Below are 72,089 nucleotides of genomic sequence, written 5' to 3'. Positions count from 1 at the left end.
TCTGTGCACTGATGCCAAATCGAATCTCAGAGACAGTTTTGGGTGAAGTAGAAAAGAATAGCTTTATTGCTTTGCCAAGCAAAGGGGGACACAGAGGGCTCAGGCCCCTCAAAACTCTGTGTCCCAACATTGTAAAGCAATTATACTCCAATAAAGATGAAAAACAACAAAATTGTGCATGCACCCCCACCTCGGAGGATTTTGTAAGGAATTTTATAACAGTGGTTTAAGGGTGGGGTTCTGATAAGGATTAGGGTGTATTCAGGGCCTGCACTCCTTTAATCTGGCCTCAGGTGGTCTGATGAGTTTCTGTAGTTCCTTTAATCTGGCCTCGGGTGGTTCCTTGAAGAGCTTCTCTGGTTCCTTTAATCTGGACTGAAGAATACTAACATCTTCCATTTTTGGGGGGTTTTAGTTCTATAAAGAGTTCAAAGATATCATTATGTGTATCCCTTGAGGCGGAACCAGGACCCTGCCCCAAGGCTGCACTATTGTTTCCTGACTGCTCCTCCCTTGTCTCTGCATCCTCTCCCTTCCCTGATTAGCAACTGTTTAAAGGTTTCCATGCCCAGAAGCCCCACGGGGTTCTGCTTGATTTCAGGAGTTTCCTATGAACATTAATGCTTTGGAAGCACTGTTTAAAGTAACATTGAAATTATCTGAGCTGTTAGGTATGTGATAAGTTTTCAATGGTAGAACATTTGTCACTTTCCTAATCTCTGTTATTTAGTCTATTCAATTTGCCCTCTTTCTTAAGTCAATTTTGGTAATGCTTATTTTGCTAGGATATTATCCATTTCCTCTGTCTTGTCAAATCTGTTGCCACAGTTGCTGTTAGTATTCTCATACTTATTTTAACATCTCTTACCTTTACAGTTATATCTCTATCATTTTTTTTTTCTATCATTTAAGTTGATGTCTAGCTTTGAGACAGGAGGGACGGGGGCAGGGTACAACTGTTAAAAGAATGACATAGCTGTTGAGGATAGGACATAAACTGGTTAGAATTGTTTCAGCAAAAATAGAAATGAAGTTTTCCCTCCCCTGAGAACAAGGAAAATAAAGGGAACAGTGAACAGGCTAAAGAAGAAACATAACCTGGCCTGAAAGAGCTAATCATGTTGCAATGTAAATAGAAGTGAGTTTTCTTTCTTCTTCTCCTGAGAGCAAGAAAAATAAAAAGGAACAGCGAACAGGCTAGAGAACAAACATAACCTGGCCTGAAAGAGTTAATCACTCCTTGTTTTACTTTAACTGTCACTAATTTGTAGTAACTAGATTTGTACTTTACAAAGCTAACTTCACTCCCTGACACTATGTAATTTACATTCCGCACCTATCACCCCTAACTCTGTCATGTTACATCCGGGCCTCTCACTCCCTAAACTTATTATGTCCCAGCCCTTACATTCTATACGCCCCTCGTAACAAATCACCCCCTATAGTTTTTGCATTTCACAGACAAGGTCACCGCCCATAAACCAGAGGCAAACGGACACAATTACCAGACTGCCGGACCCCAGTTACCGGGTGGCCTGACGCCAGCTATGACTGTTTTGAAATAATGCAAAGGAAAGGAAGAATGCAAGACCTTCGCTACTTTGATCCTTATCGTATACCCTGGACTGTGCGCCCCACATATAAAATCTTCCCTGATTCCCAAGGAGGAGGGGCACAGTTCTTGAGGCGCTAGCCTGCTGTGTTTTCCCTTCTGCTTGGCAGAAAAATAAAGCAATCTCTCTCTTCCTCCAAAATTTCTGTCTCCGTAGTTCTGTTCAGCCTTGGTGCACAGGGGAGCCGATATTTCAGCAACAGAACCAACTAGGCCCAAGATGGCAGAAGATTCAACTTCCAGTAGACCTTGGACCTCGTTATACACTCATCATATTACATTAGGATGCTAAACGATGCACCCACAGGAGCCATGACAGTTCCAAGGCTGATCATAAAAAGCCAAAAAGTGGGCAGTGTCCCAATTCCTGGAAATCCCTGCCCCTTCCTCAAAATAGTTGGAATAATCCTCCCACTCATTAGCCTATGAAATTACCCAGCCAATAAAAACTAACCAACCCTGCACCCCAGGGCTGCTCTCACCTTCTGAGACGGCCTGCATTCTGCCTATGGAATGTGCATCTCTACTTTCACTTTACTATGGCTTGCTCTTGAATTTTTATCTGCATGAAGCCAAGGACCCTCACTTGGTGGCCTGTCCCAGGAACTCACCTGAGACCTGGGATATGACCATCCTCTCGCACCCTATCTCCCTGCAACCTCTTTACAAAGGGTATTAATAAATCTACTTCTTACCTATCACTTTGCCTCTTGCTGAATTCCTTCTGTGCCAAGACATAAAGAACATGAGCTTCACTGAGTCCTGAGACAAGGTGTGTGGTTTCAGTTGGAAAATTGTGGATTTGAGTCCCATCTGAGGTGTGGTTTCAGCTTCTCTAACAGCTCTTTTTCACTGAGTGTTTATTCTATTTGACCAGACTAATCTTGCTGTCTTTTACTCTCAGGCCTTGGGTGGATGCTGTCGTAGGCCACCTGGATCCCCAGGGCTCAGGCACTCATTCTCACAGCAGCTTTGATTGTTGGTGGATGATACTTAACAATTAACTCTCTCTCTGGGAATTGCCTTAGCAAAAGAAAATCACCTCACCCCAGGACATAACCCCTTCCTGGGGATAGCCCACTTCCCCACTGCTCATCCCCCTTGCCTCAAGGCAGGACAGCTCTGAAGGGCAATTCCAGGTCCTGAGTGCCCCATACTTACTGCTAAAGCCTCTGTTGCAACTGCACAGCAGTTCAACTTTTCCTTCTGCCCAATTCTATTATATCCATCATAATTATTGTTCCCCAAAACACTCCCTAATAACCTTCCCATACAAAAATCTTAGAGTTACAAAGGTTGTTTCTGGGGGAAACTGACATACCATGTTCCCTTAAGTGGGTTGCATTTTCCTTTGTCAGCTTTTGAGTCTTCAGTCTGGTTGTGATGGTAGCCTGAGATATGGCAGTGCTGCAGGTGAAGGAAAGCAGTTCTCTCTCTCTGCATGGACTAGACGTAATCTGCCAGTCTCTGGTGATATAAGCAGAGAGGGTATGGGGTCCCCAGACAAAGAGAACTAGGCATGGCTTTCTTGACATAAGAGAAGACATTTTTGACCTAAGCCATTTTGTGATCTAAGCCTGGCCACAATGCTTGCCCTTGAACAGGTCTCAGTAATTAAAGATCTTAAGGGAAGAGAGGGAATGAAGGAGTAAAGGAAAAGCAGTCAAGAAACAATAGTTCAGGGCTTCCCTGGTGGCGCAGTGGTTAAGAATCCTCCTGCCAACGCAGGGGACAGGGGTTCAAGCCCTGGTCTGGGAAGATCCCACATGCCGCAAAGCAACAAACCCCGTGCACCACAACTACTGAGCCTGCGCTCTAGAGCCTGTGAGCCACAACTACTGAGCCTCCGTGCCACAACTGCTGAAGCCCACAAGCCTAGAGCCCGTGCTCCACAACAAGAGAGGCCACCGCAATAAGAAGCCCGTGCACCACAACAAAGAGTAGCCCCGGCTCGCTGCAACTAGAGAAAGCCCACGCACAGCAATGAAGACCCAATGCAGCCAAAAATAATAAAATTAAATTAAATTAAAATTAAAAAACAAAAGAAACAATAGTTCAGTGATAAAATAGTCCTAGTTCTTCCTGAAGGGATATATATAACAATCTGATATGTTTCTTTGAGTTCTGCAGGGCCTGAGGCCCTCACCCAGGTGTAGGATGAAAGAATGATGTTGACCCTCCTGACTTCAATCAACTAAAGATAGGACTCTGTCAACCTTTGCCCCAATTCTGTGCTGAATTCTCCTCTGCTCAAGCCCCTTCACGAATATGTGTGTACCCTTAGCTTAAAACTTCCCCACTTTTGCTGTTTGGGGACACACTGCTTTGGGAAAGATTCCCATGTTCTCCTTACTTGCTGCAAGTAATAAATCCTTCCTTCTCCTGCTTTTTGCCTTGGTTGTATCTTTTTGTTGCAGGAGAATGGGAAGTGAGAACATGGTCACATCCCAGGTCTTGGGTTAGTCCCTGGGGTGGGCTGCCAAGTTTGGGTCCTTGGTTTCATGCAGGAAAGAATTCAGGAGTGCGCCATAGTAAAGTGAAAGCAAATTTATTTAGAAAGATACACATTCCATAGGCAGAATGGGGACTGTCTCAGAAGGTGTGAGTGACCCCAGAGCATGGGGTGGGGTAATTTCACAGGCTAACAAGTGGGAGGATTATTCTAATTATTTTGGGGAAAGGGTGGAGATTTCCAGGAATTGGGCCACCACCAAATTTTTGGCTTTTTATGGTCAGCCTTGGAACAGTTATGGCGCCTTTGGGTGTGTCATTTGCCATGCTGATTATTACAATGAGGCTCAATGTCTATGGGAAGTCAAATCTTCCACCAGCTTGGGCCTAGTTGGTTCTAACTAGTTTTTGTTGTCTCCTCAATAGTTGTGTCATTCTTTTAAAGGTTGTGCCCTGCCCCTCCCCCTGCCCTGTCTCATTTTGGCTCAACACCCACCAAGAGGTAAACCCAGGTTTTTGGGTAACTGTGAGGCCTTACTTCCTCCATGGTCCCCAATCTCTCCATACTTTCCCTATCACAGGACAGGGAAGTCTAGAGGACGAGGACTTCCCACTGGGGGCTGATGTTGACTCCTGTCTTACTTCTAGCTTCCCACAAGCCCCATGTCACCATTTGGCTCAGGAGAGGCATATGAATGGGACTCAGAAGTGGAGGTCAAGAAATCTCATTCAGGTCAGCGGATTTCCAAGATCCTACTCAGTTTAATTTTTTAAATTCTTTCAACACAAGTAATCAAAAACTTTTCAGGGGCTTCCCTGGTGGCGCAGTGGTTAGGAATCCGCCTGCCAATGCAAGGGACACGGGTTCGAGCCCTGGCCTGGGACAATCCCACATGCTGCAGACCAGCTAAGCCCATGTGCCACAACTACTGAGCCTGCGCTCTAGAGCCCGCAAGCCACAACTACTGAGCCCACGTGCCACAGCTACTGAAGCCTGTGTGCCTAGAGTCCGTGCTCCGCAACAAGAGAAGCCACGACAATGAGAAGCCCGCGCACTGCAACAAAGAGTAGCCCCAGCTCGCTGCAACTAGAGAAACCCCGCACACAGCACCAAACACCCAACACAGCCAAAAATAATATAAATAAATAAATAAATAAATTTATTAAAAAAAAAAAAACTTTTCAGATGTCAGATATTTTAATTAAATTATGTCCTTTAATGTTTATTGTAAAATTTTCATATGGAAGTTCTCTGAAATTTGGAAGAGAAGGGGAAATGATGCACAGGAAGAGGGGAGGGGGAGATTGAAGAGTTGATTTTTTTTTAATTAATTAATTTATTTGTTTTTATTTTTGGCTGCATTGGGTCTTTGTTGCTGCGTTCAGGCTTTCTCTAGTTGCAGCGAGCGGGGGCTACTCTTCCTTGCAGTGTGCGGGCTCCTCATTGTCGTGGCTTCTCTTGTTGAGGAGCACAAGCTCTAGGCACGCAGGCTTCAGTAGTTGTGGCACGTGGGCTCAGTAGTTGTGGCTCACAGGCTGTAGAGCACAGGCTCAGTAGTTGTGGCACACGGCCTTAGCTGCTCTGCGGCATGTGGGATCTTCCCAGACCAGGGCTCATACCTGTGTACCCTGCATTGGCAGGTGGATTCTCAACCACTGCACAACCAGGGAAGCCCCTGAAGAGTTGATTTTTTAAATACATGGATGTACATGTTACTGTAGTTTTTGTTTTGTTATTATTACAACTGCTGTTCTAGTACATTGATTCTTACCATATCTTGCCACAGATTTCTAGGACATCTCCCTAAGGAGCTGTGGAGAAATTAGGAGTCGACACTGAAACTAATAATAACTATTTTAAACTTAAAATGAAAGTTTTAAATTCTCAAAATCTTATGTTCTGAAGCTGTATACTTTTAACGTGATACTTAGTAGCTCACATGAAACAATCCATAGGATAAATATCTCCCAGAATTCAGTGCCTAGAATAAAGATTTTCTATTGAAAGAAACACATGTTTCATTTCAACTGATATGAAGAGTTACAGGGCGCTTTTATATTGATTTTTATTTTCTCTGGCTTCCAGGAAATCTATAGTAAAACAGTTATTATAAACAGTTATTGTAGTAACTATTGTCCTTCCAATTCCTTGTACAATTATCTTCTCCGCCTGTCTAGAGGTGTTGGCTTGGATTCTGAGTATTGTGGATTTTGATGTGACTGAGTGTCTGGATTTTGTTTCCTTTAAAGAATGCTGAAGTTTATTGTGGAAGTGGTGGAATTACTTCTATCAGCTTGCCACTTTAAAGGCTTGTTTTTAAGCTTTGTTAGGTTGGTCATAACGTATCCTTTACTTTGTGGCTGGTTTAGCCTACTACTGAGATGCTGCACTTACAGAGTCACTATTGAATGTCCCAGAAGTCTGAGGTCTTACCCTGTGGTTCTAACTCATATGTCTCCCAGCCTTGTGTGAGCTCTGGGAATTGTTCAGCTTTCAGCTATACAGTAGTTGTTCTTTGCCCAGGTTTGTGGAATTTCACTTATGCACTTGTAGCTTAGTTTTCATCCAAAGACACAAGGAAATGCCTTATACAGATTCCTAGAGATTTTCCCTAGATAATTTCCCTCTCTGACATTTTACCTCAATCCTCTGAACTCTGATCTCTGTCTTCTCAGCTAAATGAGGCCATCATGTCCTTTTTTTAAAAAAAAAAAAATTTATTTATTTGGCCATGCCAGGTCTTAGTTGTGGCACGTGGGATCTTCATTGTGGCATGCGGGTTCTTTAGTTGCAGCACGTGGGATCTTTAGTTGCAGCATGTGAATCCTTAGTTGTGGCAAGTGGGATCTAGTTCCCTGACCAGGGATCGAACCTGGGTCCCCTGCATTGGGCGATCATGTTCTGCTTGAGATCCCTCTCTCTCTGGTCCAGAAAGTTACTCCAGGTTTCCTGTTGGGATGACAATACTGCTCATCTTGTTTGTTTCCTTCTCTAAGATATAATAGTTCTGCATTGCCTGTTGTCTGATAATAGTTTTTAAAAAATCATATTTTGTTCAGTTTTTTAGCTGTCTGTGTCAAGAGAGGAAGTCAGGTAGCAGTTACTCTGTCTTTGCTAGAAGTGGAGAACAGTTCCCTTATTTGAAAATGTGTGTGTCTTGTTTATTACTGTATCTATTAATGTAACCAGCATCTAGCACAGTGCTTGACACAGTTGGCATTCAATAAATAATATTCAATGAATGACTAGATGGTGATATTATTCACCCTAATGGTTGTGACTCAAAACTTTTGCTTGAGGCTCTAAGTGAAAATTTAGCAAGAGACAAATAAATAGACTTGGAATTTCTGCTTATGGAAGAAGTATCTCAAAGGATGTATCTAGTGTTGAACATTTTTTTGTAAAGATTGAAGGAATTTTAAATAAATAACCATGAAATTATAAATGAGAGAACATGACTTTCAGGCCTGTTTCTAATAAAAACTATTATACTAGGAGCTCAACAGTGCCTAAGTATAATGTATAATTGGATATATTTATCCAATCATCTTGAAGCTTGAATAATTTGGTTTTTTGATGATTAGATAAGGTAGTCATGTAGAAGACAAAGTACTGCTTGTTTATGAGTAAAAATATGAATATAGAAGACTCAGGAGCAGCAGCAACTATTATGCTTTTCTCCTCCTTTTCTTGAACTGCAACCATAGGAAGAACAGTTTAACCTGCTAACTTACTTTTCCTACTCTGCCATTTTCCCTTATTTCTTAACAACTACCCCTCCATTTTCATATTCATTTCTTTCTGTGGTCCGATTTGTACTTCAGAAAAACCACTCCAATAGGCATCAAGAGGTTTATGTATATATCTATAGATTTCTTATAATACACTGGTTAATAATTCATCTGGGAACAAATTTCTTTTATAAAGAAGTTAGCTTCATTTAAAACAAATAAACAGCACAGTAAATAGTATGACAATACTGATGTGTTTCCACTACTTACTTTTTAGACTTCTTGAGGAGAAGAATGAAGTCTTGGTATTCCCTCGATTGCCTAACATTTATTCAGTCATTTAACAAATATTTATTGAGTGTTTTCTGTATGCCAGCTACAAAGCTAGGCACTGGTGACACGAAGATACTGCTGCCTTCCTTCCAGGAACATATAACCTAGCAAAAGACATTTAAACAAGCAATTTCAAATAAAAACAGTAAGAATTGTATGGAACTCACATCTGTGGGAGGGAAACGAACTCTGTGGATAGTAACTTCAGATAAATCTTGCCAGAAGAGGAAAAGCTTGATCTGAGATATACAGGACCTATAGCAGTTAGCTCATCTGGTGAAGAAGGGGGAAGAGAATTCCAGCATAACAATATGTATAAAGACCCATAATCATGAAAGGATATTGGCACATCCAAGGAACTGGATGTAGCTTGGTATGGCTGGAGAAGGGTAGGGACCGGCAAGATAACCAAGGGTTTTGGATGTCAGGTGAAGGAATTTAAACGTTTTCTGGGCAGGGCATACCATAATCAGTTTTGCACCTTCATTTTCAAAGTTCTTCCAGCTAGAATGGATAGAATAGATAGTCCAGGTAATATATAAGAAGAGACTTGAGCCAAGACAAACCATTATGCTTATACATAATTGGCATTGAGTGGTTGTTTGTTGAATGAATAAATTAATAATGAATATAGCTCAGTGTTGGTCATTGTCACACACATATGTACAGCTCTAGGAACAAAGTACAAATAGGAGTCCTTTCTTGAGAAGAGGGACTTGAGGGTGCCAACGTGATCAAAACTGCCCTTTAAGGACTTCCCTGGTGGTCCAGTGGGTAAGACTCTGTGCTCCCAGTGAAGGGGGCCTGGGTTCGCTCCCTGGTGGGGGAGCTAGATCCCGCATGCATGCCTCAACTAAGAGTCCACTTGCCGCAACTAAGAAGTCCGTATTGCAGCAACTAAAGATCCTGCATGCCGCAACTAAGACCCCACACAGCCAGAACAAACAAACAAACAAAACCCCTGCACTTTAGAAGAATTATTCTACCTGTAAAGTACAAGGTGAACTGAAAAGGGAACAGGCAGGAGCACACTGTAGCACCTGATCAAGGATGCTGCAATGGGCATGAAGAAGAGAGGATATATTTAAAAGATACATTGATTATAGAAAGAAGAAGATATTACTGTATAGCACACAGAACTATATTTAATATCCTCTGGTAAACCATAATGGAAAAGAATGTGAAAAAGAATGTATATGTATGTATGTATAACTGAATCACTTTACTGTACAGCAGAAATTAACACAACATTGTAAATCAACTATACTTCAATAAAATAAGAATTTAAAAAAAGAAGAAGATAGAGTCATTGCTGGAAAATGATGAAGTGTTGAGGGAATTTTTTTGTTTGTTTTATACATTTATTTATTTATTTATTTATTTTTGGCTGCATTGGGTCTTCGTTGCTGCGTGAGGGCTTTCTCTCGTTGTGGCGAGCGGGGGCTACTCTTCGTTGCGGTGCGCGGGCTTCTCATTGTGGTGGCTTCTCTTCTTGCAGAGCATGGGCTCTAGGTACGTGGGCTTTAGTAGTTGCAGTATGCGGGCTCAGTAGTTGTGGCTCGCCGGCTCTAGAAAGCAGGTTCAGTAGTTGTGGTGCACAGGCTTAGTTGCTCCATGGCACATGGGATCTTCCCGGACCAGGGCTCGAACCCATGTTCCCTGTGTTAGCAGGCAGATTCTTAACGACTGCACCACCAGGGAAGTCCCTGTTTGTTTTTTTATGGGAGGGGTTTGAGCATGGTTGTAGCCTGAGAGGAGGGAGTTGTGTGGGAGAACATAATAAAATTGTAGGAAAGGCAGAGGATGGGATCTGGAATTTAGAGTCTCCATTCACTGGCTCTGTGACTGGAACAAGTTACATAAACTCTTTGAATTTCAGTTTACTCATTTATAAAATTCAGATAATTTCTATCCTTTGGAATTGTTCTAAGAATTAGAAAATAATTATGTAGAGCCCTTAGAATAAGTAGGCACTCAACAAAAGGTAGTTGTTATAGCTATTATTATTATTGTAAGGGTGTGACTTTCAGAGAAAAGACAATAAAGAGGTGGAGTAAAGTTAGGGGGGAGCAGAAGGGAAAATTAAGTGAATTCACACCTATTTTTCTGTGAAAGTGTTAAAAGAGAAGGAGGGTGATGAAAGAGAGTGATGAAAGCTTACAGTAGCTATAGTGGCCATTCAGAGAAGAAATTAACCAGGTGTGGACATTCAAAGGAATTTCTGATTGACTGAAGGATCAGAGGAGAGAACCTTAAAGTACTGCCCATTTCTTTTACATATAAAAAAATTAGTGGAAGAGTTGGAATTACTCTTTACTATTTAATGACATCTTCTCCGATGCTAGAATTATTTTATATTTTTTTCTTAAATACAGGCCTACCTCATTTTATTGTGGTTCACTTTAATTGCACTTTGCCTATTGGGTTTTTGACAAATTAAAGGTTAGTGGCCACCCTGTGTCAAGCAAGTCTATTGGTGCGAATTTTCCAACAGCATTTGCTCACTTCATTTTTCTGTGTCATATTTTGGTAGTTCTCACAATATTTCAAACTTTTTCATTATTATTATATGTATTATGGTGATCTGTGATCAGTGATATTTGATGTTACTATTGTCATTGTTTTGGGGTGCCACAAACCACACTCATATAAGACAGTGAACTTAACTGATAAATTTTGTGTGTGGTCTGACTCCTCCACCAACAAGCTGTTCCCCTTCTCTCTCCCTCTCCTGCGGCCTCCCTATTCCCTCAGATGCAACAATATTGAAATTAGGCTGATTAATAACTCTACAAAATGGCCCCTAATGGTTCAAGTGAAAGGAAGAGTCACTTTAAATCAAAAGCTAGAAATTAAGCTTAGTTAGGAAGGCAAGTTGAAAGCCGAGACAGGCAGATAGCTAGGCTTCTTGCAGCGGTTAGCCAAGCTGTGAATGCAAAGGAAAAGTTGGAAACTAAAAGTGCTACTTTCCAGTGAACAAATGAATAGTAAGAAAGTGAAACAGCCTTATTGCTGATATACAGAAAGTTTCAGTGGTCTGGATAGAAGATCAAACCAGCTACAACATTCCCTTAAACCAAAGCCTAATCCAGAGAAAGGTCCTAACTCTCTTCAATTCTATGAATGCTGAGAGAGGTGAGGAAGCTGCAGATGAAAAGTCTGAGCTTGAAGAGGTTGGTTCATTACGTTTAAGGAAATAAGCCATCTCCATAACATAAAAGGGGGGGACTTCCCTGGTGGTGCAGTGGATAAGACTCCATGCTCCCAATGCAGGGGGCCCGGGTTTGATCCCACATGCATGTTGCAACTAAGAGTTTGCCTGCCACAACTAAGGAGCCTGCCTGCTGTGACTAAGACCCAGTGCAACCAAATAAATAAGTAAATAAATAAATATTTTTTTAAAAAAGTGCAAAGGGAAGCAGCAAGTGCTGATGTAGAAGCAGCAGCAAGTTATCCGGAAGACCTAGCTAAAATAATTAATAAAGGTGGTTACACTAAACAACAGATTTTCAATGTAAATGAAACAGTCTTATATTTCAGTGTAGATTGAAACAGCCTATATTGAAAAAAGTTGCCATCTGGACCTTTTCATAGCTAGAGAGGAGAAGTCAGTGCCTGGTTTCAAAGCTTCAAAGGACAGACTGACTTTCCTGTTAGGGGCTAATGCAGCTGGTGACAGTAAGTTGAAGCCAATGCTTGTTTACCAAAAATCCTAGGCCCATAAGAATTATGCTAAATCTGCTCTGCCAGTGCTCTATAAATGGAACAACAAAGCCTGAATTGATAACACATCTGTTTATGACATAGTTTACTGAATATTTTAAGCCCACTTTTGAGACCTGTTGATTAGGAAAAAAAGATCCCTTTCAAAATATTACTGTTCATAGACAATGCACATGGTAATCCAAGAACCCTGATGGAGATGTACATTGAAATTAGTGTTGTTTTGTGCCTTCTAACACAACATCCATTTTGCAGCCCATGGATCAAGGAGTAATTTTGACTTTCAAGTCTTATTATTTAAGAAACAGAAACAGACTCAAAGACATAGAGAACAGACTTGTGGTTGCCAAGGGGGAGGGTGGGTGGAGGAGGGATGGACTGGGAGTTTGGGATTAGCAGATGCAAACTATTGTATATAGAATGGATGTCATTAGGAACATTGATGACTCATGAGAAGTGGTCAAAATACCAACAGTAACAGGAGTTTGAAAGAAATTGATTCCAACCCTCATGGCTGACTTTGAGTTTGTTCAGAGTTTGAGAGGATTGGCTCCAATTGTGAAGGAAGTTCTACTGTGGGTAAGATGCTATCAAATAGTATTGCAGGCTCCAGAGAAACCATTCATGAAAGGAAGGGTCAATTGATGCAGCAAACGTCATTGTTCTCTTATTTTAAGAAATTGCCACAGCAATCCTAACTTCAGCAATCACCACCGTGACTAGCTGGCAGCCATCAACACTGAGGCAAGATCCTCTTCCACCAAAAAAGATTATATCCCACTGAAGGTTCAGATGATGATCAGCATTTTTTAGCAATAAGGTATTTTTAAATTAAAGTACATACATTGGTTTTTAGATATAATGCTATTGCACACTTAATAGATTATATTATAGAGTAAGTAAAATTTTATATGCACTAGGAAACCAAAAAATTTGTGTGACTCACCTTTTTGTGATATTCACTTTATTGTTGTGGTGGTCTGGAACCGAACCCACAATATCTCTGAGGTATGTCTGTATTTTAAAGCCTGTCCAGAGAAGCTCTTTTTATTTATTTATTTTAATTTTTTATCTTTTTAAATTGCTGTTAAGAGAAAAATGTTGCATAGAAATGGGACATGAGCCAGAAGAAGAGAGCACAGGTCTATGGAGAAGAGTCTACCCTTTTGAAATATTTGATACTTGGTTTCTTGTTCTAAGACTTCTCTGACCCTTATCATGGTAATAGTAGGTGTTGTAACTCTAAAGATGACTGATTAACTGTGTAGTGTCTCCTAAACATTTTTGGCCACAGGCTGTTTGTTTTGTACAGAAGTTCCTAGGGACACAGTTTGGGGAGGTTTTGTCTAGTATGTCTTACATGTCTTGCTTTCCTTTTCCTAGATACCAGAATCTTCAAGATAAGGTAATTTTCTCCCAAAGTTCTCCATGTGTCTTCATTACCAATCCATTCTCCTGTTGGTAAGATTAAATTCAGAGCAGTCCCTTAGTTCCTCTAGTCATGGTTCTCAACTGGGATTGGTCTTTCCACGGTTGGAGATCTGTGGAAATATGGAGGGGTGTGCCATTGTCCACCAGGGAGGTTAATTGCTCTGCAGGGGGCCAGCCAGTCCTGAAACTTGGAGAATTACTCTTAACACATTTTCCCTATGATATAAAATTGTCAGCAAGTAAGTCAAGAGCTTTTCAATTGTTGTATTACCAGTTGAACAAGACTTCTGCACATCTGAATAGTTCAAGTCACCTATCACTCTCATATCTTATCTCTGTGGTGGTTTATGGGCTGTGCAAAAAGGCACAGCTTTCTCCATTGGACCACGTGGCCTATGTAGAGTATACCTCTGCAAAGATGCTGAAATATCAAAAACATCAAAAAGTAGCTTTCTGACCTAAGCGTTGCCCACTCAGTCTACTTGCCCCATATCCTATCCCTGTCCCATATTCTATCCCTGCCCCATATCCTATCCCTTGCCCCATATCTTATCCCTGGCCTGCCATGAGCTTCTAAGGACCTAGTTTTGAAAACTGTCAAGTATTATTATTTTTCTCATTTTTACAGAGGAGGATACTGAGATTTACAGAGGTTCAGTAAATTGACTTCTCAAGGTCACAGAGGTAGCAGGTGCTAGAGTGTAGCTTCAAACCCAAGCATTCTGACTCCAAAACTCAGCAGCTTCACTGTTACTCAAAAATGCCCCGGTTGGTACTTCATTACATTTTTCAGTCATACTTGGCTACTTTTATATCACTGTGGAATGCATCTTAATGATTTCTGGGCTACTTTATTATCCCAAATGTCTGAACTCTGTTTATTATCAGATTAGATGCTCACCATATATGCCAGCATGAGCAAGCCACAACTTTTTTCATCTCATCACTAAAACAAAGCAATTGTGATAGAAACTTAATCTCTGGTGTCTCTCTTGATATTAAATTTAATAATTCTATCAACAGTGTTTAGACTTTTACGTTCAAGATTTATCACTTTCAATTATGTCATACCAAAACCAGATTCAGGGTTTTTTTCTTATTATTTAAAAAAACTATTTTTATAGGCAAATGAAAGTAGGTTCATAAGTGATATCCTCAGGGCTTTGGCTCACTATAGTGATCTACAAAACCCAAATTAAGGACTTGTGTTGTAAAGTCTTTCTCCTCTCCCCGAGCTTCAAATTGCCTTGTCAAAAATTTGATTGTCAAAAGCCAAGGAAGAGCAATTTTTTTCCCTCTGAGGTAAAACAAAGCAGATCTAATCACTGCCTATATTTATGCTTTACAATAATAACATATTATAGGAACATCTCACCAAGGTCCCTACTGTTTTCGCTGTTCAGTCGCAATATCTCTATCCATAGCCTGACTTTAATGACAATGCTATTTACATAGTGTGTAAAAAGTATTTATTATAAAAATATTAATGAACTTTGTGTTATGAAAGAAATGTAAAAACTAAGAAGTCTCCCATTTATGGGAGAAAATATATGACCATGCAGAATCCCATTACCAAGAGGAATTAATCTTTTTTCAGTAAGTGTTATGATAATGCTGTTTGGTGTTTACAAGCTAATTTACATGAAAAATTACCACACACTCCAAACTATATAGCGTTTATTATATTTAAAGTAGCTGTCTTCTATTCACTTAAAAAGTTTCTTTCTAAGTAACTTGCTTAACTGACACTTTAAAATTAGGATTGCTGGTATTAATTTTATTGTTAAAAGGTAACATATGCCCATGGTATAAAACTTGAACACAAAAGCAAAAAAAATGTAAAAAAGTTGTCTTTCTACTGCAGATCCATGGTTCAAACTACCAGAATGATTTTTAAAAAGTATTTATTTGGCTCTTAGATAGACTCATCCACCAGAGGGCAGAGAGCAGGAGCAAGAAGATCTACAATTCTGCAGCCTGTGGAAGGAAAATTCACAGAAAGACAAAATGAAAAGGTAGAGGACTTTGCACCAGATGAAGGAACAAGATAAAACCCTAGAAAAACAACTAAATGAAGTAGAGATAGGCAACCTTCCAGAAAAAGAATTCAGAATAATGATAGTGAAGATGATCCAGGACCTCGGAAAAAGAATGGAGGCAAAGGTCGAGAAGATGCAAGAAATGTTTAACAAAGACCTAGAAGAATTAAAGAACAAACAAACAGAGATGAACAATACAATAACTGAAATGAAAACTACACTAGAAGGAATCAATAGCAGAATAAATGAGGCAGAAGAACGGACAAGTGACCTGGAAGACAGAAAGGTGGAATTCATTGCTGCAGAACAGAAAAAAGAAAAAAGAATGAAAAGAAATGAAGACAGCCTAAGAGACCTCTGGGACAACATTAAATGCAACAACATTCACATTATAGGGGTCCCAGAAGGAGAAGAGAGAGAGAAAGGACCTGAGAAAATATTTGAAGAGATTAGAGTCGAAAGTTTCCCTAACATGGGAAAGGAAATAGCCACCCAAGTCCAGGAAGTGCAGAGAGTCCCATACAGGATAAACCCAGGGAGAAACACACTGAGACACATAGTAATCAAACTGACAAAAATTAAAGACAAAGAAAAATTATTGAAAGCAACAAGGGAAAAATGACAAATAATACACAAGGGAACTCCCATAAGATTAACAGCTGATTTCTCGGCAGAAACTCTACAAGCCAGAAGGGAGTGGCAGGATATACTTAAAGTGATGAAAGGGAAGAACCTACAACCAAGATTACTCTAGCCAGCAAGGATCTCATTCAAGTTTGATGGAGAAATCAAAAGCTTTACAGACAAGCAAAACCTAAGAGAATTCAGCACCACCAAACCAGCTTTACAACAAATGCTAAAGGAACTTCTCTAAGTGGGAAACGCAAGAGAAGAAAAGGACCTACAAAAACAAACCCAAAACAATTAACAGAATGGTAATAGGAACATACATATCAATAATTACCTTAAACATGAATGGATTAAATGCTCCAACCAAAAGACACAGGCTCGCTGAATGGATACAAAGGCAAGACCCATATATATGTAGTCTACAAGAGACCCATTTCAGACCTAGGGACACATACAGACTGAAAGTGAGGGGATGGAGAAAGATATTCCATGCAAATGGAAATCAAAAGAAAGCTGGAGTAGCAATTCTCATATCAGATAAAATAGACTTTAAAATAAAGAATGTTACAAGAGACAAGGAAGGACACTACATAATGATCAAGGGATCAACCCAAGAAGAAGATATAACAATTATGAATATATATTCACCCAACATAGGAGCACCTCAATACATAAGGCAATGGCTAAAAGCTATAAAAGAGGAAATCGACAGTAACACAGTAATAGTGGGGGACTTTAACACCTCACTTACACCAATGGACAGATCATTCAGACAGAAAATTAATAAGGAAACACAAGCTTTAAATGACACAATAGACCAGAGAGATTTAATTGATATTTATAGGACATTCCATCCAAAAACAGCAGATTACACATTCTTCTCAAGTGCACACGAAACATTCTCCAGGATAGATCACATCTTGGGTCACAAATCAAGCCTCAGAAAATTTAAGAAAATTGAAATCATATCAAGCATCTTTTCTGACCACAGCGCTATGAGACTAGAAATCAATTACAGGGAAAAAAATGTAAAAAACATAAACACACGGAGGCTAAACAATATGTTACTAAATAAGCAAGAGATCACTGAAGAAATCAAAGAGGAAATCAAAAAATACTTAGAGACAAATTACAATGAAAACACAATGATCCAAAACCTATGGGATGCAGCAAAAGCAGTTCTAAGAGGGAAGTTTATAGCAATACAAGCCTACCTCAAGAAACAAGAAAAATCTCAAGTAAACAATCTAACCTTACACCTAAAGGAACTAGAGAAAGAAGAATGAACAAAACCCAAAGTTAGTAGAAGGAAAGGAATCATAAAGATCAGAGCAGAAATAAATGAAATAGAAACAAAGAAAACAATAGCAAAGATCAATAAAACTAAAAGCTAGTTCTTTGAGAAGATAAACAAAATTGAAAAACCTTTAGGCAGACTCATCAAGAAAAGGAGGGAGAGAACTTAAATCAATAAAATCAGAAACGAAAAAGGAGAAGTTACAACAGACACCACAGAAATACAAAGAATCCTAAGAGACCACTACAAGCAAGTCTATGCCAATAAAATGGACAACCTGGAAGTAACGGACAAATTCTTAGAAAGGTATAACCTTCCAAGACTGAAACAGGAAGAAGTAGAAAATATGAACAGACCAATCACAAGTAATGAAATTGAAACTGAGATTAAAAATCTTCCAACAAACAAAAGTCCAGGACCAGATGGCTTCACAGGTGAATTCTATTAAAAATTTAGGGAAGAGCTAACGCCAATTCTTCTCAAACTCTTCCAAAAAATTGCACAGGAAGGAACACTCCCAAACTCCTTCTATGAGGCCATCATCACCCTGATACAAAAACCAGACAAAGATACTACAAAAAAAGAAAACTACAGACCAATATGACTGATGAATATAGATGCAAAAATCCTCAACAAAATACTAGTAAACAGAATCCAACAACACATTAAAAGGATCATACACCATGATCAAGTGGGATTTATCCCAGGGATGCAAGGATTCTTCAATATATGCAAATCAATCAATGTGATACATCATATTAACAAACTGAAGAAGAAAAACCATATGATCATCTCAATAGATGCAGAAAAAGCTTTTGACAAAATTCAACACCCATTTATGATAAATACTCTCCAGAAAGTGGGCATAGAGGGAAACTACCTCAACATAATAAAGGCCATTTATGACAAACCCACAGCAAACATCATTCTCAACGGTGAAAAACTGAAAGCGTTTCCTCTAAGATCAGGAACGAGACAAGGATGTCCACTCTCACCACTATTATTCAACATAGTTCTGGAAGTCCTAGCCATGGCAATCAGAGAAGAAAAAGAAATAAAAGGAATACAAATTGGAAAAGAAGAAGTAAAACTGTCACTGTTTGCAGATGACATGATACTATACATAGAGAATCCTAAAGATGCCACCAGAAAACTACTAGAGCTAATCAATGAATTTGGTAAAGTTGAAGGATACCAAATTAATGCACAGAAATCTCTTGCATTCCTATACACTAACAAGGAAAGATCAGAAAGAGAAATTAAGGAAACAATCCCATTCACCATTGCAACAAAAGGAATAAAATATCTAGGAATAAACCTACCTCAGGAGGTAAAAGACCTGTATTCAAAAAACAATAAGACACTGATGAAAGAAATCAAAGATGACACAAACAGATGGAGAGATATACCATGTTCTTGAATTAGAATAATCCATCTTGTGAAAATGACTATACTACCCAAAGCAATCTACAGATTCAATGCAATCCTCATCAAATTACCAGTGGCATTTTTTACAGAACTAGAACAAAAAATCTTAAAATTTGTATGGAGACACAAAAGACCCCGAATAGCCAAAGCAGTCTTGAGGGAAAAAAGCAGAGCTGGAGGAATCAGACTCCCTGACTTCAGACTATACTACGAAGCTACAGTAATCAAGACAATATGGTACTGGCACAAAAACAGAAACATAGATCAATGGAACAAGATAGAAAGCCCAGAGATAAACTCACGCACCTATGGTCAACTAATCTATGACAAAGGAGGCAAAGATATACAATGGAGAAAAGACAGTCTCTTCAGTAAATGGTGCCGGGGAAAGTGGACAGCTACACGTAAAAGAATGAAATTAGAACACTCCCTAACACCATACACACAAATAAACTCAAAATGGATTAGATACCTAAATGGAAGACCGGACGCTCTAAAACTCTTAGAGGAAAACATAGGAAGAACACTCTTTGACATAAATCACAGCAAGATCTTTTTTGATCCACCTCCTAGAGTAATGGAAATAAAAGCAAAAATAAACAAATGGGACCTACTGAAACTTAAAAGCTTTTGCAAAGCACAGAAAACTACAAACAAGATGAAAAGACAACCCTCAGAAAGGGAGAAAATATTTGCAAGCGAATCAACGGACAAAGGATTAATCTGCAAAATATATAAACAGCTCATGCAGCTCAATATTAAAAAAACAGACAACCCAATCCAAAAGTGGGCAGAAGACCTAAATAGACATTTCTCCAAAGAAGACATACAGATGGCCAAGAAGCACATGAAAAGCTGCTCAACATCACTAATTATTAGAGAAATGCAAATTAAAACTACAATGAGGGGGGCTTCCCTGTTGGCGCAGTGGTTGAGAATCTGCCTGCCAATGCAGGGTACACGGGTTCAAGCCCTGGTCTGGGAAGATCCCACATGCCGCGGAGCAACTGGACCCGTGAGCCACAACTACTGAGCCTGCGCGTCTGGAGCCTGTGCTCCGCAACAAGAGAGGCCGCGATAGTGAGAGGCCTGCGCACCGCGATGAAGACTGGCCCCCACTCGCCGCAACTAGAGAAAGCCCTCGCACAGAAACAAAGACCCAACACAGACAAAAAAAATAATAAATAAATAAAATTAAAAAAAAAAAACTACAATGAGGTATCACCTCACACCAGTTAGAATGGGTTTTCAGAAAATCTACAAACAATGAATGCTGGAGAGGGTGTGGAGGAAGGGGAACCCTCTTGCACTGTTTGTGGGAATGTAAATTGATACAGCCACTATGGAGAACAGTATGGAGGTTCCTTAAAAAACTAAAAATAGATTTACCATATGACCCAGCAATCCCACTACTGGGCATATACCCAGAGAAAACCATAATTCAAAAAGACACATGCACCCCAATGTTCATTGCAGCACTATTTACAATAGCCAGGACATGGAAGCAACCTAAATGCCCATCGATAGACGAATGGATAAAGAAGATGTGGTATGTATATACAATGGAATATTACTCAGCCATAAAAAGGAATGAAATTGGGTCATTTGTAGATCTAGAGACTGTCATACAGAGTGAAGTAAGTCAGAAAGAGAAAAACAAATATATTAACGCATATATGTGGAACCTAGAAAAATGGTACAGATGAACCAGTTTGCAGGGCAGAAATAGAGACACAGATGTAGAGAAGAAACGTATGGACACCAAGGGGGGAAAGTGGTGGTGGTGGTGGTGGTGGGATGAATTGGGAGGTTGGGATTGACATATATACACTAACATGTATAAAATAGATCACTAATAAGAGCCCGCTGTATAAAAATATGTATATATATATATATTTATTTATCTATTTTGGCTGTGCTGTGTCTTAGTTGCGGCACGCGAGATCTTTAGTCGTGGCATGCGTGTGGGATCTATTTCCCAAACCAGGGATCGAACCCAGGCTCCCTGAATTGGGAGCACAGTGTCTCACCCACTGGACCACCAGGGAATTCCCCCAGAATGATTTTTATACACAATAAATCATATGTGTTCCTCTAAAAATAACACAACATGGTATATACTCTTTTGAAAAAGTAGGAGCATAGCATATACATTGCTTTGCACCTTGCTTTGCTGTCTCAGAAATTAGCGATCATGACGTACCAACTCAGATCAGTCTCACCTGCTTCTCAGCTATACTGCAGCCATCACAGAACTGTATCAATAACACACTGACCAGTCTCTTATGGATGGATAAGTAAGCTGTTTTTCATTCTTTTGCTATTAAAAATAGCAAAAATAGGTACAAAGAACATCCTTATTCATCCTCACACACAGACAGGAATACATTTGAAGGATAAATTCCTACAAGTAAAGTTACTAAATCATAGGAATCCTTGAAACCTAATAGTGAGCTGCCACCTAACAGAGTTTTCTCCATTTATGAGCGTGAAAAAGGCTCGATTTAGAGCATTTATATTAGTGTTATTTTTATTTATTATTCATTTATTTATTTATTTTTGTCTGCGTTGGGTCTTCATTGCTGCGTGCGTGTTTTCTCTCTAGTTGCGGAGAGCAGGGACTACTCTTCGTTGCAGAGAGTGGGCTTCTCATTGTGGTGGCTTCTCTTGTTGCAGAGCATGGGCTCTAGGCGCATGGGCTTCAGTAGTCGTGGCACGCGGGCTCAGTAGTTGTGGCTCATGGACTCTAGAGCACAGGCTCAGTAGTTGTGGTGCATGGGCTTAGTTGCTCCGCGGCATGTGGGATCTTCCCGGACCAGGGATCGAACCCGTGTCCCCTGCATTAGCAGGCGGATTCTTAACCACTGTGCCACCAGGGAAGTCCAGTGTCATTTTTTAAAGAATCTTTTGTTATGGTAATACTAAATAAAATATCCCTAGTCATGCAACTCAGTGTTTGTTCACAAATATTAGGAGGTAAACTAATTAGGACTGTTTTAGACCCTCCGGGTCCCTAAGCAGCATATCACATAAAAACATACCCATGTACAGCTATATATCTCTTGAGATGAGTGGCAGTTGATATGTTATCTTTTAACAGAAAATATTAATTAAATATACATTAATATCTATTAGTGTTTTGGAGTCCATCCATTTTCCCCCCAGGGCTAAAAATTTTGCTAGGTCTCTAAAAGTTTGCAGGTCCTTAGACCCTGTTCTCCTAGTGCTTAATGGCTGTGTCCTGGTAGTTAATTTGAAAAGCCAATTGCCTCAGTCCTTCCTGTAATTTTAAGAGCCGTTTATTCTGTATTCTCTTCTTTCTTAAATGGTTTAATAAAGTTTCAGATATTTAGCTAACACTCTGCAGGAAGAGAAGTATTCCTAACCCTAGTCCTAGAAAATTGTCACAATAGTAAATAGGTCAAGTCTGTATTGTTTAGGGAACAAGGAGATTTTTGTTGTCTGTTTTAAAGGAGTGCTCCTTGTGAGAGTAGGGCTCTGGATACAGGTGAATAAATTGTGACAGGGGACTGCTTCCTTTTTCCTACGGGGATGTTGCTGTCAACTGTGTAACAATGACGGCATTTTGTGTAAGGATTTGACGCTCCAATAAGTTTTTCAAAGACACACGCACTATATATATATTTTTCATCAGGGAGAGTTTCTCTGGGTACTTCAAAAGAAGATAATGATGCTTGAAATAAGTCGTTTGAATAGCTCTTAGGAAGCTGCCGGAATCCTGCTTAGAGATCCTTACTGCACTAGCTCTACTATTACGTAAGAAAAATATGACCCTCACTCCTGTTTCAATCAACGTTAAGTACTGGGTCATTACAGAGTTCAGCGTTGTTTCAAGGGCAGGCTGCCCTCAGTTAATGAGAATCCAAGGTGCCCATTTGGCAGCTTGGGCCACCGTTTTCGTCACCGATCTCCACTTTGTCGCTTCGTCCGTCAGAACCGCCCTCAGGAAAAAGGGTGGTTGGTGGAGGTGGGAGGGGTCGGGGCAAGGGCTACGGTAAGAGGAGGATATTTGCGTGGCCTGTTTACAGGTTACTCGGTTTCAGTGTCAAGCCAGTTTTTTTGCACATCTCCGGCGAACCTCCAGTCTGAGGTCACACAGACGCCTGGGTGGCTCACAGGAGCCAGCAATGAAGCTTCCCCTGGGCCGGGACTCAGGAATTTCACCCGCAGGGACAAACCAAGGGGCACAAGGACCCCGGCTTCACTCCAAGTCCTGAGCCAAGGGTTGGTGGCGACGCTCCAGGCAACGCCTCCGCTGCCGGCCAAGGAGGAGCGGGGACCGCGTCGGGGCCTGCGCTCATTGGGTCGCGGTGGTTCCGCCCCGAGGAGAAGCAGAGCTCCCGGCCCGCTAATAGAGTCTCTGCCACAGTCCGGCTTTTGTGCGCTCGCCGCTGGTCACCCGGTTGGGCGTACCTTTACCTCTCTTTCGCCTAATTCTTCGGTGTCTTTTTCAAGCCCCGACTCACCAGTTTCAGAGTTTTATCTTCCTTGCTCTTTAACTCTCGCCTTCCTTCGCAGATCAGCATGCAGGAAGAAGACGCCTCCCCACGCGGTTTCCTACCTAGGTTCCAACATTTCGCTACGCAGGCCATCCATGTGGGCCAGGAACCAGAGCAATGGACTTCCCAGGCTGTAGTGCCCCCCATCTCACTGTCCACCACGTTCAAGCAAGGGGCTCCTGGCCGGCACTTGGTGAGCTGGGTCTTTCTGGGGCGGTCCAGTGTTGGGCGGTAAAAGAGAGATGGTTTATAAGTTAGGAAGGCACGCAAGTAATTTGTGAGGTGTAATTTGTGTATATCAGGAAGGATGTTTACTACATCTGTAAACCTCCTTGTAGTAAAGCTTTTGTATTGAGTGGTTCAACGATCATATTTCTTTTGATAAGCATTTCTTTTGATAAGCAGGACTGAAGGGAACAGTTTGTCCAACATGCCCTATAGATTTGGACTGATATTCATGTGATTTTGGCAAATTTGCAGTTCAGAACTAGTGTCATAACTTCCTTGAGCTACCTTTAGCAAAAAAAATTGTAAAGATATAGTAAGGTGTCAACTAAGAAAAAAATTGTCTCATAAGTCACCTGGAATCAAGATTATTCCCAATAGCTATTAATTCCCAGTATTATTCCAGTAGTTATTAATAGCCATTGAGCCAGATTCATAGTTACATTATATCATGTGTATTACATATATTGCCTCAGATAATCCTTACAGCAATTCTAGTATGAACTAGGTTCTTATTTCTCTCATGAAAAACCTGAGGTTTAGGGATGTTAAGTATCAATGCGAAGGCCACATGGCTAGTAAGTAGCAGAGGTGGGATTCCAATGCAGTACTGCTCTGGAACCCCACCCACTCTTGGGCATTAGTCTACACTGTGCTATACTACAGTAATGCTAGCAATAATCTAACCCATTGCATCAGTGTGGCTTAGTAATCAAGAGCTTAAGTCATGTAGTCAGAGGACCTAGGTTTGAATTCTGATACCACCTCTTTTTAGCCAGATGATCTTGAGCAAGTTACTTGACTTATCTAAGCCTCAGGTTGATCCTGTGTAAATGGGTTAATAATAGTACCTACCACATAAGTTGTTGAGATGTATGTTAAGCTGCATTGTACATTATAACTGCTCAGTAGTTTGCTATTTCATGGTGTTCATATTTGTACTTTTTCTGTTTGATCCTGACAACCAGGTTAGAGAGCAAGACAGGTATTATATACTTTTTATAGAAAAGGAACCTACCCAGAGTCATAGATGAGACAGCCCTCTGTGTTAATTATATAGCTTTTCCTTTTTTGGTAGCATACTTGATGGATCTTGGAGTATTTAAAAGTTGCTGAGGTCCAGAAGAAATTACAGTTGACCCTTGAACAACAGGGGTTTGAACTGTGCAGGTCCACTTATATGTTGATTTTTTTCAATAGTAAATACTACAGTGCTGCATAATCTGCAGTTGGTTGAATCTGGGGACGTAAACCACAGATATGGAGGAACCTCGGATATGGAGGCCGACCATAAGTTGTACATGGATTTTCCACTGAGCAGGGGGTCGGTGCCCTAACCCGGGAGTTGTTCAAGTGTCAACTGTAATTGAATAAACTTTGTAGATCCAAAACCTTGATTATACTTCAAACACCTCTTTAGTGTGTTATGTTATATAAGTTGAGGAAGATTCTTTTAGACATGGCCCTTTGTCTTGTGAAGTAGAGTTCTAAGGGCATTTCTACAACTGGTTTAGGATACTTCTAGCTACTATATTTTGTAATCAAAATGTGTACACAACCTGTCTTCCAAGTTTCTTCCTGGTGTAGGGCTTTGTGAATGTGTAGCTGCCCAAGCTTTAGCATTTAGTGCAAAAGTTAATAATTTAGCTGTGATATTAATAATTAAATGTTTTCAGAGAGCCAGCAGGGGTGGTAAAATCCACAGACTCCTCTTAATATCTTTAAAATGTCAGTTAAGAGCACTAAAGAGAATTTGAGGAGCTGAATGAGAAGCATCTAATTCTCCAGTTCCATTCGGAAAGTCATTGAATGAATGAGAGTGTGAGAATTGGCACTGAAATACGCTTCTTCCCATCCCCCCCACCCCAAAGTTAAATCTTTGCAGTGAATATTTAGGGAGACATAGGACTACCTTTCCATGGCAATAGCCACATGAATCTAAACTTTTTTTTCTGTCTGGAGTACAGCTGCAGGTCACATCAAGGAGGTGATGGTGGGCAGTAATGAGGATATCCTGGAGCCCTATAAAATGTCTACTCGGTTTGTCAAAAACAAGGAAACAAAAAAAGCAACAAAACTTAAATATCTATATCTATATCCATATCTATATCTATATCTAATACTGGGAGCTCCTCAATCAGAAACAGGTGTAAAGAGTGGTTGTGTTTTGTTATGTGCTATATGAGGCAGAAGGAGAAAAGTATGTATAGGATTTTTAGTCAGTGTTTAAGTCCTGGCTTTGAATTCTGGCACTGACATTCCCTGTAATATTTGGCTTTACTTTCTTTAGAGCAGATTGTGAGGATTAAATAAAATGACTGGATACAGACAGAGACTGACAAATACTGTATGATATCACTTATATGTGGGATCTAAGAAATAACAGTAACTAGTGAATATAACAAAAACAACAAAAAGCAGAGTCACAGATACAGAGAACAAACTAGTGGTTACTAGTGGGGAGAGGGAACGGGGGAGGGAGGTTAGGGTAGGGGATTAAGAGGTACAAACTACTATATGAAATAAATAAGCTACAAGAATATATAGTACAACACAGGGAATATAGCCAATATTTTATAATGACTCTAAGTGGAACATAACCTCTAAAAATTGTGAATCACTATGCTGTACACATGAAACTTATGTAATATTGTACATCAACTATACCTCAATAAAGATAAATAAATCAAATAAAATGACTGGATGAATTCAGCTAGTGAGAATTGGTCATACATATAAAAGGAATATAATGCAAATTTTAAAAAGGGGTTGTATAGGGCTGTTTTGCCGAGAATTACTCTCTTTTTTGAGTTGCTTTTGTAGAGCTAAGATCTGAACTTTGAGCATTTGTAAGATCTGTTCATAGCTTCCTGTTGGATGCTAAACAGAACTCACATCACTTATTTTTTAGGAAATGAAATGCAGGTTAGAAATAGGTTGACTTTGTTGGTTCAGGTGGTTCCTGTTTCTTAATATCCCTAGATTAATGGGTAGAGGTGAGTCTAACATAAAAACCACCATTTATCTAGTGGTTAGCACATGCCAGGCATCATGCAGAGAACTTATTATCTCATTTTATCTTCACATCAATTTTATGAAGTAGATATCTGTATTTTATTCCCATTTTAAAAGTATAGAGATTGACTCTGGGAAATATTAAGTAACTAACCTATTGGCATGTAGCTCATAAGTGGCAGACACAGAATTCTAATCCAGTTTGGCTGACTTCAGGGCCTCTCCATACCACTACGGCCACAACAGTGATGCTTCTGTCTAATGGCAAGACATGTAATAGATAAATAACAGAAAGGCATGGCAGGATGGCCCTGTAATTGAGGAAATGTCTATGTTAAGACTCTGATAATAAATTTAAATCTCTTAGGATGAACTCTTAACTTCTTTCCTTCAGGGTTTTGAGTACAGCCGTTCTGGAAATCCCACCAGGAATTGCTTGGAAAAAGCAGTGGCAGCACTGGATGGGGCTAAGTATAGTAAGCGATTTTCATTTCAAAGTTTGTAAAATCTAGAATCCATTCTTATTTGTATAGAAAAAATTATAGAGGCACAGAATGTAGAATTGGAAAGAAATAAGGATTAGCTAGTTCAAAACTCTTATTTTTTTACGACATTGAATTATTTGCTCGAGGTCCCACAGCTGACTTCATATGTATATGTGTAATTATAAGGTGAAAATAAATATGAAGAGAGGCAAAATGGCAGAATTTGCCACTTAGTATTCATGTAAATGCACTCTTCGTCTGAAGTTGTCAGTATAAATAGATACAAATTAACTAAGTTTTATAATACCACCTATGAGAATATAAGCTTTCTTATACTCTGGTTCATTCACCTGCTATTTTGTGCCTGAGAGTAGCACCAAGGAACATTTGCAATAGCCAGGTACCCTTGATACTGTGCTTTCGGAGATTAGGGATTAACTCCTCAAAACTTGAATTTCTTCCATGAAGGGAGTGGACTGCTGTTAAATCATCTTTGTACTTTTTATACAAATGATACTAAATGAGGGCAGAATAGTGAATAAAAAAAATGAGAGTCTAAGGAGTTTTCTCCCAGTAAGAGTGTAGGAATCAGAAATGTTAATATGAGTTTTGGGGTTTGTTTGGGATTGGGGGGGGTTTCTTTTGTTTTGGATGAGAGGGGGAGTTTTTTAAACACTAAATTTCTTAAATTTAGTAATGTGTGGGGAATATTATTTCCCACAGAAATTATAAAGGCTGAGGGTTCATATGCCAGACACTTTTTTCAGGTGGGCTCCAGAAAACGTGGTTGTTTTGAGCTGGATTTAAAGGATAACTTTCTGTATGAATTCATTGCTGGACCACAGATCTGCTTAGTAGAGAACTGCAATGTCAACCTCAACTTTTCTGAAAAAACTTTGCAAAAATTACATTTTCCAAGTTAATTGGATATCCCGTCTACCGGTCACAAGTGATTTTTATCATCATGGTGATACACTGATATTTTCTCAGGATATTTTTCTTTACAGTGTTTAATGTGTACAATGCCAGTTATTTTTTTATTATTCAGTTTCACTATTTTTGTTCAATATGAGATTCAGGATCACATGTGTTTAAAGAGAATCCACATTAAAAAATTTTTTAAAAATAAAATTTATTAAATTTATCAGGTCTGATTTTGAGTTTTGTTAAAATATTTTCTCAACTGCATATCCATATACTTAATGGATGAATCATATCTTAGCTCTATTCCTCAAGTTTGAAATTTCTTTAGAGTTTACTTTTAAAGTGTAATTTAATTGGCAAATGGTCTTTTGTCTCAGAATTTTGTAAAGAATTATTTCTTTGAAGTTTTTCAGAGAAATGTTATAACCAAAGCAGAATTAAGTGTTTTTATTTTAAAGATATTTTATTTTTGAAATAGAAAGGGGGATTTTGTAACGGTATTAATCAGGGGATTTCTGGTGACTCAGCAGTGATGGTTATCTTTCAGTCGGCAGAGAGAGGGATATAAAGTAATGCAAATAAATACTGTAAGTGTTTTTAACCTATAGTTCTGACATTTTGGCTTACTCTGACTTGGTTTTTATCTTAGGTTTGGCCTTTGCTTCAGGATTAGCAGCCACTGTGACTGTTACCCATCTCTTAAAAGCAGGAGACCAAATTATTTGTATGGATGACGTGTATGGAGGTAGGTGACCTCTCTCATTCATGTTGTTTCAGCTGATATTTTAAAGACAATAAAATGGGTCCTGAATTATATTAACAGTGCTACCAGGATTATTGACTATTGATTATCTTTTCAAAATATGATGAACACTTCTATGCTGGTTCATACTTGATAAAGGAGGAGCATAAACTCTTAGGGTCTATGCTCCAGAACTTGCTTATAAGAGAGATTGTTTAATAACAATTTTATTTAAGCAGCTGGAATGAGCTTATTCCAGACATACTCTACTCTAGAGAAGATAGTGTTTAAAGAGAGAGTGTTCTAGTGTAATTTAAAATTTTTACCTGCAGTGAAGATGGTCTATAACCCAAGTCATTCTCAAAGGGCTTAACTCTACCCAGCCCTTAACCGCCCCGCCCCTTGTGGGTTTTTTTTAGGGAAGCTTCTGAAAATCTGTTGAAAGCTATAGACCTCTTTCTCCAAAAAATGTACTTAAGACTATACCCAACGTTTATCATTTTAATTTTAAAATGATAAGGCTCCTCTTCAAGGACCCTTAGCCCTTGAAGCCTATCCATGGATACAAATTTAAGAACTTTCATTCCAAATTGTTTAAATGCTAGTTATATAAAGTGGTAAGTGGGAAGGTAAGGAAGACAAGTTGCCCTTACCTTTAAGTAAGACTGATTTTTGTGTTCAAAACAACAGGAAAAAATTTTGTTAAGTATATTATACATATATACCAAATGCTTCCAAATGATTAAAATGTGACTTATAGAATATTATCATTTTATCTATCTCCTATTTGAACAAAAAGTTAAATCTGTAAGTTCTTTGAAGGAAGAGACTTACTGTTAGTAATCATTTTATCCCTCTCAGAAATTTGCAGAATGCTTTATATTTTATCATATTACCCTATGATAGTCTGATGAATTGAAATTATAGAAAAATCAAACCTTTTGTTACTATTATAATGTATTATAAAAACCTTTTGGTAAACATAGGTACAAAATCTTGAAAACTGCTGTTGATTTTTTAACAATTCTTTACATTCTTTTTCCATCTTATATTACCTAGGATCAGTCTACCAAAAGTCCAGTATATCTTTTTTTTAAAAATAAATTTATTTATTTATTTATTGGCTGCATTGGGTCTTCGTTGCTGCACGTGGGCTTTCTCTAGTTGCGGAGAGCAGGGGCTATTCTCTGTTGCTGTGTGCGGGCTTCTCACTGCCGTGGCTTCTCATTGCGGAGCACGGGCTCTAGGTGCGCAGGCTTCAGTAGTTGTGGCACGCAGGCTGTAGAGCACAGGCTCAGTAGTTGCGGCACACGGGCTTAGTTTCTCCACAGCATGTGGGATCTTCCTGGACCAGGGATCAAACCCGTGTCCCCTGCATTGACAGGCAGATTCTTAACCACTGCTCCACCAGGGAAGTCCCTCCAGTATATCTTTGATGATAAATTTTTTTTTCTTTTTTGGTTCCCTATCAATAACAGCAAATTTTTCTTTAAATTCGCATATATAAACATCAAATCCAGAACCGTATTTTTAAAAGAAACTATTCTAAGTTGAATGATTTATCTTCTTTCACTGTAAAACTCTAGTAGTTTGATTTACATTGTCTCATTTGTCTACTAAAGCTTTCAGAACCACATAACAAAAAGATCGAGAAAGTACAAAGGATAAAAACCAATTCTTTTCTCTTACCAAAGTATAATCAGTTTGAAATTTTATTTTGAATATTTCATTGGCATTGATTCATTTATTTTATTTTTTTAAATTTTATTTATTTATTTATTTAGTGGCGCTGGGTCTTAGTTGTGGCATGTGGGATCTAGTTCCTTGACCAGTGATCGAACCCGGGCCCCCTGCATTGGGAGCCTGGAATCTTAACCACTGGACCACCAGGGAAGTCCCAATTCATTTATTTTAGATATGAGTACTAGGAAGGAATTGTTTAAAAAAGATATTGATATTTCAGGAAGCATGCCACTTCATGTTTGAAGAGTAGAGATTGTGTATTTTAAGAAACATCTTCTGCTTCACACCACTTGATGTGGGTATCAAGTGTATTTTATTTGACTCTTTGATTTTTAGTTTAAAATTTAAGCCTTATATTCTTTAGTATACAAGAAGGTCAAATTATTCAAACAAAGTAGAATTGCTTTTAGTTGTTTCTTTATTGGTGATTGACACTTCCTTATATTTTTAAAGTGTTTATACTTTTAAGGAATTAATATTTCCTCATACAGTTTTCATTTTATCTGATTCTCTTCTGCCTCAGGTACAAACAGGTACTTCAGGCAGGTGGCAACTGAATTTGGATTAAAGATTTCTTTTGTTGATTGTTCAAAAACCAAATTGTTAGAGGCAGCTATTACTCCAGAAACCAAGGTAACTCAGTTTTCAGTTTGTGTGTTTTCCTTGTGATGTTTTGTTTTCATCATTTCTGTTTGCTTGAGGACATAATTTAAATCTGAATAACAAATTTTACTGGAAGCCATGGGAAACCATCAAGATTAGGATAGGTCTGACTTCTGTGTAGTATAGCCTAATGTTACAGAAAAGGAAGCTTGTAAGCCCCCAAACCCTAAGCATAGTTTTAAGGGTTCTAAGGGATACTTCAGCAAAATGATAGAAACAGAGAATGGGCCACAAGCAATCTTTAGCTTCCATCCTGGGAAGCTTGTATGCCACCGGAAGGTGTTTTGTGCTGGAATGAATGGCATATGTGATATTCTTTCTTGGGACTTCATTGAAATTCTGCATGGGGAAAAGAAGGACCAGTGCCTTTTATAAGTGTCAGCCTTTTCCAGCTTTTTGCTAATGATTAAAAGGTTTGAATTGTACTCAAGATTATGTTGCAGTGAATGCTAAAAAATGAAAAACTTTTCTCACACAAATTACTTTGAAGATTAACACCAGGGTGAGCTTTGAGTGATTAAGGTTTGTTTTCAAAGGAACTTGTTTTTGTTGTTGTTGTTGTTGTTTTTTGTTTGTTTTCTTGCTTGGGAGAAAAGATTCTTATTAAAATAGCTGGTCTGAGTCTTTCTAAGGGAGGAAAGCAAATTGTGTGTATATTAATTCTTGTCAATAGAACTTTATATAGTGGCTGTTTACCAACTTGAATTAATACATTTTTCCCCCTGAAATGTCTGCCTCATCATTTGAAGTAGATTTTTTAAGTCTATGTAAAATCTACTTTGTATTTATTTACTTATTTTTATTTTAATTAATTTTTTATTATGAATGGGAATAATAAATTCTTACCCAGAAATAAATTTTTATATGTTCTTAAATAATTCTGTTCTTGTAGAATATGCATTATTTTAGCTACCATGTCTTTTCTACAGTAAAACTCTAGAGTAGGAAGAGAGTTAAACCAGACCACTTGCCCATTTACATAGAAGAAAGAACCATTAACTCTTTTAAAAAGAAAGCTGTAGATAATGTCAATCAATACAGTGGCAGCTTGTTTAAGAAACAGAATTCTTTTCTTTGGTCTTTTCTATAACTATCAAACATCCATGATGTGCCTGGATTGTGCTAGGTTTTGGAATAGACAGATAAATATGATGCTGTCTCTTAAGTGAGCTGTGGCCAGGATTTCTGTTGTGTGTGTCACTTTTCTTCCTCACTCTAAAACCCATGCTCTTCTTCAAGTTCTGGGGACTTATTTTGTAGTTTTCTAGTGCATCTGGCGTTAAGTTACTATTCAGGATATTTTTGGTGTCATAGAGATACTTCTCTTTACTGAAAATTCCAGAATGTAAACTTAGACAATCTATGTTATTTATCTTTGAGAACAACATTCCCAGACATTGAACTATGTCTTTGGAATTCATCCTCTTTTTAATGGAAAATAATTACAATAATTAACTTGAACGCTTTTCTGCTGATATGTACATTATCTCATTTGATCCTTACAACAACTGTATAAGGTAAATATTATCAATCCTATTGTATAGATGAAAAATTGGAAGAACGTAGAGGGTTAGTTACTTACCTATGATGACTTCTTAGAAATTCATGGGGCTAGGATTCAGATTCAAACCTTTAAACTTCATCATCCATGGTCTTCCAATGTAGCCTCCCAGATGGTTACAGTATATGAGATAGATGTTTGGCAGTGTGTTTTTACAAACTATTGTCATCTACTGAATTGTTTTAGCTTGTTTGGATTGAAACTCCCACAAACCCTATCTTGAAGATGATTGACATTGAAGCCTGTGCACATACTGTCCATAAACATGGAGACATTATTTTGGTCGTGGATAACACTTTTATGTCGGCATATTTCCAGGTAAATGAAAATAATATTTTTGGCCTGATTAGTAGACTACACAGGTACCTGTAATTAGGAGAGGAAGGACTTGTTTGCATTAAATTACATGAAATCTGCTCATAATTATTGATTAGACAAAGAATTAAAATTGGATCTTTTCTACCATTAGTTAATATCTTTTCAACCCTACGTTAATATGTTGTATGGGACTTTGTGTGTTTTAAATGTTGTCTTAATTAAAGCTTTTAAGTTCTCTGTGTGAACTCTCTGAAGACCTGGCCGTATTATATGATGGTATATAGTAGGGGTTTCAATGTTTATGTGTTGGTTCCAGGTCAGTTATATTATTTTATATATATTTAAACCTGGCTAACTTTGCAAATAAAAGGAAGAGAAAAGCTATATTCAATGACATCTCAGTGTACGTCACACATTATTTCTCCATTTGCCTTCCTTCTTTCTAGTTTGTCTTCCCTCAGTGCTTCAAAGACCATGCCCGGCCCTCTATACCTTTACCTTATTTGTATCATGAATTTCTACTCCATGTTTCACCTTGTATCTGTGAGTACAGCTTCTTTACAGTGCTCCTTTTAGGCTATCTCTTTTCCTGCCTGTCCTCTGCATACACCTCTTTCCCCACTCAAACCCTCCCATTCATCCTCAATTCCTTTCTTTCTTTTCTCGTACATTTTTCCAGATTCTTCTTCTTTTCTGCTTTGCTCCTTTTGGTAAATCATCTTGGGATCTCTCTATAATTGACTGGTTGTCTGCCTTTTCCCCACACGTTCTCCCTTTCTTTCCTCTGAGTAACCTAACTCTGTTTCCTTTCCTTTTTAGGAGTTACCATCTCCCTGCTCTTTCCTTTTTGTCTGTATCCTGTGGTCATTCTTATTGCACCTCCTGTAGTTCACCTTTATTCTGCAGAGCTCCTGAAACCCCAGCTCATTTTCTCCAACTCTTCAATTAGGCAGATGTTTACAAGCTCAATTGTTTATATTCCCTGCTTCTGTTCTGGGTCCCTGAAGTTGGCTGACTCCCTAGGAGTCTGCATAAAGCTTTTCTTCACCTTACTCCATTTTATTCAGAAGGCACTACCATGTTTTACCTTCCTTTCCTGAAACACATTTCCTGGCTACAATGTGTTCAGATGGCTCCATGTATCATCTACCTTTGGCTCATGATATAGCTTCAGCTGATTCTTATATCAAGTAAGGCAGTCTGTTTCCAGGTGAAAATCTCCTGGCATCATCTATTTGTCCCAGGTGATTTTCACTCTTGGAGTCTTTATCCCAGCTCCTTACCCCATCTACCACTTACAGTAGGGCAGTTATTATAGCATAGGATTGCTCTAGCTGAGTGCTCATGAGTCCTGTATATTCCCAAAGAGATCGCATGAATTGTTTTAGCTGGGCCTGCCCAGATTACTCATCAGGCCTCGCCCTTTTTCTCCTATTGCTGTCACTAAAATAGGTCCAGTTTTTCCACCTTTCTGAAGCCCATATCACATCCCTCATGCCAGGGACTGCAATTTGCTTCATTTCAATCTGGATTCATTCCAGTTGAATTAATCAGAATCACAATGTCCCTAGGCAACCACAAACCAAATGTGGAACAACATTTGGTTCCACAAAGCAAATCTTCTGAAAAGATCCTCTCATGATTTTACACTCATGAAAACTGGGGATGTTGTTTCTTTCCTGGCTTTTGTCTTCTTGATCTTTTATAAGTCTCACAAAAGGCAAAGTGGACATACAAGCATGAAGTTTCCATGTAGAACCTCTGAATTCCGGTGGTCTGAGTCCTGGCTCTACCAGTTTTTTAAATCCGAGTGATCTATTTTATTTTTCTTAGTCCCTTTTCCCCACCTGTACAATTAGAGTCATAAACATACTGATTTTGTTGAGTTAGGTAAAGTATTTTGAACAGTGCTTCGCTGAGTTATGTAAAGTAACTCATGGTTCTTGGAGCATGATGGCATCAACAGATGTTAGTTACTGGTTTTTATTTTTCCTTCTTTTAAAATTTTATTTTATTTTTTAATTTTTGGCTGTGTTGGGTCTTCGTTTCTGTGCGAGGGCTTTCTCTAGTTGCAGAGAGCGGGGGCCACTCTTCATCGCGGTGCGCGGGCCTCTCACTGTGGCGGCCTCTCTTGTTGCGGAGCACAAGCTCCAGATGCGCAGGCTCAGTAGTTGTGGCTCACGGGCCCAGTTGCTCCGCGGCATGTGGGATCTTCCCAGACCAGGGCTCGAACCCGTGTCCCCTGCATTGGCAGGCAGATTCTCGACCACTGTGCTACCAGGGAAGCCCTATTTTTCCTTTTTTTTTTTAAATTTTTATTTATTATGTTTATTTTTGGCTGTGTTGGGTCTTCGTCTCTGTGTGAGGGCTTTCTCCAGTTGCGGCGAGTGGGGGCCACTCTTCATCGCAGTGCGCGGGCCTCTCACCATCGCGGCCTCTCTTGTTGCGGAGCAGAGGCTCCAGACGCTCAGGCCCAGCAGCCGTGGCTCACGGGCCCAGTTGCTCCGCGGCATGTGGGATCCTCCCAGACCAGGGCCCGAACCCGTGTACCCCGCACCGGCAGGCAGACTCTCAACCACTGCGCCACCAGGGAAGCCCCCTATTTTTCCTTTTGACCGTAGAGTTTACAGAATGTTAGCACTGGAAGAGACCTCCCACAACATCTAGTTTGACTCATCATTTAGAGATGAGCAAACGCATATGTAGAGAGTGCTTTGAGGAATACCACACTTAAAATGTCCTATTTTTGAAACCCTAAATGAAAAGTCCCATATTCCCCAGCTAGGAAGGTTAAACACACACACACACACACACACACACACACACACTTTATTTTAAAGGAAATTTAAATGGAAAGATGTTGATATTACATTATTTAGTGAATAAGTTGATTATTACTTTAATTTTCACTGTAAACAAAGACATCTAAGACTAAAGAATTACTTTGCAGGAAAGCTCAGTGAGGGAAAACAATCTAAACAAATTTCCTTATAAGTGATTTTACACTTGGCAAAACTAGTATAATAAAAGCGTAATTAAGAGTCAAGATCATGGCAAATCAAATAAATAACCACAGCATACATTGTAAGGTTTTAATGATTAAAAACCTAAGCAAATCACTTTTATACTTACTTGACAGAACAATTACTCAGTGTTTGTGTCAACTATTCTTTGTGTTTACTGAGTCATAAAATGCCAACATCTCTGCTATAGGTAATAAATTTAGGGGCTAGTCAGCAACTGCTCTAAAGAAACAAGTTCAGAAGACCTGTTGACCTCAGTTTATCTGCTATTTCCAGAAAATTTGTGCCTTTGGATTTAATACTGGTTCTAATACTTTGTATTTTTATTTGGTGTGAGGGAGGAAAGGGAAAGATAGTATCAGAGTTCCTGGAAATTTTAAGATGTGCATATTTTTAAAAGTTAGAATAGGAATGGAATTTACAATAATAAATAGGCAGGCAATGAAGCATATTTTCAAGTGATTTCCCATTTGGAATAAAAACCTTTTATTCCTTTCAGCGGCCTTTGGCTCTGGGAGCTGATATTTGCATGTATTCAGCAACAAAATATATGAATGGTAAGACAGTCTTCACTTAGAATATTCTTTTCCATCAATAGATGAAAGTAGCATAAGGCTTTATCCTTTTATCTCTTTTCTTCTATTATTCAGGTTTTCTCTGTGACTCATGTAGAAGTAAGAAAATACTTTGATTAAATATAGGACTTCATTTATAGCAGACAAAACTATGCTCATGATTTAACAGCAGAGGATTAAAATTTACTATAAATGTTATATTTTTATCCTGCTGATAGCTTAAAAAGAAACATTTAATTTTTACATGACTTTAATTTTATTGTTTAAGGTATAGCTTTTGCTAAAGTTTATTTAAACTGATTCTATAGGACTTTTTCCCAGAGTTTTTTCAAGTGAAAGTCACATTTTAGAAATTATAAGCTGAGGAATAAACATATGTTGTTTTTAACTTAAAGTTTTTTGTTTTTGTTTTGTTTTTTTTAGGCCACAGTGATGTTGTGATGGGCTTAGTGTCACTTAATTCTGAGAGGCTTCATAATAGGCTCCGTTTCTTGCAAAATTGTAAGTATTAAAAAACCCAAATTTCCCCTTATGCTCTCAAAGTGACTACATTTGATATTTGTATTTCCACTAAGTGCTGTGAAGTGATAGCATTCCACTAATTTAGGAAGAAATGAGAAATAATGGGAAAAATTCTGATTTTTTATAGGAAAGAAAAATTGGGTTATAAAAATACAGTTATAACATAATAGGGCTTTACAACATGACCAAGAGATATGTTTTGTTATTTTTCAAAGCCATGTTAATTTTGGTCATAATTTGGTAAAACTCAAGTAAATTTTTTTTTTTCTGCCCCACCGAGCATCACGTGGGCTCTTAGTTCCCCGACCAGGGATCAAACCCATGCCCCTTGCATTGGAAGCGTGGAGTCTTAACCACTGGACCACCAAGGAAGTCCCTCAAGTGAATTTTTAGTTTTATGACTTAATGGATTTTTTTGTCTTTTTTTTTTTAAACATTTGGAATGATAGCTTTCTTGTACTATACCTTTTATATCTGAAATGATGATAACTTTTAAATGGCACTTAACATATAAACATATTTTTCAACAGGTGTCTAAACGTCTGTTTTCTGTTTAGATTGTTTAGTTATCTCAGGTATGGAGAAGGGTTTATTGAAAGAGACTTGATTTAACCACTGTGATTTGACAGAAAGATAAGATACAAACATAATTAGGAATAAAAATCCCCTTCCAGGGAAAACATGTTGGGTAGCAAAAGGGGGCACTGAGGAAGGAAACCAAAATTTATTGCTTGATAAATTCCTTTCATTTACAAAAAAAAAAAAAAAAGGACTGAGGCACGGGAAATCACAGCCTGCTTTAGACAAAAGCTAAATAGAATATTGGTAGAACACTCAGAAATAATAAGAGCTGAACTGCTATTTTCTCTGTGTATTATAATACTGTCAAAGAAATACAAGATTAAACTATGTGCAGTATGTCCTTTCATTAAAATCATAGAAAAGACTATTGATGCTCATATTTGAAAAGTTCATATCATTGTATATGTACTTAGTTTTCAGGATATGCATTTCCCCTCTCATTTTTTTTTTTAAATTAATTAATTTATTTATTTATTTTTGCCTGCGTTGGGTCTTTGTTGCTGTGTGTGGGCTTTCTCTAGTTGCGGCGAGCGGGGGCTACTCTTTGTAGCGGTGCTCGGGCTTCTCATTGCGGTGGCTTCTCTTGTTGCAGAGCACGGGTTCTAGGCACGTGGGCTTCAGTAGTTGTGGCACTCCGGCTCAGTAGTTGTGGCTCACGGGCTTAGTTGCTCCACGGCATGTGGGATCTTCCCAGACCAGGGCTCGAACCCGTGTCCCCTGCATTGGCAGGTGGATTCTTAATCACTGTGCCACCAGGGAAGCCTTCCCCTCTCATTTTAAAGCCCATTTCACTAATCATGTTTTATGCTTCATTCTCATGTTTCTAATTTGATATATTAAATTTTCCCACTAAAACTCAAACATTGGGCTTTGTCGCTAACTTCTCAGAGTCACTATAATGAAAAAGAGCAGTGAGAGGCTTTTCTGGGTGCCTCCTCACCTTCAGACTAATCCAGGACATGTTCATTTTGCAGCTCTTGGAGCAGTTCCATCTCCTGTTGACTGCTACCTCTGCAATCGAGGTCTGAAGACCCTACAAATCCGCATGGAGAAGCATTTCGAAAATGGAATGGCAGTTGCTCAGTTTTTGGAGTCGAATCCTCGGGTAGAAAAGGTTATTTATCCCGGTATGTTAATCTGCTTTCTAAGCACATATGCTTACACTAGGATTTTAAGTGTTATCCTATGCATCCTGTTTATGTAACATTTGTTTGTAAGTTAGGTGCTTTCATGTATTTTTACGTTGTTCACTTATTGAGCTTTTTGTCTGTCTGTGTGTCAGGCTTTTTGGTGGGTCTGATGGTAAAGAAGATGGACATGATCTCTGGCCTAGAGCTGTCTATAGTCTAGTGGTTGCTTGGATGTTAAAAAATTAATCTTACATATTAGATGTTCCTGTCTTTAGCTTGAAGGTTTGTGTATACCTGTTCCAAGATTGCAACCTTGTACTTTCCAGTAATTTGCTTGTAATCTTATCAGTCTGATATTCTGCACTAGCTCTAACTTTTATCTGATATAGATTGAGACTTGATATTTGGTACCAAAACTTCCCCGAAATTCTCTTACTTTTTTTTTGAATTTCTTCACCTTTCACAACATCTAGAAATGCTCATGTGAGTTAGCAGACTTACATGTTACTCTTTGAATTTATTTTACCAGACTTTTTAATTGTGTTCGTCTTAAGTAAATAGTTCTTTTAAACCCTTTTGAGGTGTGCAGCCATGTAGTCTTGGTGTAAAGGAGAATTAGGCTTGATCCCTGCCCTTAAGGAATTTAGATAAGGCAAGGCAGAAATACATATGAGATTAAATGCCCTAATATGTACACTAGATATAGAGCTGTTGACTGCTGTGCATTTTGAATGGAGGAAGGGAGAAAAGTTTTGGGCTGTGCCCTGAGGAATGGGTAGCATTTGTTAAAAGGTCATGGACAAGACATTTCAGATTTTTTCCATAAGTGTTTATTAATGCCAACCATGGGCCAGGCCTTGCACTCGGAACTAGGATCCAATTATTAATAAAAGAATAGCTTTCTCCTCATGGAGTTAGTCTGGTGGATAAGACAGATATTAAGCAAAAAATTACAGAGGATATAATTAACGGAGGGAAGGGGGCAGTCAGTGGAGAGAATGTTCCAGGTTAAAGGACAGCATGTGCACAAGTCCTGAGATGAAAAAGAGTGTGGTGTCACTGGTGTAAAGAAAGCTGGCATGGCTAGAGCAAGGAGAGACCAGAAAAGATAGGTCAAAATGAAGCTAGAGATAGACAGGGACAAGAACAAGAGGTCAGATGTCAACATGGCATAAAGCTCATTATTAGGCTTATTTGCAGTTGACTTAAGCAAATGGTGATTTTGTTGTTGTTCTGAAATTACATGTTGGACTCTAAAATAAGACATTCATTATACCTTATGACTACAGGGCTGCCCTCTCATCCTCAGCATGAGCTGGCAAAGCGTCAATGCACAGGTTGCCCAGGGATGATCACCTTTTATATCAAGGGCTCCCTTCAACATGCTGAGACTTTCCTCAAGAACCTAAAGGTAAACTTTCAAAATAGTTTTTTAAACTGTAGACGTTAAGACCTTCTTATAGCATTATTATACTCATTATTTCTCACTTCCACCCGACTCATATTAATGTTGTTGTACCTGGAGTTCACACCCACAAGCCTCTTTGTCATGAAATGCTTTGGGTTGGAAAATCACTTGAAACAGGAGTGATGCAGTAGCAGATATATGAATCTGCTTACTTAACTTACTTAACTCTGCAGACACTGCCATCCATTTGAGAGAGACAGAATGTTCTAATCCATTGGTTTTTAAATTTAAAGTGAACCGTCTTTTCAAATGAAATATTATGTGAAACCGCAGTAGTGTGTGGTCAGTGCAATGCCGAAAGGCTGTGCTGAAATCCAGCCTAGGAATGGCTTTCTAAACCCTGCGCCACCCGGGTTGCATCTGCCTGGAGTGACGGAAGGGAGGCCTTTGCCTAGTGTTCACAGAGGCAGGAGGCTCTCAGGGGCCCTGGGAGAGAGACCTGTGTAACTCCATACTTTAGGCTTACTTTGAGCTCATGCAGTAATGTATTTAAGACTGAGTTTTAAATACTACAGATCTAAAGAAAAGGATGCTGCTGGATTAGTCAAAGTTCTATTGGTTCTAAAATTTGTCCACTTCTAAAGTCAGAAATATAGTAGTGCACATTTGATTTAACACAGTTGTGAGAAGAATTTTTAACATGTTGTGAAATTCTATGACACTACAACACTAAATACAACAACCGACTTTTTTTCCCTTCTTCCCTAGGATGGGGTTAAGTAGATGTATTAATTTAGTAAGTGATACATATTAATGAGTAAGTTTGTATAACTTGATAGACATTTAGAGATTTTTATTTAAAGGGTAACCACAGAACTAGGTCTCAAATGTAATAATTCTGAGGTTTTAGAGGTCATGTTTTTGTGCTAGGTCTTAGTTGCAGCTCAAGGACTCCTTAGTTGTGCCTCATTGGCTCCTTAGTTGCGGCACGTGGGCTCCTTTTATTAGTTGTGGCAGGTGGGCTCCTTCCTTGCGGCTCAAGGGCTCCTTAGTTGCAGCACGTGGGCTCCTTAGTTGCGGCTCGCCGTTTCCTTAGTTGTGGCACCTGAACTCTTAGTTGTGGCATGCATGTGGGATCTAGTTCCCTGGCCAGGGATCGAACCCGGGCCCCCTGCATTGGGAGCGTGGAGTCTTAAACACTGTGCCAACAGGGAAGTACTGATCAACTTTTAATGTTTTAAAAGTTAACATATAATATGTCTAATTGGGGCTTCCCTGGTGGCACAGTGGTTAAGGATCTGCCTGCCAATGCAGGGGACACAGGTTCGAGCCCTAGGCTGGGAAGATACCACATGCCGCGGAACAACTAAGGCCATGCGCCACAACTACTGAGCCTGTGCTCTAGAGCCCGCGAGCCACAACTACTGAAGCCCATGAATCTAGAGCCCGTGCTCCACAACAAGAGAAGCCACCACAACGAGAAGCTTGCGCACTGCAACAGAGTAGCCCCCGCTCGCCGCAACTAGAGAAAGCCCGCGCGCAGCAACAAAGACCCAATGCAGCCAAAATAAATAAAATAAATAAATTAATTAATTAAAAAAAAGTCTAATTGGTGAAATCATTGTTATGGATTTTATTCTCATTTTTTCTCCAAGTTTTTATCCAATTTGTAGTTTATTCATAATTGCACCATTTTCCATCCCCCGTCCCAAGGCCATTTTATTAACAACATTTATTTTTAGATTTTAGTATTTTTATTTTAGTAGAAGATCTATATTAATATTTTCTTTGCCATAGTTATTTACGCTGGCTGAGAGCTTAGGAGGATATGAAAGTCTTGCTGAGCTTCCGTAAGTATTTCTGTTTTTCTCAGTATTTTAACTTTGATTTCAGCTGTAATGATTGTTTGGAAAAGGAGTAGGATTAAAATCGGGGATCATTCAAGATATTTAACAGTAAGAGCAGCATAGCACTATCTAGTTGGAATGAACTCTAGCTCCATAGACTGGAGACCCTGATAAAGATCTAATGGGAGCTACTAAACTGTAAGCTGCGTCCTCCCAACTTTTGTTTTTTTCCTATTTGCCTGAAGGAGATTCCAGCAGTAATTCTCTGACCTCCGAACCAGGGCTACTTGTTCTACTCCACTCTGCTCTGGAAGGGAGGTTGGAGACTTTGTACCAGAAGGGCTGATTTCAAGACTCCAGGGGAAATGGAGAATGTGTTTCTGATAAAAAATCTCCACACTCTTATTTATCAGAGGAGAGCCCTGCTAGTTACCATCAAGTCTGTTTATTTTCTGTTCTCTGTGGGGGGTAAATGGCTCTGTGTCGTCTGTGACATAAACCGAAAATCCAGCTGTATTCCTGACCCTTTATTAACTGACCCAACCAATTCATCTAATTTTATCAAAGCACCAGAGGATATTAGAACACAAAACGGCCTAAGATCAGGGAGTCCAACAGCTTATATTACAGACAAGGAAACAACCATTCAGAAAGTTTTGCTGATGAATCAAATGTCACACAGGAATATGTTAGCAACTTCACTCTTGAGGCTTTACGTCAGAAACTGAGCGGAGAGGTTAAAGCAGCCTCGATCTGGATTTGAGAACATCAATCAGTTAACCTTTGTGCTTCAATCTTTTCATCCATAAAATGGTATTAGTAATTAAAATAATGATTATTATTAAATGATTATCTGTCCCAGCAAGCATTCCTGAGCTACATCCTGTTTTTCTTTTTATGTTTCTATGACCATGTATTATAATTATTGCAGGGATAAATCAATATTATTACCTATTAATTTTCAACTGTATTAAATGCATGGTATGTTTCTATGTTTTAATTTTCATGAATATTCTGAAATAACTATGTGCTGAGGAATGTCAGGGATTATGAAAATTTAGGCACATTTCCTGCCCTCTTTATAGTTCATGCGGAGAGTCAGGCAATTTCATAATCTTTAAAAAAAAAAGAATCCCAAATAATGATTCAAATAATTAAGATAAGCCATAGAGGTTTTTGTTAGTCTTTCAGGAAAATGCTTGCTAATAAGTCTGGATGCACAAGAGGGCACACTCAGCATATGAAATTGTTTTATTTTTCGTAGTAATGCAGCGTATATTACTTTAAGGCTCTCTTAAAAGTAGACCTCGCTTGATTTATTTAGGGATGTGGTTTAAAGTTGCTTGGCCCTCAGGAGCTCCAGCTAGGCGCTAACCCCAGTGCCAGTGGAAGAATAAATTTAGGTCAGAACTTGTCTGTTTTATTACCCTCATTCTGTGTCTCCCAACAACGCAGCAACCAGTGCAGCATTGCAGTCAGCGGGGAGGAAGCTGAGCCAACATGTACTGGGTTGGTCTCCCAGCCTAACAACGTGTGTTAACTTGGTGACCTTAGAAAACTTACTTATCCACTCTCGATTTCAGTTTTCTCGATTGTAAAATGTGGATAACAGTGTACCGAGATAAGGAAATTGACTGAGGACAGGTAACTTTTACAAGCCCAACACAGCCAGTATGTGGAGGGGCTGAGATTCATACCCAAGCCTATTGGTCCCAGAAGCCTAAGTTCTTATTTCTACACATTCACTCTCTTTTAAGGAATTAAGAGCCTAAAAAGGCAGAACATTTTAAGGAGGATGTTTGCATGTAAAACTTCTTTAGAGTGATAAAAGAAGATATTCATTTACTTTGGACACAACTCAGATTTTCTGTCCATGGGCCTGAAGTGGATAGGAGAAAGTGATTCCTTCTGCTGGTGGTGGAAGGGGATGGTTGAGTGTTGGGGGCAGTGTACATCTAAGCGCTCCCTAAGGCTGTAAGCCTCTCCTCCATGATGCCTCAGCCCACAGAGGTTCTCCCTCCTCTGAACTCCGGCAATTCTTTATTTATTATTTATTTATTATTTATTTTTTGCTGTGCTGGGTCTTCGTTTCTGTGTGAGGGCTTTCTCTAGTTGTGGCAAGCGGGGGCCACTCTTCATCGCGGTGCGCGGGCCTCTCACTATCGTGGCCTCTCTTGTTGCGGGGCACAGGCTCCAGACGCACAGGCTCAGCAATTGTGGCTCACGGGCCTAGTTGCTCCACGGCAAGTGGGATCTCCCCAGACCAGGGCTCGAACCAGTGTCCCCTGCATTGGCAGGCAGATTCTCAACCACTGCGCCACCAGGGAAGCCCCTGAACTCCGGCAGTTCTTATTGTCCATACTTGTTTGGCATTTGCTGTAGACTGTTCTGTTTTGTGAATTGTCATAGTCTTTAGCTCCTGCTTTGTTACCTAGAGTAAAGAAAATATCTCATTCTTCTTGGTTTCCCAATTCTTACTATAGAGCCTGAACCATAGTAGGTGCTCTACTCTTACACATGCTGGCGATGACGATGAGTTGCTACATGGTTTTGAACATCCTCTGAGGCCTCTGTGTCATGAGTTATGTGCTGGAATTAATTCCTAATGCTTAGTGATTGCTACCAGTGATCGTAGGTTGTCTTTCCCTGATCTGCCTCAGAAGGTCCAGTTCTGGATTGATCCTTTGATCCAGATGGAATTAATTCTGACCAGCTCTTGATCCAAGAGGCCTCTTATAAGTGCAGCTGGTTGGTCATGGGGTGTATGACTTCTGGCCAAGGCCTCATTCAGGTTGGTGTTAAAATCCACACCCTGGAGGCTATGCCTTCCCCTCCTGCATGGGGGTGCTTGACTGACACCTTCAGTGTCCGATTGAGTATACCTCACTGATGGTATGAAAACAATAAAAGATCTTTGTGTTCATTTAAAATCATGACTAGAAATGATAATTTTCACAATTCCTTAATTTTTTGCCTGCGAAACATTGTAGGTGTATGAAGCATTTGATGTTTAGAGTAGAAAAGTTTTGAAAATAGTTGCAATTTATGAGATAGAAACATGCCTCCCCTGCTACAATATAGTGATCAAAATTTTGCTCATTCTTTCTTTCAGGGCAATCATGACCCATGCTTCAGTGCCTAATAGCGACAGAGAAGTCCTTGGAATTAGTGACACACTGATTCGACTCTCTGTGGGCTTAGAGGATAAACAAGACCTACTGGATGATCTAGATCAAGCTTTGAAGGCAGCGGTAAGTTTTATTTTAGTGTGTGTGTGTGTGTGTGTGTGTGTGCGCGTGCACACATGTGCTTAATCTTGGGGGCGGGTGGGCCACTATGTTTATAGAGTGGACTGTAAACGTTTTCTCTTTTCTTATTACAATATACAGGGTGTATAAATGTATAGGGAACTCAGTCGAAATGCAGATTTAAAAGAATGTAGTCTTCAGAAAAGAATTCTTGGAGGAGGTGAAGTCTTTGCCTGAAGGTTTAATAACATATTTTTCTTGTGCACCGTTAATACAGCACCCTCCAAATGCAAGTCACAACTAGCATTCCAGAACTGCTATTAGAGGTTGCTTCCTGTGAAGATCAAAACTTCTGAATAATTGAATGGACCATTAATGAGCCTTCGCAGAATTTTCAAGTGAAAATTTTAAGGCACCTTATTACCTTTCACAACTGTAATCTTCCTGGGATCATTCCTGTTAAAAAGTTTCCTCTTTCCCGTATTGTAATTGACAAATCAATTCTGTTAAGATCTTTTTGTTAATTTGGATATACATTTGCCTCTGAAGGAGGTGAGATTTGTGCTGCTATTGGGGATTGTGTTCTTTTTTTCAAGCTTAAGATTTATGTTGATCATGTTTACAATATAATGGTATTTCATTTTTGATGCTTTCTGAGGAATTTAAATTATTGAATGAATGTTCTTAAATCAAGGGTGATTTTGTATATTGGTGAAAATAGCACTCAAAGCAATGGTTTACACTTAATTACCATAAGCCAAAAATCAAATATCTGAAACGTCTGTGAAATTCTACTGATTTAAGGTTGTACTTACTATTTTTTTAAAAAATAAATCTAATTATCAAATGTACCCCATTGTGATATTTCTGTATTATGTGGCATTAAATTGTATTCCTGGGCCCTTTTAATTCCCAACTCTTAGAGGTCTCAGCCACTTAATTTTTATAAATTCAATTGTATAATTATCATGCTCAAATCTTGGTGTTTGCAGATTAGTTATAAAATCTGTACAGGGCAGCTCAAAAGCCACTTTTATAGAGAAATATTACTTCTTTTTTTTTTTTTTTTTTTTTTTACAAGGTAGGTATTTTAATTTTCATTGTTTAGATAATCAAGCAGAAGATGAAAAGAGCAAGAAACTTTCTTAAAGCCACATAACTTGGTGATGAGAGAGCGGGAATTCAAGCCCAGGTCCGTCTTGGTCCAAGTTCTATCTCATTCCACTTCGTCATATCCCCACCAGAGTAGCAGATCACTCCGTAGGCATAACTTTCCAGAACCTAAGAAATCCCTCTCAATTTCTGGCCCGAAATATTTTTCCTGAAAAAATATTTCTTGAAAATTACAGTGCTCCTGAAATTTCACTAATAGGGATTTAAAAAATCCATTCTTGATAGTGAGAAATATTACTTCTTATATTTTTATCTGAAACAGTAAATTTGTTGAGGCTAAAGGAAGAAATACTTTCCTAGCTAGAAGCATGATCAGCAAGCTATTGTCAATACGTCGTAAGTCAAATAATCGGATTTTTTAAATTGTTTGTAGTAAAGGCTTTCAGTCACATTTGCTATCACCATTTGTTTCAGTTTAAAAAAAGCCTATCATTGGGACTTCCCTGACGGTCCAGTGGTTAAGACTCCATGCTTCCATTTCAGGGGGCACTGTTTGATCCCTGTTTGGGGAACTAAGATCCTGCATGCCCAAGGGCATGGCTGGGGCAGGGGAGCCTATCATTGAGCTCGATTAATAATAGTGCTGGGTAGGAGGAGAAGACATACAAATACATATTCTTATGTATTGTGCACTTCTGAATTATGTGTATGGACCCTGGAAATTCTGTCTCTGTAGGTAGCAGCACTTTGAGGCTGGTTATATCCCACCGTGGTTTCCGGAAGACTTATTTCTTGCCATTTCAGTACCTTAAGGCTGTGGGGATAAACAAATGACCATTTGAATAAGAAAAGCAAAGGCTATTTATTCTAAGCTTACAAGGGAGTCAGCTACTGTCACTTGTTTTTTGGCAGACTCAAAGGAAGGCAGAGCATAGGAATTGCAGAAATTGTAATGCCTGTTAACGTGGATGAGAAACAAAAATTTCCATGTTTAAAACAGTTAGATGACTTTTAAATGAATAACATTAAATCACTGTCATAAATGTTAAAAAAAAAAAAAAAAAGCTAAGAAAAACAAAGGCAGACAGAAGAATGAAAAGGCTTTGTAGTGTAAAAAGAAAAGGCTTCTAGTATGCCCTGATTAGAGGCTGTTGGCCTAGGGAAGCAGTGGGCTGGTTGACTTGAAGTGGGGATCCTGTGTGATTGGGTAGGGGAGCATATTTGGTTTTCTAGGTTTGGTCCTCAGTCAAAAGCAGGGACAAAAATTAAGGAAGCTGTCAGTTATTAATCAAGTCCTAACCATTTGGGGCTGATTATTACGGAAGTTATTGTTTAGCTTCCTGGATTGTCACTAGAGGCAGCAATCAGATTTCCTGCACATCTGACTTATAGCAGCTGGCTTCCTGGGTTATTTATTGTAGATAAGGAGTTGGTTTTCTGGGGAGATTGCTGCAGATGGTAGGTCAAAGGTCTATTTTTATATATGGTCTATCCATTGCCTGAGCTTCTGGTGAGCAATAAGTAACTACCATTTTATTAGTCAGAATTCTCCAGAGAAACAGAACCAATAGGGTGTGTGTGTGTGTGTGTGTGTGTGTGTGTGTGAAGAGAGAGATTGAGAGAAAGAAATTTATTTCAAGGAATTGGATCATGTGATGGTGGGGGACTGGTAAGTCTGAAATGTGTGAGGCAGGCTGGAGATTCACCTAAGAGTTATTGCAGTCTTGAGACCAAAATCTGCAGGGCAGGCCAGCAAACTGGAATCTCAGACAAGTTTTCTGTGTTGCTGTTTTTGAAGCAGAATTGCTTAGCCTTCAGCTGATTGAGTGAGGCCTACCCACCTTATAGGGACTATTCTCCTTTACTCAAAGGCTACTGATTTAAATGTTAATCACGTCTAAAAAATATCTTCACAGCAACATCTGGACGAGTATTTATTTGACCAAACAGTTGGCATTATAGCTCAGCCAAGTTTGTGGATAAAATTAACTGTCACAACCATGCTCTAGGCAATTTCCCTTATTGGCTGAGAAGGCACCATTTTGTTTATTAGGGTTTAAGAAGCTTATCTACACTTTTGGTTATCTGCAAGTATGTCTCCATTAACATGGTTCACACCGAGATGATGATTCAGTGTTTAAACATTGCACCCCACCCCTTCCCACTTCATAATACATCTAGCTTTGTAGAGGGTAACATAACTGGACAGCCACATACCGATCAAGTTAGATGAGGTCAGGCTTCCAGGACACTATTTTTCACTGAGTTGCTTTATAAGGCACATTAGTCAAAATTCAGTCCTACCTTGTACATTTTCTTTCAGTTTTTTAGTGAGTTCTATTATAGGTAAGGTGCATAATATGGTCCTTTATTTTGGAATATTGTGCCAAAGACTACTAGCTCTTAGATGTGAGGGGTAAATAAGAAAGTAACAGTGAAATCTGGAATTAAAAAAAAAAAATTAAGACATCCTTTTTAACAACAGCATAGCCTTAAATGACCTGAATTCCACAGAGGAGCCAGGAAACAGTTGGGAACTACAAACTGATTTTACACAAAATAGAAATCTAACACCCTGTATTTTTGTAAATATAATATGATCACTTAATTACTTAAGTAGACCTAAAGAAAGTTTCAGGAAAAAGGGAATAAAGCTTGTAATGCACTTTAGAAAAACACAAAAGGGAACACAAGTGCTTCATAAGAAACCTCTCTTAGGAGACCAATATCAAAAGAAATAAGAAATATGGCAAACATGATTAAACCAAAGTCGTCAAGGGATAACAAAAGTCTTATTAGTAAAAATAAGAAAACTTCTCTGAGTAATTATCCAAAGACAAGTAAGTATTAAAAAAAGAATTTTCGGGGCTTCCCTGGTGGCGCAGTGGTTGAGAATCTGCCTGCCAATGCAGGGGACACGGGTTTGAGCCCTGGTCTGGGAAGATCCCACATGCCGCGGAGCAACTAGGCCCGTGAGCCACAACTACTGAGCCTGTGCGTCTGGAGCCTGTGCTCCGCAACAAGAGAGGCCGCGATAGTGAGAGGCCCACGCACCCCTATGAAGAGTGGCCCCCACTTGCCACAATTAGAGAAAGCCCTCGCACAGAAACGAAGACCCAACACAGCCATAAATATAAATAAATAAATAAATAAATAAATAAATAAAAAAGAACAGCAAACTTAAAAAAAAATTTTTTTTTCATCTCCACAGCAAAAGAAACTCTGATTCCATTTGCTTCATAACACAACTACAAACTTAGAAAAAAAATTTTTTTAAATAATTTATTCATTTATTTATCTAATTTTGGCTGCATTGGGTCTTTGTTGCTGTGCGAGGGCTTTCTCTAGTTGTGGGGAGTTGGGGCTACTCTTCGTTGCGGTGTGCGGGCTTCTCATCACGGTGGCTTCTCTTGTTGCAGAGCACAGGCTCTAGGCACATGGGCTTCGGTGGTTGTGGCACACGGGATCAGTAGTTGTGGCTCATGGTTCAGTAGTTGTGGCTCGTGGGCTCTGGAGCGCAGGCTCAGTAGTTGTGGTGCACGGGCTTAGTTTCTCCGCAGCATGTGGGATCTTCCTGGACCAGGGCTTGAACCCGTGTCCCCTGCATTGGCAGGTGGTTTCTTAACCACTGCGCCACTAAGGAAGTCCCAAACTTAGAAAAAAAATTATGCAATGTAATTGCTTTGGAATAGAAATTGAAGGTTCATTGAAGAAAGGATTGCTGTATTTCTTTTTCTTAATAACCACATTTGATTAAATATTGACTTATTGCTCACAAAATCAATTTAAATTTGTTCCAGTGAGAATGGTCAGATACTGCAAATATTCCTGATCTTTTGAGTAGTGTGCCTCTGACAGAACACATATAGCATAGCCCTGGGGAATTAAAGATTGCTGAGTTCATTACTAATTTTACCATACTTCATATCTCAGTTTCTTCAAATAGAAAAAAGTCCAGACCTATTTTTGTTTGTTTGTTTGTTTTTGTTTTTTTCTTTCATTTATTAGCTCAGCTGTTCTCACACCTACCTGTTGAATTAGAAGGCACAAGTATAAGTCCATCTTCTATGGAGAGGAAAGGAACATTCAGAGTGGTTAAGTGACTACTCCATATCACATGGCTAATAAAAATAACTGGCAGAACCTGGGCTAGAACTCTGCTCCTCTGACCTTTCATTTCATTGTTCCAGTGCACCATTCTTAGTCCAGAAGAGGGAATTCATAAGCAGATTAGCAAACTACTCTCTTGATATTGCAAGGGTTGTTATTAGTTATTAGTTATTAGTGTTTAGTTGGGAAAGGGAATAGGATGTGACTCTCTAGGATGGACATGTATTTTATTCACATAACTCACTTTATTTTGAATAAAAGTTTGGCAAAGTCTAGCTTTGGCCTGCTTCTCAAGGGATGGTCTCTGAAATAAATGCCCTGTAGATGTGGGTCAAGCGGGCTGGACTTTTATAGTCCTGTATTAGTCAATCATTAGTTGTGGAGTGGGGAGGGGGAGGGGCAGGGAAGGTGGTGGGGATGGTGGGTGTGGGTAACCTCCCTGGTGAAGTGGCTCCACCCAGCTGAGGCAATTCTCTAGAGAAGGGTGGATAGGAGCCCTGGCCTGGCAATGGGGGTCCAATGGGTATTACAGCACCCACTGCAAAGTAATGTCATACCTCGTCCTTTTACATTGTTGATGCAGATAATCAATAACCAAACTATAACAGGGATAAGAAAGAGTTTTATTTGAACCAAATTGGGGACTGTAGCCTGGGAGACAGCCACTTAGATAAGTCTGAGGGACTGCCCCACAGAAACATGGTTTTCACACAGCTTTATACCTTGTCACAACAAAGAACATCAAAGGGTCAGGTTTCCAAAAACAAACAAACAAACAAACAAACAAACAGATCAGCATGTACCGGGTGAGTCAGTATGGCCTTGACACCTGGGAAAGTGGTCTTATCATCGAAGGAGTACCTGCATTGGTGTCCCAGGACTGGAGGCATTTAATCTTTATTTTTAATAGGGACATTCTTTATTTGTGGTCAATGCACCCTTTTCTTTAATGATTAAAGCAGATGTAAAATGTATGTTTGATAGGCCACAAACAGGCTGCTTTAGTCAGCATAAAATTCAAGTTAAATCATATATAAGCCAGAGTGACTTCCCCACACCTCAACATGTGAAAATTTCTTCCATTAATATCTAACAACCTCCAAGTTAGCCTACAAAATTTATTGTGGCTATAATGTGATTATTACACTATGACAAAATTGTTGCCTGACTTCTTTGCTTCCTTTCTTCCTCCTTCCTTCTATACTATTTTTTCTTTTTTGGAAAAATGATGTTTTTCTAGCGAATTTAGGGAATTAGAGGGAAAAGGAAATTTTTAAAAACAGGCTTCCATTACAGAAAAGTAAAAATTAGACTTTCTGAGTTCAAAACCCAGGTCCGGCGCTTACCAGCTATTTGACTTTGTTTTGAGCAACTTATTTAAATACTCTAAGATTCAATATCTGTCCTCATCAGTAAAATGGAGATAGTAGTAATGGTTGCTTCATGGAGTTCTTATGAGAATTAAGTTACATAATGTTTGTAAAGCACACATGCAGTAGGTGCTCAGTCGTTGTTAGCTGTCCCTTTGGCTCAATAATAACCGTTGTAAAATTTCTGTGTGTATGCCTTTGGGTTCTTTCTCTAAGTTATACAGATGGTGTTTTGCATGTTGGAATCATGGCAGATTAAAAACTGTCCATCCAACTCCTGTTGTGGTTTAGATTTAGAAACTGCTGTTGTTACCAAGTAACAGACTGGTTATCGAGGTTGGAGGGAGGAGGGTTTTCATTTTAGTCCAGCGACAATCTGCTTCATCCAACTGGTGTGAGGACTTTGTTGTTTTTGACTTTGTTTTTTAAATTGAATATTGCAGAAAGAAATGCCAGAGAGTCTGGCTGGCCCATATGTGATAGCTAATAATAATGGTAACAGAATATTATGAAAATATAAAGCAAGCTTAGAAGTAATCATCACCAAGTGGCAACAATGATAATTGTAATGTGGTGGAAAGGTTTGAAATTGTTCTTGTTTTAAAGGAGCCAAGAAAGGAAATTCACTGTTATAAATTTTCCATGTTGGATGAATTTATAACATGGATGTTTAAAAAATATTTAATGCCAAGCATCCTCTTGTGTTTTTGATTCTCAGAAATCAAATAGCATTTGTAAAAGGCAAAATAACCAAAATTGTAAAGAGCGATTTTGTTAAGCAATTGGAGTGGCTTGTTGTTGACTACCTGGCATCCATCTTACCTTCTGCAGGCACTATATACCCTGCAGAAAGCTCCCCTGTCCCTACGATTGATTAGTGGTTTAGTGAGGAGCTCTAGCAGTGAGCACAGATTAACTAACCTAAACCAATGCACATATCTGGTCTCTTGACCACAGTGATGGCTCCAGATGAACACCCAATCTAAGCTAGACCACTTAGAATGAATCTCAGACTCTTTATGGGAATTACCAGAAAAGATGCATTCTCATTCCCTTGTGACTTGAGCCTGAAAGTGTGTAACGTGGAGTTGCTATAGCCATTTCACCACTCCGAGGAGAACACCTATCTGAGAATGAAACCCCATGGAGAAGGCATCTCTGAGAGATGGACAGAAACCGGGCCCTGGTGATATTCTTGAAACGTGGATCCAGTTCTCCCAGAGGCTAGACCTATGCTTGTACATATCAGTCACAGGAGCTAAGACATTTCTTTTCCTCCGCTCCCTCCTTCTCCCCGTCCCCTCCTCCTTCTTCTTTTTCTTCCTTTCTTTCTTGTTTTTTTTTTAAAGCCTGCTTTTCTTTTGTTGTCTTCTTGCTGGTACTCCTCTTAACTGAAAGAGTCCCATCTGATATTGAAATGAAGGAAAATTTACTTAAAATGGGTAATGGGAATCTTACCCATCTTCACATTTTTGTTTTTACATGTTGTATGTAATGTTACCATATTTACAGGTTACAGGTTTGATATTGTATTATTCAGAGTTCTCCAAAGAAACCAATAGGGTGTGTGTGTGTATGTGACCCAGAAAAAGCTGATGTTGCTGTTCAACTCTGAAGGCCATCTGCCTTCAGAATTATCTGGATAATTCTTTCTTTTTAGGAGGAGTTCAGTCTTTTGTTCTAGTCAGGCCTTCAACTGATTGGATGAGGCCTATCCCACCCACATCATAAAAAGCAATCTGCTTTACAAAGTACACCACTTTAAATGTTAATCTCATCCAAAACACCCTCAAAGAAACATTCAGAATAATGTTTGATCAAATATCTGGGCATCATGGCCCAGCCAAGTTAACACAACATTAACCATCACAGATACCTAATAATAAAAATGAGAAATATTTTTTTAGCTATTCTTATGTAGTAGGAACATGGCCAAGCTTTTTACAAGCATCATTTAAATGAATTCTCATACAATTGTTTGAGCAGGTGCTATTACTGTCTTCCTTTTTATGAGGAAATAACAGTAAAGGAAATTAAACTTTAAAGAAAGTGTCTAAGGCCATACAGCTAATAGATGTTAGAGCCAGGACATGAACCTAGCTTGTATGATTCTAAAGCCCATGCTCTTAATAGCCAAGCCATACTGCCTTTCAAGGTTACCAATTTGTTTGCTGCACTTTGGTCATTTTCAGCAGAATACTCTAGCAGCATGTTGAGTAAAACAAAGTCCTTGACCTCAAAAATTTAGTGAGAGTTCAGAGAGGTGGACAGTGTGCTAAATTATGCATGGGGTGCTATGAATCCATAGGGCAAGGACACCTAATCCAGTCCTGGAGGACCAGGGGAAACTTCCTGGAAGTAAAGGTATCTAAGTCGAATCCAGAGGGCAAAGTAGGTGTTAGCCAGATGGATAGGGTTGGAAGAACATTCTACAGCATAGCTAGAATTCAGTTTTATCACTGGTCAAAATTAGGGACAGAGCTCAAAAAATCTTTAAGATCCCTTTTGTATTAGTTTTCTATTGCTGTCATAACAAATTTCCACAAATTTAGCAGCTTGAACAATACAAATTCATTATTTTACAGTTCTGAGGGTTGGAAGTCTGATATGGGTCTCACTGGACTACAATTAAAGTAGTATCAGCCAGACTGTGTTCCTCTCTGGAGGATCTAGAGGCGAATTCATTTTCTTGCTCAATTGGAGAATTCAGTTCCTTGCAGTTATACCACTGAGATCCCCATTTCTTTGCTGGCTGTCATCTGAGGGCTATTAGCTTCTTCAAATTCCTTGGCTCATGGACCCTTTTTTCCATCTGCAAAGTCAGCGACAGTGGGTTGAGTTTCTCTCATGCTTTGAACCTCTCCTTCCTTTTCCATCTCATCTCTCTGACCCAGTTGGTAGAGATTCTCTACTTTTAAGAACTCATATGATTAGATTGAGCTCACTTGGATAATCCAAGGTAATCTCCTGTCTCAAGGCCCTTGATCTTAATCATGTCTGCAAAGTTCTGTTTGCCATGTAAGGTCACATATTCTTGGGTTCTGAGGATTAGGACAGGGACATCTTTGGGGGACCATTATTCTACTTACCACAACCTTCCAATTTTAATATTTTCTTATTTTGTGAGAATTAATAATAAAAATAAGACAGAGAAAATTTGTAGATGTAGCACCTTGGTTTCTAATTTTTAAAATAGCCTACACCTGTAGGTACAATTTCTTCCCTGAGCAGGAGGGAGAGGTCATCACCTAGAGTAGCCCTAGGTACTTCTACACACTTGGAAGGTCCTCCTCTTTATGGGAATATTCTAGAAGTCAAGAAACAGCTGGGAGAGGGATGAAGGTTCTGACTAGTGGGTGAGATCAGTGTTGTATCTTCAGGTTTTTCTGGAAAGATTTACGGCCTGTTTATGTACTCCCTAGTTTGGCTTCTGGTCTTCAGGTTGCTGAATCAAGTGAATTATGTTTCAGATTGGTTATCCCTCACTAAAGTTGGGGTGATGATCTACAACACTGCTTCCTTCCCACTCCCAGGTCATGGCCTAGGTTGACTGGGTCTTTAGATCTTCCTCAGACCTTGGTGGATTCCTCCCTACTCCTCAAACCTATAATAAACCAGGACCTGTACTGAGCTGGATCTAACTTGGTGATAGGAGGGAGCAGTGTGGTTTAGACAAGCATCCCCATTGTGGTGGGAGATAACTAGTCTGAAACAATAAGCTTAATTCTTTAACCTGGATGCCAGAGACCAGATTTCCTAAATTCATGGAAGAAACAGGTACATATGGAGAGGAAAAATTAGAACCTTGAGATCCAGACATCTCTCCACTGTCACATTCACCCATCTGCTGGAAAATGTATTATCTGAAATATAGAACAGGAGAATTGTGCTAATTCCAATTAGCACAATTCCAATACAATTATTATGAACTAAAATTATTTTAACTTGCAAGACCACATGTTTTGTAATACTGTGAAATATAATTAATATTAGAAGTCACATACTATCTCTAGAATATATCATACTTTTTTTTCAAATATAGAATAGTTTACAAGTATGGTCTCTGGAGTCACATGGCCTGAATTTGAATCCTGGTTTTACTTCTCATGTGACTTTAGACAAATTACTTAATCTCCTCTTTGTTTTCTCATCTCTAAAACAGGGATAATAATGGCACCTACTTCTCTGGATTATTTTGAACAGTAACAGGTAGGGTACTTGTAAACTGCTTAGCACAGTGTCTGACATATTAAGCACTCCCTAAATAGTAACAGTCACTACTGGAGTTACACTGTTATTTTAAAAAATGGAAATAAGAACTCATTATTGAAAGAACACTGTTATTGTCTCCGTGGTATTGAGAAGGAACTTGAAAGAGGTCACACAGCCAATTACAGTGGATCCAAGCCCAGAGCCCATTTCCTGGCTCCATCCTAATCCACGCTCTTGTTTCTGAACCTCCACATAGCCCGTGTATGCAGTGATGTCAGGTGAGTTTTTTACTCCCAGTCTCAGAGAAAATCTATAGGAGAGAAGTATTTATCTTGTCTCTCCATGCCCCAAATCAGTTATAACCAAATTTGGCTACATTTTGCTTTGCTATTGCAAAAGACACTTCAAAATCCCTCTCTCTTCTGATTTTTCACTTTTTCAAACTGGTAATGTTTTAAAGTTGCCAGAAATTGTGATAATGTGTTTTCCTCGTTCTTTGTTTTCAAAAAAACTTATATCAATAATCTTGGGTAAATCTTCAAGAACATCTGGTCTGGTGTAGGTAGTCTTAGTAGTACTAGAAATAGCCAACTACAGTTGGCTCATAGACGGTTGAGGGCACTCCCCAACCAAAAAGTCCCCAGCTTCAGACAGAGCAATCCACTGATGAGTTGTGTTTCACTAAAGTTCTCAGCAAATACATACAACAAGATTTTATGGTCAGTAAGTTTGTTTCTAGATAAGTATATCTTCAGTTGCCAGGAGAGATTATTTTAGGAAACTTTTTTTTCCTTCTTCCTTCTTTTAATTGTTCTCCCAGACAATTGATTTTAGGGAATAATATTTGATATATAAAAGGGGAAAAACAATCCATAAAGTATAATACTTACAAAGTCTACTAAGTTGATTTAAAAAAATAATTATTGCAAATATTAATCTCCTTTGTAAAAATTCTCTCAAAATAAAAATGTCAAAGAGGATGATTTGTAACTGCAAGAAAAGATATATATGTTATATTCTCTTTACTTTTCTTTAATTCTTGATTTTGTTTACTCAAACACAAATTTTGTTAATATTGTGGATATTTCTGTTTTATTTTCTACCCAGCAATTGTTCTACCTTCCCCAAATGACTCATCCTTCAAAAGGCTAGCTCAGGCTTGCTAACATGGCAGTGGCAGAATTCTAGATGAGAATGGAAACGTGCAATGTCTCTTGAGATCTTGGCCTTGAACTTGCATGGCATTGCTTCCACTGCATTCTATTGGCCAAAGCAAGTCACAAGTCTAGCCCAGATTCAAGGAGTGGGGAAATAGACTCCACCTCTTTATGGAAGGAGTTAAAAGTCACATTGCAAACAGTATGGATACTAGAAAGAGGTAAATCATTGGAGACCTTTTTGCAATTAATATATCACAATCATGAAGGGAGTTGTCTAGAGCATCCTCTGAGTCGTATATATCTTCCTCTGGAATCTACCAGGTGCCATCTCTGGCCATGGTAGGGCTTCTTAGATACACTGAAGAGGAATAGTGAATAAATGTTTCTTTCCGACAGAGACAGGCCTAACAGGTAAGCTCCCCAAAAGAGAATAATATAAAGTAAATATGTAATTTAAATTTTATTTATGAAAAAACACTTACTTGTATTAGGGATCATCAACAATGACTCTAGTACCATCTTTCTACATTCACTCCATCAATGGAGAAAAATATTGTGAAAAAGAAACCATTAAGTGTGTATTGTCTATAAACCTAATAAATAACAAATTCATTTGGCATTACTTAAAAAGATAATACTGAAATAAATATTTAAGCTAACAAAATAAAGACTATTTGTAATTTCGTCACCTCTACTTTCAAATGATGCCCTGGTTACATTCAGGTAGGACTCATGGCTCTCAATTTTTATTTGTTTTTCTCCTGGAAAATCTTCATCTGATATATTTCAGAGCTTATTTGTTGCAACTTTGCAGGCCCTTTCCCACTTCCAGTTCCTTTGACAGTTTCTTGCATGGTGTTTTCAACCCATTCTCTTCTAAGGTCTAGAGAAATAATTATAGATTTGCTAATTTCTCTGCCTGATAAACTCTGTTTTGTTCAACAACTCCATCTACAATGTTATGATTAATCCTGAGAAAATACTTATAGTAAAAAAGCCGGGGGAAGTGAGTGAGTTTTGTGTGAAATGTAGTGGATAAAACAAAGGCATTTATAAAACATGAAATAGTGATTTTATGAGCTTGTGAGTTTTGGCATTGACGCTGATTTTTATTGGGTATTTTTGTTGTTGAAGATGAGCTTCTTTTCCTCAGAGGACAATTTCTTCTCTTGTTGATCTGACCCTTGGTGAACAGATCATCTAGTGTTTATGCCATGAAAGTTGGCTGCCACTTCAACAAAAGTCACGTTATACTTTGATGATATTTCCTTTCGCTGGAGAATCAAAACTGATGTGGAAGAAAATCTATGAGACAGTTCACTAAAAAGGTACATTATTACTGCTGCTGACAAGGGGAGTGATACATGAAGGAGACAGATAAATGCTTTTAAGCCATTAAAAGAAATCATATTTCTTGTGCTTTCTTTATCCTGAAAAAATGTCATTAAACATTTCTTAAAGATATAGGAGGAAAAACCCACCTCATCTGTCTTGTATATTTATGTAATCAGGATCACATTTATTTCCTCTGAATATACTTTGTAGTTTTGTCTCCCTTTGAGTTTTTTGTGTTTTGTTGTTGTTGTTTTTTTTTTGGCTGTGCCACGTGGCTTGCAGGAATCCTAGTTCCCCAACCAGGTATGGAAATCAAGCCTTTGGCAGTGAAAGCGCGGAGTCCTAACCACTGGACCGCCAAGGAATTCCCTCCCTTTGCTTTTGTATCCCAGAGTTTATCTCGGGTAACTGATGGTGGGAAGCCCCAACAGACCATTTGTCCTGTGGATTTCATTAAAATCGGTCTTAAATTTAGACTTTTTAATATTACCTCAAAATGAAACAGAAACACATACACGGGATTGAATGTTTAAAATATGCCATGTTTTTATAACCTTATATTTTTTCATTTCTTTACTTTTTAGTACATTGAGAGCCTTAAAATTGAAATATCTCCTGAGCTGCGAGAAGCATTGCTTTTCTTTGAATCAGAATTTCTGTCCCTTGTTTTTACTATCATCTGTCAAAATCTAACCCATCCTTTACAAGCCAGCTCAAATCATCTCCCCATAAAGCCATCCCTGTTCTTTTTAGCTGGAAATAATTTCTCTCCTCTGTGAGCCCATATTTTTGACCTAGGCATCTTGTATCTTTACACCAGGCTGTAGGCTGCATGTGAGCAAGGGCCTTGTCTCTTTCTTTTATTATGTACTTAGAAATTAAAAAAATAAATTGTCTTTGAATGGAGGTCTATGATTGCTCCATTTCATGAGGCATCTTTTATTAAATTATATTATTCTCTGTCTCTGTCTCTGTTTCTCTTTGTCCTCTATCTCAGGATTAGCTGGAACTAAAATTACGGCAAAATACTTTATGTGCGGTGAAGCCAACATTTCAGAGCTCAGAGTAGTTTTCAGATTAGAACATGAGATTTAAGTGTCAGTCAGTCTTTGCAGAATTGGATTAGATGTTCTATTTTCAGAGATTTCCATTACCATAGCCTCTCTAGTATCAGTCTAATTTAGTGTGAAAGCTCAAGAGGTCTCTGCTTAACTAGAAAATCATTCCTCTGGTCATACTCTGGGCTACTTGCAATGTGGTTAATGACATCCTTGCGTCAGTGGCAGAAAAACATTCCCTTGAAATCTCAAAGGTCATTAAGCAGATATCCGATTAGACTCTAGATTGTATTTGACAATAACACTACCAGATGGCTTCGTTCTGGGTACCTTTCAATTTTTGTTTTTTAATTTTTATTTATTTATTTATTTATTTATTTATTTATCTATTTATTTATTTTTGGCTGCTGTTGGGCCTTCGTTGCTGCACGCGGGCTTTCTCTAGTTGCAGTGACTGGGGGCTACTCTTCGTTGCGGTGTGCGGGCTTCTCATTGCAGTGGCCTCTCTTGTTGCGGAACACGGGCTCTAGGCGCGCAAGCTTCAGTAGTTGTGGCTCGCGGGCTCTAGAGCGCAGGCTCAGTAGTTGTGGCGCACGGGCTTAGTTGCTCCGCGGCATGTGGGATCTTCCCGCACCAGGGCTCGAACCCGTGTCCCCTGAATCTGGCAGGCAGATTCTCAACCACTGCGCCACCAGGGAAGCCCTACCTTTCAATTTTTATTTCTCTGTCCTTACTCTTCTTTACAGGGCTCTTCTGCAGCATACAATTATGCCTCTAGGAAATCTTTGCATCACGGAATGTATTGATCCTGAGTTGGGTTTCTCAAGATAGTGATCTTAGCACATAAGCCAGCTTTTGGTCGTATAGGTGACATTTCCTCAGGCTCTCCAAAAACCAAGAGTTTGTGTATTGGGTGAATTTCTCACTTCCAGAGTGGACAGAAATTTCCTTTTGGACAAGCAAATTAATTTGCCTTGTATTGACAGAACCTTGGAAAATATCAGAAATTGGAGATATCAGGTGATCCATAATGAAGGCATAAAATGGTATGTAAAGGGACCCCAAATTGGGGGATTATTTAATAGTCTGTAAAAGAAGCCATTAGTTTACATTGTCTCCACCCCCATGCTGGCTATTTAGGTTACTACCTCTCTTCACTCCTACGGGAGCCTGGAGATTAATCTCTGGAGAAAGTGAAACCAAGGTATTTACAAAAACAGGTAGTGTGTGGATTTAGCCCTAGGGTCATAGTTTGCTGATCCTAAAATGATAGCTAAGGAGCACTAGATACGTGAATAAAGCCTTTAGCATGAGACATCAAAACAAACAAACAGAAAAAAGAAGAAGGGGAGATGATTCAGAGAGCAGAAGAAAACAAAGAAATTAAAGTCATTATTTTTCCAGAGATAATAGAAGTATGGCATCCATCAACCAAGAACAGGATACAATTAAAAGGAATAATCACATTATGAAAGAACTTCATGAAATTAAAACTATGATAGCCAAATAAAAACAATTCAAAAGAAGAGTCAACAGGTAAAGTTAAGAAAATCCCTAGAAAAATGAAAAGACAAAGAAATAGATAATAGAAGGGAAAGATAAGAAAATAAAGATAACCTTATTTCTGAAAGTCCAACGTCCTACTAACATAAATTCCAGCAGGGAGAGAATAAACAGAAAGGAAAAAATTATCAATTCAATATTACTGGAAAATTACCCAGAGTTGAAACACTTGTGATTCTACATTGAAAAAGCCAACTAAATTTCCAGCACAAAAAATGACAAACTCTTTCCAATGCATTAAAATACCAGAAAAAAAAAAAAAAACCTTCCAAAATTTTCTAGAGAAAAAAAGTTTAGTTACAAAGAAGAGCAACAGAAAATAGAATAACATCAGACATCTCAATGGGAATTTAAAAGCTGAAAGACATATTTTATATATAACGGCATATTGATCAGGTATTATAGTGGAGCAACGATACTGTCACACATGTAAATTCCCAAACCTTTTTCTCCTCAGAAAGATACTGAAAAGTATATCTTCAACAAAATAAGTGAGTAAACTAAGAAAAAAAAATATTTTGGACTTAGGAAACAGCATGTCCAAAACAAGAGAGGCGAAGGGAATTTTCAAGATGCCAGCAAAGGGAATTTCCAGGATAATGCATGGCCTAAAGAGCAGTCAGTCCAGATTGGAGCAGGAGGTCAGGGGACAGCTGGAGTGAGTTTATCGAGAACTTATCTGGCAGGTTTGATTGAACTGAAAACTGTATTGCAACGTATTTTGTAGAGCTGCTGGAGTGTGTTAGAGATAAAAGAAATTTAAAAAATGAAGCTATTATCAATTCCTGGAAACACAGCAGTGATGAATATTTAAATAATTATAATAATGAAAACTGCATTTGGGTTTATATGGTGGAGAGAGAGAAAAAATATTATAATTATATTGGCAGAAATAGAAGGAGGAGAAGAGGGTGAGTGAAATAATTTACGGTATTAGAAAAGTTAGTAAATAACTAAATTATGATGAGTTGAGAGACATTTGTACATACCCATTTTTTAGGGTCTTGAAAATAAATATTAAAGAAACTGTTAAAACTGTAAACAGGACAAGAAGAGTGGCAGGCAAGGAGAACATGGAACGGTTATTTTTTTTTTTTGATTGCTGTTGTTATGAGCCTTTTGTTGTTACGAATCTTTTAGTCTTGTATACACCCCCCCAAAATTTGTAAATGTAATACTTCTATTACAAATTAAAATTAATTGAACCAATCTATTGGGGAAAAGGGTCTGTGTAGAGTCAATTCTTGCTGGTTTCAAATCAGTCCCATCTAAAAGAAATGGTGGTAGAAATTTAGCAATTATTCCTAGAATTTAGCTGTTAAGTTACATTAGTTAATTAAAAATGGAAGCTAGAAATCCTAGGAAAGTCGATTTACAATGCTTAAGAGTCACCACGCACTTTTCATACCTTTTAGCAAGATTCACAAAAGGATAAAAATTCTTATGTAAAAGATTGCGTATTAGAATGAGACAGGATCCTAGAAATCCTTTTATATTTTATCATTCATTCTTTAAAAAAATATCTTATGTTGAAGAAATGTCAACTGCTCTGAATAAAGTGTTGTGAATTTTATTCTGTTTTACAGCCAGAAATTGATTGTGTGAAGAGCCAAGTGGTTTGTTTCACAGTAGTGCTGTAGGGACTAAGCAAAGGTTGCACAAGTCACTGTGTTGTCCATTTTTTTAGTTTACTCTGTCTTATATAACACTGGGATTGACTTGCTCATGAGAGATGCCCCATACACTAGGATCCTATTTGAGTGATCCGAGTATTAGGGCTGTCTTTTAATTTCAAGTTGTGCTGACTTGGGCTCTTGGACCCCTGTGAGCAGCATGCCAGCACAAAGGACATAGCTCTTTGGGAAGTCTTTAATTAGAGGTGTTCCCCTTCTTCTCTCAGCCTCTGGGCTGAATCAGGATCCTGCTTCCTGTACAAGAAATGACGTGCTATCCAGCGTCCACAAACAGACAGCTTCAGGTCTGAAGGGGACTGTGTGATCTGTGAAAAGACTGTGTGTGCTGCTTTGCAAATTGGAGATAATTACTCTTGACAGAGAAGGGCTTTGAAGTTGCTGTGTGAAGTCAGTGAAAAGCATTATGAAGCCTCCACATGAAAGGCTTATTTTCTTATTAGGTCTGCTGCCCGCAGAGGGACGATTGCATCGCATCATTCGTCTTCTTTCCCTGTGAAAACAGACTGTTGGGTTCTGTGCCATACTTGGCATGTGTCGTCTTCCTAGGCCACCAAATTTCACAGAATGTTAAGTAAAGATTGCTTTTATGAGCACAAAACTGACTCCGCTCAGAAGAAAGGGTTGTTAAAGTGAATTAGTTTTTAGAAAACTAGTATAGTTTAAGCCCAGAGAACATTGGGAGCAAATTGAACATAGGCGCTGATATTCAGCAGGTGACTGCTAAAATGGTGACAAATGAAGCAGAGACCAAGATCCAGAGGCTCCCCTAGCCATGGAAAGGGTTCTGGGGGCAAAACGGTCCTATAATTTGGTTTCTGGATGTCAAAAACCTGCCCTTTTCTGGAAAGTAATAAAATTCAAAATTCGGTATATTTGCAGCCATGTCTGTCTGCACCCTTGTCCCACTCAAGGACACAGTGATTCAAGTTTGGGTTCTAGGTATCAGCTTATCCATCTATCTTCCCCAGCACTTCGGGTGCATTCTACCCTCTCCCCTGGCTGCTGTCTTCTGCAATTTATTTGCTGTACTAGATATTAACCTTAAACTAGAAAACCTTTCATTGTTTTCAGATTGTTTCAGACATACTATTCTTGCCTCTATAATGAGATTGTTCACTTTTTTGATGGCAAGGCACATACCGTATCAAAAAAAATTTTTGTTACTGCTTAGTACACGTGGCACATGGTAGGTGTTTAATAGGTAGGAGGTCCCATATAATTTATTATCCAAATTGAAACACTTTTTAAGAGTAAAAGTGGATACTATTAGTTGTTATGCTGAGATAACAGGTGTAAATTTGGACATAAGATCAGTTTCTCAATCTATATTGGTGAAATGGAATTAATTTCTCCAGTGATCCTCTACCCATGATTCTTGACTTTTATACCTTTTCTTATCTCAGGAAACTTCCTGTTGGGGTTTTGAACAACTTCTTTCCCTCTAAAGCCTTTTTAGTGAGATTGTGTTTTCTTAAACCACATAGATGTCTCATGACTCGTTCCCTTTTTATGAGCCATTACATCCTTCCATATTCCTTCCATTTGTTTAGCAATGTAATTCCGCAGGGTTGCTCCCTGACTAAACTCTTGAAGATAGACTCCCCAAGAAGTCATTCTAGTCAAGATGTTTCAAATTATACTCCTGTTCTTGGATTTTAGTTATTAAACCAGCAGTCTATGTCTTTAATAGGTTTATAATTTGGGGTGGGAGAAAATAGTTTCTGTATATGGGTCTGGTTACAATCTAGGCACCTTGCTCCTTATCTCTAATTATCACAAAGTAGTGTATTCTTCCAAAGCTTGTTCTGTGAAATGTTACATCTTCAATGTGTTATTTAATATTATGTGAGAAAAGCTTTCCTTGATCAAGTTAATTTGAGAAATAAAGTTAAAGAGGTTTCTTTTTTTTTTTAAATTATTACTTATTTATTTATTTTTGGCTGCGTTGTGTCCTCACTGCTGCGCGCCGGCTTTCTCTAGTTGCAGCGAGCAGGGGCTACTCTTTGTTGCGTTGTGTGAGCGTCTCATTGCAGTGGCTTCTCTTGTTGCGGAGCATGGGCTCTAGGCGCGCGGGCTTCAGTAGTTGTGGCTCACGGGCTTAGCTGCTCTGAGGCATGTGGGATCTTCCTGGACCAGGGATTGAACCCGTGTCCCCTGCATTGGCAGACGGATTCTTAACCACTGCGCCACCAGGGAAGTCCTAAAGAGGTTTCTTTACTGCAACAATTTTTCATCTTTAATAAGCAAATGTGTTTTATTGATTTCCAAGAGAGGTCAGATAGTAAGCATTTTCAAACCATGGAAATCACACTACATCTTCTCTTTTCACCCTTCACCCTTTACCCCGCAAACGAAGGAGCATCAGTTATGTCTAATTTTTCAAAGGATACACTTAGGAAAAATCTAAATTAGTATAACGTGTTGCCTTTCAAGATTGAAATAGGCTTCATTACAAGAGAATTCTTCAAGGCAGGCTATTCCCAGATTGCAACTCCATAGGCAGAAGTATTGCACTACTTTGATATCTCCAACTGGGTACATGATAAGGATAATAAAATGAGTTGTTGGGAATAAATAAACCCAAACTTTGTAATAGGAAATGTTTTACCTCACATATTTATGTATAACAGACTTTAAAGGTTTCCCAATGGTTTCAGAAATAATCCCCAATTCCCTTTGCTAAGAATCTAGTGTCATCATATCTATTGTAGCAGAGAAATAGTTTCCATTCTGGTCCTATCTTTATTTTGTTCTGTATGTCTCATGTGGGTCTTGTCCCACATAATATATGTCAGTTTCCTCCTTTAGGGCTCTCATTACAAAGCCATTCTTTGATTATGCACTACTCAAAGTGCAGTCTAAGTATCAAGCCTTTATTAATAGCATTTTATAAAAGGATATGTTTACTTCTAAGATGTTCAGAAAACCACTGGCTAACTTTATTTGCATTATATATAAAAAATGACTTCCTGATGTTACAGTTTTCTGCTCCATCTGCTATGTTTTGGGGGGGTTTATTTTAAGTTTGCTTTGGCAAATACTGCTGGACTCTGAATCAAAAAGAGACCCCTCTTACCCTTATGTAAAATCACTGATGTCATGAGATTAAAAGTTCCTTGCCATTAGTATCAGTTCTTTACTGTTTCTTAGCCTCCATATTAATTTAACACACCTGTAATGAAATCCTCAGATGTGTTGTGCCTGTGCATAAATAAGATAAGGAATAAACATAAATAAGACATTTTGGGTCCAATATTGTGTAGTCATGGCTATGTATTGTCTCTGTTTTTCAGATAGGATTGCTAGGTCATTTAAGAAAAAAGCATTGGACACATTTGATGAAAATTTTTAGACTAAATGAGAAAAAAAAATGTGGAAACTTTAATCTCAGTAATCTATACCATAGTTTAAATTTTATATTAGATGATCTCTCATATTCATATAATTACATTAATAGAAAATATTATATTAAGAAAAAGGACATTTGCATGACTGGCATTTATTCCCAGTGAACATCAATTTGAAGTACTACACTCAGCAGGCTATATGTTAGCTGGGCTAAATGATATGCGCTTTTTAATTTTGAGAGATATTGCCCAATTGTCTTCCATGGATGTTGTGTGTCAATTTGCACTCTCACCAGCAAAGAATAAAACTGCTTCCTTCCCCAACATTTGTCAATACAGGAATTTATCAATATTTGATCTTTGCCAATCTGATGGATGAAAAATGATATCTCATTATAGTTTTAACTTGCATTTAGTGAACATCTCTCATATATTTAAGAGTCATTTGTATTTCTTTTTTTATCAACTTTCTCTCTTTTTCATTTTCCTATTGGGTGATGAATGCCTTGGCAGAGATTTTCTGTCCAACTACTGGTAGTATTATTATTCTATATTCAGATTCAACAATAACAGTAGATATAGATAGACTTATAGAGTGAGGTGATTTTTTGAGATGGAGGTGCCAAAGACTGAATTTCAGCATATTGATAATCTACATTTTTATTATAAATTTTTAACCCAGATTAAATGGATATATTATATTTCATAGTTATTTCTTTTTATGCTGTAAGGTGACAGAATTGTTCAGTATTGTATCTATTGCCAAATATTTTTAACGGGGCTTAAACACTTTACTTTCTATTGTGCTTTAATTGAAGATAAAATAGATAAAATAATTTTGCTTCTCTTCTTTCTTTTCTTACTTTGTAAATGACAGACTATTGTTTTTTTTTCCTTTTGCTCTAAATAAAGAGTGTGTCAAAAGGCAGTGGACATTTGAAGCTAACTACAGAAAATAACGTATTAAAGTTTCACCCAAAGAATTACATTGATACTTATGATGTTAAGTCCTTTATAAACATTTATTAAAAACCAAAAATATTCCTATGATGCAGGCTTCAGCATAAATATTATGCAATAACTTGCAGAAACTAAGATGTAATGAATTTACTTGTCCAAAGTCAACCTACATGACTGCAGGCGTTGGACACTATCCTATTCTTATCTCATTTACCAATTGCTACTTCTTGTTGTGCTGTTGTGTACTTCTGATGTCCTAGAGCAGCATCCAGAACTCAGGGATACAAATATGATTAATATTTGGCCCCTGTCCCTAAAGAGATATATTGTTTTAATGGCTCTATTGAGGTATAATTGAACTTACAATAAACCATATATATCTCGAGTGTACAATTTGGTACATTTTGACCTGTTTTGACACCTATAAAACTGTCACTGCAATTAACATAACGAACGTACCTATCACTCCCTCAAATTTCCTGTGTTCCTTTGTAATTCCTCCCCTTTCCTCTTTTCTTTTCCCCTTCTCCAAATAACTGCTGGTCTGTTTTCTGTCACTACAGTTTACTTTGCATTTTTTAGACTTTTATATAAGTGGACAGGTGTACTTTCTGTTTGGCTTCTTTTGCTTGGCATAATTATTTTGAAACTAACTCACATTTTAGTGTGTATCAATAGTTATTCTTTTTTATTGCTGAGGAGCATTCAATTGTAAAGAAATACATCAATTTATTTATCTATTTATTTGTTGGGTTGTTTACAGTTTGGGGCTATTATAAATAAAACTTTAAATAATGCTTTTGGGACTTCCCTGGTGGCACAGTGGTTAAGAATCCGCCCGCCAATGCAGGGGACGTGGGTTCGAGCCCTGGTCTGGGAAGATCCCACATGCCGCGGAGCAGCTAGGCCTGTGCACCACAGCTGCTGGGCCTGTGCTCTGGAGCCCACAAGACATAACTCTTGAGCCCGGGTGCTACCAAAAAAAAAAAAAAAAAAAAAAAAATTCTGTTTGTTGAGTCGCTGTTTGCATAAAGATCAGAAATATCTATGCCTTTGGATTTGGCACCTGAAGGCACTGATTACATTGGTGGCTTTTACACTGAAATAAAATTCCTAGGAGGTCACTGGTTATTAGTTAGGCATTCCTTTAAGGCAATAAATAGTATATACTTCTTCTGAGAGGAAGATATCCTGGTTTGAAAACAAGTGACACATGCTTGTAGAAATGCTTAATTTATCAAAAAAGTTTGTGACAGCAGGTAGTCATTAAAAAATGTTAATGTAGTAAACATTTTAACTTAAGAATGCACATCAACTCATCAGTCTTTTGTGTAGGGCAAAGGCCTTTTTTCATTCATTTCAATAAATACGTATTAAACTTTTATTAGGCACTATTCTAGATGCTAGAGATAGAAAATATCTAAAAGAAATAAGCATCTCTGTCCATATACGTTTACTTCAGAGTGGAGTGGGACTTATGTGGGACTATGGGATTGCTCCAGTAGACTTCCTACTACAGGCAGCATAACTGAGCCCCAGCTTCTTGTGTACTCCCTCTCTTCCTCCTTCTTTTCATCAAATACTTAGAAAATTCCTCTTATGACCAGGTACTCTGGATGTTGAGGTTACTGTGATATAAGCAAGGCTCAATTACTGCCTTGAAGGGATGACTAAATTTGGGAACACAGACAACTAAATGAATATTTATAATAAATAATATTTAGATTCATATTAAAGGGATGGATGGTGTATTATGAAAGCCTTCAAGAGGAAGTGATTAACTGTGTTTGGGAGAATTAGGGAAGTTTTCACAGAGAAGGTTATTATATATATATTTATTTATTTAATTTTGAATCATATAAATGTATTATCTACTTAAAAGGTTAAATAATTTTTGAAAAAAATAAGGTAATATTGAACTGAGTTTTGAGCAGCTTGAAGAATTTGTCGGGAGGAGAGGAGAGATTGAATACTGCCTTTTCAAAATGAAGATTCGTGAAAGTTTAGTAGTTCAGGAGACAGTGGTTGGGCAATTCCGTGTGCCAGGTGCTGCGTAATAGAAGGGAGGCTTAGAAAACAAATCATGATTAAATAGAACAGTTGCTTTTAATATTTTGTGATAGTGCTATTATGGTTACGTGCTTTTAAAAGAGCCTTTATCTTTAAGGGATCCATACAAAAATTTTTACAGATTAAATTTTATGGTATTTGGGGTTTTCTTCAAAATTATATGTTGGAGAGAGCGAGGAGGCAAGGTATAAACAGCCAGACTGGCCCTAAATTGATAATTGATGAAGCTGGGTAATGAGTACCAGGAGTTCATGAGACTATTTTTCGTAATAAACAGTAAAAACAAAACAATTAGACTTGATTCCTGACTTTGAAAGGCTCATAGTCTCTTGGAAAGAGAGATCCAAAGAGATCGTTTTAATGCATTACGTGGAGAAACACTTAACCCAGTAAGAAAGGCTGTATAGTGTTATAGAATGAAATAATAGTTGTTTAAAATAAAAATGAACCCTAGCCCATTCTACAATGTAGAGGGTGTGACGCAGTTCTTTTCATTAGCTAAATAAATCTCCATTCGACTCCCTTGCCTTTAGAGACTGGGGAGATGGGGAGAAAAATTAGATTCAGACAAAATGACCTACATTTAATCATAGCATATGGATGAGTCTTTGGATATAAAAAAGGAAACCAGAGGTGGTATTTTTGAAATCCTGGTGTTTGAATAGGGAAAGAGGGAGCTGAGCAACAGTAGAGGATGCTTCTCTTAAAGTTGGTGGACTAATTTTTTTTTTTTTTTGGCCCCCTGAGCTGCTTGCGGGGATCTTAGTTCCAGGACCAGGGATGGAACTAGCATCCTCGGCAGTGAAAGTGCGGAGTCCTAACCATTGGACCACCAGGGAATTCCTGGGGGACATAATATTGAACTGGTTGTGTGTGTTGCTGCTACACAACCTCGTCCATTATCTCCAGGTCTTCACAAAAGGCTATGACACAAATGATTTGTCTGTTTTTTTTCCTTTTCCTATTTTTCTTTTTGCAGAACACAAGGAAATAAACCTAAGTCCTACATGAGGAACACCTCAGTCATGGGAGGTGATATTGAAGAACTCTTGGGAACAAAAATTCAAGACCCGTTGGTGACATGAGAGGGTTAACCATAGGAATGCACAGATTTTAGGAGGAGGGATCCAGGATTAGGCTGGAGGTTGGGTATGCTGACATGTGGGTTAAAATTGGAATTGGCTCTGTCAAAAAGAAGGATGAAGCTAATATAGTTGTCACTAGTATTTTGTTGGAAATAGTTTATCAGATGTTTTATTCTGTTAAGCAAGGAGTAAGGGTTCTGGGCAATATCAATGCTCCAGATGCCCATGAGGAAGAAAAGCCTCAGGAAGGGGCATGGGAGTTTCTGAGAAGACAGAAGATGCTTGAAGGAGGGTAATAAAAGAGAGCCCTCTTTCAAAGGTGGTGCTCCCTGGGCCCTTGGACTCCACTTTATTTCATTCTAGGATGAAATAAACAGTTGACTCTGAGGGCCTAGCAATGACCTCTGCAGAAAACTGCAATTACCATCCAGCAGATATATTTGCTTTCAATGCCTGTTTGCTCTGAAATGTGCTTTAAGTAAAATGAAATCAATATGGAATTTCTTTGGAAATTTTGGTCCTCATCCAACTACTTTAATCATTTAAATTCTGTACTTTAGCTTTGTGCAATTTTTTAAACTGTCCCTTAAGCTAAAATTGTGTTGGTCAATAAAATTTCTGAATGTATCCACTTGGCAATATTGTCATTAAAGAAAAATAATTTTACACCAAAAAATTGGCAGCCAAAACAGGGTTTGAATAAAATAAGTAAATTATAGTAAACAACTCTCAGCTACTGAGTCAGGCGAAAGTTCATCTTCTATCCAAGTAATTGTTATAAGCCCCGGGTGTGCCCTGCAGCCACTACTTAATCCTTATTATATCCGGGTATTAAGGAAGATCAAGAATACAGATTCCAGACATTTTGTACTCTCAAGCCCATTTGAATTGTCAACTAAGGATATTAATTACCTGGGCTCTTATACTAAAATAAAGTACAGTACTGAAACACAGCAGGACCCTACGGTCCTTCCCCCACTTTTGTCGGTAGAAAAACTTTAGCCAAAGAATAAGTTTAATCAGAGAAGTGAGAAAGTGCAGAAGCAAAGGAAAACAGTCAAACAAGACCGAATAATAATAGTTTAGTCATTAAACAAATTCAAGGACTTTTTTTATTTTTATTTTTTTTAGAGCTTCTTTTTTTTTTTTTTAACTCTTCTCATTAGTCTTCAAGTAAGATGTTCTTTTGAGGGAGAGTCAACACACTTTCTTTTGGAATATAGACCAAAGATTCGAGCCTGCTTTTACCTCATGACACGTACTGTTTTGAATCATAGCAGCAAACACTCAGGCAGAAAATCATATTAGCAGAGGCTAAATGGTGGCTTGTGGTTCTGACCTGTATTCACAGCACAATTTTAAACACAGAAATGTTTTTTTTAAAATAAATTTCTTTCTTTCTTTATTTTTGGCTGTGTTGGGTCTTCGTTGCTGCACGCGTGCTTTCTCTAGTTGCGGCGAGCGGGGGCTACTCTTCGTTGTGGTGCGAGGGCTTCTCCTTGTGGTGGCTTCTCTTGTTATGGAGCACGGGCTCTAGGCATGTGGGCTTCAGTAGTTGTAGCACACAGGCTCAGTAGTTGTGGCTCTTGGGCTCTAGAGCGCAGGCTCAGTAGTTGTGGCGCACGGGCTTAGTTGCTCCGCGGCATGTGGGATCTTCCCCGACCAGGGCTCGAACCTGTGTCCCCTGCCTTGGCAGGCGGATTCTTCACCACTGCACCACCAGGGAAGTCTGAACACAGAAATGTTTAACGGCACACTTGATATGATTAACTTGATTTAATTCATATTTACTGGACTATGCACTC

At 38.5% G+C, this 72,089-nt stretch overlaps 1 protein-coding gene across 3 annotated transcripts; it reads left to right on the top strand.

Moving 5' to 3' along the window:
* The first annotated feature begins 23,016 nt into the window (after nt 1–23,016).
* On the top strand, nt 23,017–46,058 carry CTH (cystathionine gamma-lyase). 3 transcript variants are annotated; one of them, XM_082420687.1, is made up of 12 exons: nt 23,024–23,389; nt 26,831–26,912; nt 28,495–28,590; nt 30,854–30,963; nt 32,741–32,872; nt 36,395–36,452; nt 36,894–36,971; nt 38,549–38,701; nt 39,994–40,115; nt 41,910–41,962; nt 45,072–45,210; nt 45,485–46,058. In XM_082420687.1, exons 1-12 carry the CDS (start codon nt 23,222–23,224, stop codon nt 45,509–45,511), a joined length of 1,218 nt encoding a protein of 405 aa, XP_082276813.1. In that variant the 5' UTR covers nt 23,024–23,221; the 3' UTR covers nt 45,512–46,058. The 3 variants fall into 3 exon arrangements, with proteins under 3 accessions (XP_082276812.1, XP_082276814.1, XP_082276813.1); XM_082420686.1 differs by lacking the exon at nt 45,485–46,058 and having other exon boundaries at nt 23,017–23,389; nt 45,072–45,458; XM_082420688.1 differs by lacking the exon at nt 32,741–32,872 and having other exon boundaries at nt 23,021–23,389.
* The last annotated feature ends 26,031 nt before the right edge of the window (nt 46,059–72,089 follow it).

Source organism: Balaenoptera physalus, assembly GCF_965194825.1.
Source record: "Balaenoptera physalus genome assembly, chromosome: 1".
Lineage (NCBI taxonomy): Eukaryota > Metazoa > Chordata > Mammalia > Artiodactyla > Balaenopteridae > Balaenoptera > Balaenoptera physalus.
The sequence above is the reverse complement of the archived record's forward strand: the minus strand, read 5'-3'. Positions and strand labels throughout refer to the sequence as shown.

Excerpts from the sequence above, each read along its gene's own strand:
- CTH (XM_082420686.1), top strand. The coding sequence starts at position 23,222 with ATGCAGGAAGAAGACGCCTCCCCACGCGGTTTCCTACCTAGGTTCCAA. Across the intron at positions 28,591-30,853 it reads TATGGATGACGTGTATGGAG|GTACAAACAGGTACTTCAGG; the intron begins GTAGGTGACCTC and ends CTTCTGCCTCAG. Across the intron at positions 32,873-36,394 it reads TTATGTCGGCATATTTCCAG|CGGCCTTTGGCTCTGGGAGC; the intron begins GTAAATGAAAAT and ends TATTCCTTTCAG.